Source organism: Leguminivora glycinivorella, chromosome 20, assembly GCF_023078275.1.
Source record: "Leguminivora glycinivorella isolate SPB_JAAS2020 chromosome 20, LegGlyc_1.1, whole genome shotgun sequence".
Taxonomy (NCBI): Eukaryota; Metazoa; Arthropoda; class Insecta; order Lepidoptera; family Tortricidae; genus Leguminivora; species Leguminivora glycinivorella.
Window position 1 is genome coordinate 151,099 of NC_062990.1, and position 57,521 is coordinate 208,619.

At 39.1% G+C, this 57,521-nt stretch overlaps 1 protein-coding gene across 1 annotated transcript; it reads left to right on the top strand.

Moving 5' to 3' along the window:
* Positions 1-24,221: 24,221 nt before the first annotated feature.
* Positions 24,222-39,308, top strand: LOC125237115 (basement membrane-specific heparan sulfate proteoglycan core protein). The gene is made up of 14 exons (XM_048144084.1): positions 24,222-24,380; positions 24,761-24,964; positions 25,327-25,425; positions 26,737-26,905; positions 27,456-27,566; positions 28,040-28,141; positions 29,726-29,881; positions 30,527-30,668; positions 32,453-32,601; positions 33,299-33,436; positions 33,911-34,003; positions 34,554-34,664; positions 34,967-35,157; positions 38,647-39,308. Exons 4-14 carry the CDS (start codon positions 26,776-26,778, stop codon positions 38,812-38,814), a joined length of 1,491 nt encoding a protein of 496 aa, XP_048000041.1. The 5' UTR covers positions 24,222-24,380; positions 24,761-24,964; positions 25,327-25,425; positions 26,737-26,775; the 3' UTR covers positions 38,815-39,308.
* Positions 39,309-57,521: the final 18,213 nt, after the last annotated feature.

Genomic DNA, 57,521 nt, shown 5'->3' on the forward strand with positions numbered 1-57,521 from the left:
AACCATCAAATCAACAGTAAACAGGCATCTTCTGGGCGAGCTCAATCCATCGTAGGCCACGTTTTTGCCTTTGGCTACCCTGTGGCCAAGAGTAAGCCCATTTATAATAATAAAAAGAAAAAATATTGTAAAGTAATTTGGCAGTCCCTCGTTGGGCGCCAATTTTGTTAGGTACCATAATTAATATCCATTTTTCTTGAGACGTCAATAATATTTTTTCTGACCTTCTTAATACAAATAAACTCACACCAGTGTTGCCAAAAGGAGAAGGAAAAACACATGATCAAGTTGTAGTGCCACTTTTAGTAATATATTTAAAGTTAAGAAATTGTGATTATTGTAGTGACAAGTTGTTAGTTGATCACCCTCAACATAATTTAACCAGTAACGCGGGAAAGGGGATGGTGAACTTCTTAACACGGGATCTTATTTTATGCATGTATATGCAGAATAGTGTAGTATTAAAAAATGATTTAAAGTTTTTGCCCAGAACGTGCAAGTTGTGGAATGAACTACCTTCTGAGGTGTTCCCCCTGCGCTATGACATGGGGTTCTTCAAGCAGGTATTTAACTATTTAGGGTTCTCAACGGTCGGCAACGCATAAGTGGCTCCCCTGATGTTGTTTATGTCCATGGGCGGCGATGACTGCTTCCCATCAGGCGGCTCGTCTGCTCACTTGCTGCCTATTTCATAAAAGAAAAGTACCGATTTAACCAATTGTGCCAATCCTTAAGTTTCATCATTTATAGTTAATCTTCTAATATATATGCGGGAGTTATAAAACCTCAGTTCGGTCTCCTATCTCTGTTTAAGAGCCGCGTCCTTTGCATTGCTAATAATGAACGGTTGTACGCAACGTGCATGCCCGAACTATTGTCAGACAAGTTTTGGTGAGAGAGCTTTTGACTGGTATATGATGACCTCTACAAAGTTGTATGGAAACGAATTAAAATATCGCGTATTCCGCCGTTTTGAATCTTTTACAGCATTTGTACGTTCAAGTCAAATCAAATCAAATCAAACCGTTTATTTGCAAGAATACAGTCTTGTTGATGGTATCAAATAATGAAATTGTTGCAATGGTTCTTGATCAACGTTTTAACGTTGATCAAGAACCAGCGGCTTCTCTAAAGGTTTTGAAACATAGCTCTATGGTATAAATTATACGTGACATTATAATTTTTAAGGCTGTAAAGTCGTTAGTGATGGCAGGAGTACAAAATTGTTAACGAACTGGTGGTCGCTTGCAAATGTAAGAAGTGTTTGGAATATTAGCTCGTTATATCGACAACATCAGAAAACTACGAGTCTCAGGACCGGGAGAAGTGGTTAGCAGCAGCTGGGCCATTTTTTTTTTCAAAGTTCTCCTCCCACTTTTTTTTTGATTTGGAAATTTGTATGTAGTTTCCACTCAGAATCGCGAGCTCTTTCAATCCTAATAGGAGAAAAAAAATGTCCCAAGGTTTTGTCCCATTCCGTTACCATTTTTTTTCATACAATTAGTATGGCGGTATGTCCCAAGATTTTTTCCCATTCCGTTACCATTTTTTTTCATACAATTAGTATGGCGGTAACGGAATGGAAAGTTTGAAAAATGTATGGAATTCTTGGGACATTTCTTTTTCTCTTACTTATCAGGATCGAAAGACCTCGCGATTCTGAGTATGAATCGCGTAAAAAATATCCATGTTACAAAAAAAGTGGGGTAGATAACTTTGAAACAAAAAAAAAATTGTCCAGCTATGCTCAGCAGTGGTCGATAAAGGGCAGTGGCGGTGATGTGATGATTATTAAGGTCGTTAGAAAGTTAACTTAAAGACAAACTATCTATACTACCAAATATTTTCTAGAGATCGGTTTTTGTACTGGTCGGTAACAGCAGCGCTGGAACTTTGTAAACCGAGCCCGCGTCCGAAGAATCCTCATTATTTGTAAATAAACCCGACTATACATTATTCATAAACCACCAAGCTTATCTCCACCATCCTCAGCTTTATCACTCTTGTAATAAAGGCGCAAATCCCTTGTTTACTCGCCGCAGTCTGTTGCCCGATCTTCGTCTTCAAATAACAGTTAATATTTCATTCAGAGCTCCATTTTCGCTATATTACTAAACCTCTGAAGGTTTAGAGTAAGACTAGCTTTTGTAATGTTGTTTCATCAATTTTCTGTAAGTTCTCCTTTTAAGAGCTTAATTTAGGTAAGTATTTAAAAACCCCATCAATATTTCAAAATATCTTTTTCAGCTCTTTCATTTCATTCGGGGCTAACGTCAAAGTAGAAAAAAAATACTTTGATAATTTTGAAGCAGAAATTAAATTAAGCCTACTTAAGTAACCCATGTATGGGTACGGCTACCACGCATTTAAACACGTTACCCGATATCGCAAAAATCACAGAATATTCCATTAATTGGGATTGGAAATAACGAGCAGTGCCCCCAAATGGGGGAAGCGCTGGTAGCCTAGCGGTAAGTGCGCGCGACTTTCGTTCTGGAGGTCGCGGGTTCGAACCCCGGCTCGCACCAATGAGTTTTTCACTTATGTGCGAAATGACATTTGATATTTGCCAGTCGCTTTTCGGTGAAGGAAAACATCGTGAGGAAACCGGACTAATTCCAATAAGGTCTAGTTACCCTTCGGGTTGGAAGGTCAGATGGCAGTCGCTTTCGTAAAACTAGTGCCTACGCCAAATCTTGGGATTAGTTGTCAAAGCGGACCCCAGGCTCCCATGAGCCGTGGCAAAATGCCGGGATAACGCAAGGATGATGATGACGATATCGCAAAAATCACAGAATATTCCATTAATTGGGATTGGAAATAACGAGCAGTGCCCCCAAATGGCTAGGTACTTTAGTAAATGGTTACTTCTTTTTAGTTTCTATTGTGTGTCCGAATGATGGGCAAAGGCCTTCCCTCTCCCTTTCCTTAGTATAGACGGTTACTAAAACCAAAAATTACATTAAATACATTTTCCCTCATGTTCAACTTAATTTTGTTTAGTTTACCCTAGAATTATGTGTTGACATTACAAAGTATAGCGTGTGTATTTGTGTTTCTGCGTGTTCAGTGTTTGTGTTGATAGACAAATTGAGAGCAATCCAAAGTTATTCCAGGCAATTTTGAATTGACTGAACTAGTTTGTGTTTAAGTTTATTTACCATACCATAAGTTCTTTACCATACCATGTTCTTTATCATAGCATCACTTACTGTTATTTAAGTACAATAGACGATGGCGCCCCTTTTTTAATACCTACACTTTTTAGGCAGTTTGTAAGTTGCTTGATAACGTAAACAATATATTTTGTCTCTAGTAATAGTCATCGTATAGTGACGCTCATCACAGTCTCCATACAATGTAATTTTTCGTAAAGTTTATGCTATCCAGTTCCGTATTAACTCATGGTACTCTGTCGAGGGCGGGTCTGGGTCGTGATTAACGTCCTGTCCCGCGGCATATCTGTGTACATCCGACCACGCAGCGAGCGGCGCCGGCGCGCTGTTCAATGTTCGGAAAATAATACGCCGAGAGACAAATACGCTGCGGTTTATAATCCGGCCGAAAAGGGCCATGTTTTAGAGTAAACATTAAAAAAATATTGTATTAGTGTTGAAGCGTTTCTTTCTATGAAGGAGTCGTAAAAATATCTCTGTCGCTATTTTTATGATGTCTGTATTTTTGTACTTTGCTATAAATTTGTGTGTGCATTTTGACAAATTTTATATTTTTATTTCTTTCAAGAGGAAGTCAAAAACTCACTAGTTCGACTTTCAAATAGATAAAAGCATTCGAAAAATGATTCATGATTTCTTATTTAATTTATGGCAGCCATCATTATCGATACACATAAAACCGAAACGATTTTTAAAACCAATTAGCAAAAATCGTTCAGATTTCTGAACCTATTGCTCGGTAAAAATAAATAAGTAATAATTTATTGATTAAGGAATATTTATTTGACTCTGTGTATCATCTGGTTTGATTTTTATTTTGTGGTGAAAATTTAATTCAAAGTGACATTTGTAATAACTATAACCACAATCGTGTTTGTTAATATTTGAACTTTATTTATTACTGAAGTCTAGAATCCTCAAAAGCTTACGATCTGAGAGTGCTGAGTATGACACTGACTTTTGATTAAATATGACTTATAACATTTGAGAAGTTCGAAAGTTTAAATCTGTTTAATAAGCTAAGCGTTCACACTAATACTCATTTCTAACTTTGACTAAAAACTTCTACAGAAACATTTGGCGTACCACAAGGTGCCCAATTAAGTCAAGTTTTGTTTGAAATGACAACTTTAATATCAAGGCTTTTCAGATTCTGAGGTAGGTAACCCCTTGGTACCTATATCTAATTGAAAACCTTTATGTTTAACTCCTACTTTACTTTTAGAAACAAATATAACTACTTACAACTAGTAGTAGTTAGCTACTACTAGTTGTAACAGCAATATGCTCGAACGAAAAAAGTTTTTACTCAAACATCTCATTAGGAATTTAAATCTTTAAGACTACTTTAGTAGATTGGTCCTCAAGTTCTGTTTAACTTGATAAATTAGATGGAAAAGTATTTTAATCCCAATCCTAAAGCCAAAACAGTAATGTCAAATCGAGGCAGACGGTTCAAGTGCAATTTGGATTTTATTTTCTACATAAAACCACAAGTCCGAACCTAATCCATGAAAGAACATAACCTTAAAAGCATTTTTTCTATTTTAACTTGCCCTAAGGATCCGTAGCAAATACAAGGAGCTTAGACTTTACTTACACTGGTTTGGTACAGATATGCGACGCCAGCATTCTGAACCATTCTGGTCATTTATTCTTGTTCTTTCTTTACCGCAATTTAGTCGACCTCTTCAAGAAAACCATTGTTTATGCGACGGAATTTTAAAGGAAATATATTACAAATTAGAGTTCAACAAATACTAGTTCGTTTAAGATTTGGACTAGGCTTATTAATGTAAAGAATGGCGAGGTCGTGACAGACCGCGGAAGGGAAGATCCGCAAATGACTGCGCAGTTAAATAATCCCGAGAATTTGCTCTCATTCTGTAAATATTTGAGATTTCTTTATGAAAATGAAGTGCAGGATTCTGCGCTCTGCGTTAGCTTTGTGAGCGTTTTTTGGTAAATGTCTGAAGTTTTGAAATTGTAATTCTGTGAGTGTTCTCTCTCTGTGGCTTTTGAAGTTGGTAGTGTTTTAATCGAAGAAAGAAGTGTGATAAACATTAAATAAATGTCATATATTCCAGCTCGAAACACTTGGAGGCCTTGGTCACTTTTTCTTTGTATATGACATTTATTTAATGTTTATAGTATAATAGTAGTGTTACTACTTAAATATACAAATTAAAATATTTTCAAATGAGAATAATTTAATTTGTTCTAAGATTTGCACGGCAGCGCCATCTCTCTTCGCTAGCTCGTAATCACATGTGTTGATTCAGTTAGGAGGTCGAACTAGTTTCGGTTCTACCTCAGAGATGGCGGGGAGGCGCCAAGCCTTCGGTAATTGTGTCATATACTTGGAAATTTCGACCCTTGCTTTTGTGATCCGATGGCCGAGTGGTTTTACAGGCATCCGTCCGGTTAACGGTGTACGCTGGTTCGTTTCCAGCTCGGAACACTTGGAGGCCTTGGTCACTTTTTCTTTGTATATGACATTTATTTAATGTTTATAGTATAATAGTAAATAATAAATAAATAAATAAATATTATAGGACATTCTTACACAGATTGACTGAGGCCCACGGTAAGCTCAAGAAGGCTTGTGTTGTGGGTAATCGGACAACGATACATATAATATATAAATACTTATATACATACATGCACATACAAACATCCATGACTCAGGAACAAATATCTGTGCTCATCACACAAATAAATGTCCTTACCGGGATTCGAACCAGGGACCGCGGCGCAGCAGGCAGGGTCACAACCGACTGCGCCAGACCGGTCGTCAACCGACGACGTAGTGTTACTACTTAAAAATACAAATTAAAATATTTTCAAATGAGAATAATTTAATTTGTTCTAAGAAGAAGTGTGATGTTTTACAATTGCATGTATGAAAATGAGTTAGATTTAGACATTTGAAATATTTTTAGTCTTTATATAGTGATTTAGGTAGCATTAAGTCAACCAAATGATTACTAATTTTAATTATCTCTTTTAGCATCAGACCTGCTCTCAGTTCAGAATGCATTTGAAGAGTTTTCTTAAAAATTTGATCGGTATTAGTTATTTAATTTGTAAGAGTAGAATCTCGATAATCCGGCACTACGGTCCGAAACGTCCAGTAATTGACACTAAAATATATAATACTAGCTGCCCGGCGTACTTCGTATCGCCTTATACTTGGAGGCGCAAAACATGGGGCAAGGCAAAGAAGTGACCATTTTTACTTGACACAATTAAGTAGCTACATCATTAATTACATTATAGCGTACCTATTTAATATACACATACCCATAGCTGGGCATTAACTCGTTAATCCGTTAATTAACGAAGTTAACATTTCGATTAACGGATTAATTTTTAAGTTAACTCTAAAAAATGTTAACGGACTCGTTAACTTCCGTTAAATTTCTCCGAGTCCGTTAATCGATAATTTAGCAGGGCAGCGCCACGAAAAACACGCTACTGTAAAAGTCCGAAGTACGGAAAATCCTAGGATTTAACCGGTAAATCCCAGTTTTTACCGGTTTTGATCGCCAAAAGCCCAAATATTACCTAAAGAATTGTTGTTCACATGGGTTCGCTTTTACCAACGTTGATTCGATGAATCCTAAGTTTTACCATGGCAACTGTTCTAGATTATACTGTGGTTCTGTTCTAGTGACAGGGCAGCAAATTCGAGCCCAATTTAAGACCACATTCTCTTCCCTAGCTTCTACCCGGCTTCCGCCTGCTGTGATCTTGCAGCTCTCCTGACACAGTTCTTGGCAGTAGCTCAGGCAATCACTGCCTTCCACATGTAGCCTAGAGTTCAATAGGCTTGCTGTAATTCGGGCTTTTACAGTAATATAATACATTATAGTGGATTACTGATACAACTAAATATATACCTACAGTAAAAATATTTTTTTGTCACGCGTTAACGGATTATTGATTAACTTTAACTTACGTTAAATTTGTTGAAATGTATCGCATTAACGATTAACGAAGTAAACTTTTTTAGTAACGGATTAACGATTATCGAAGTTAAATGTTTGATTAACGGTGCCCGGCTATGCACATACCTATTGAAGAGATAAGATGACTTACCTTTTTCCTCTTGTGGCAATCATCCGGTTATTGCGTTGTTTTAGTTACTAACTGTAATAATTGCTTTTGAAATCAATTTGGAGTTTTTTTACCATTCATTTAAAATACACCATTTAAGCTAGCTGCCCGGCGTACTTCGTATCGCCTTATACTTGGAGGCGCAAAACATGGGGCAAGGCAAAGAAGTGACCATTTTTACTTGACACAATTAAGTAGCTACATCATTAATTACATTATAGCGTACCTATTTAATATACACATACCCATAGCTGGGCATTAACTCGTTAATCCGTTAATTAACGAAGTTAACATTTCGATTAACGGATTAATTTTTAAGTTAACTTTAAAAAATGTTAACGGACTCGTTAACTTCCGTTAAATTTCTCCGAGTCCGTTAATCGATAATTTAGCAGGGCAGCGCCGCGAAAAACACGCTACTGTAAAAGTCCGAAGTACGGAAAATCCTAGGATTTAACCGGTAAATCCCAGTTTTTACCGGTTTTGATCGCCAAAAGCCCAAATATTACCTAAAGAATTGTTGTTCACATGGGTTCGCTTTTACCAACGTTGATTCGATGAATCCTAAGTTTTACCATGGCAACTGTTCTAGATTATACTGTGGTTCTGTTCTAGTGACAGGGCAGCAAATTCGAGCCCAATTTAAGACCACATTCTCTTCCCTAGCTTCTACCCGGCTTCCGCCTGCTGTGATCTTGCAGCTCTCCTGACACAGTTCTTGGCAGTAGCTCAGGCAATCACTGCCTTCCACATGTAGCCTAGAGTTCAATAGGCTTGCTGTAATTCGGGCTTTTACAGTAATATAATACATTATAGTGGATTACTGATACAACTAAATATATACCTACAGTAAAAATATTTTTTTGTCACGCGTTAACGGATTATTGATTAACTTTAACTTACGTTAAATTTGTTGAAATGTATCGCATTAACGATTAACGAAGTAAACTTTTTTAGTAACGGATTAACGATTATCGAAGTTAAATGTTTGATTAACGGTGCCCGGCTATGCACCTAAATATTAATATTATCAAAAAACGATCTTAGTAAACCCTTATTCATTTTTAAATACCTATCCAACAATATATCACACGCTGGGGTTGGAATGAAAAAAAATATCAGCCCCCACTTTACATGTAAGGGGTACCCCCCTTACATGTAAAGTGGGGGCTGATATTTTTTAATAAAACATTTTTTCCATTTTTTATTTTTGCACTTTGTTGGCGTGATTAATATACATATTAGTACCAAATTTCAGCTTTCTAGTGCTAACGGTTACTGAGATTATCCGCGGACGGACGGACGGACGGACGGACGGACGGACAGACAGACATGGCGAAACTATAAGGGTTCCTAGTTGACTACGGAACCCTAAAAATATACTATTTTTATTTTATCTCAAAATACAAATCACAGCAATAACAGTTGAAAACGTCTAACAGATTTTTTTTCTGTTATGACAGCTCATTCTCATTCATTTCATTTCAAGCAATATTTTTTAGCCGCATTACCTGGCCGCTACGCTACATATTAAGGTGGATGATACACTGGCTCCGGTTGTGCGATGCGAATCGGAGCCAGTGTGACATCCACCTAATCAACTACTTGTTGCACGATTAGAGTGAGATGGAGCAATAGGTAGAGAAGGACAAACATGTATTGCCTCACTCTATCGCTCTATCTCACTCTAATCGAGCAACCGATCGCCATGTGTGTAGAGATCTTGAGGATTGTGATCGTTTCGGTTTCCTTCGCCTAAGTTTTGCACGGAGCGAATGTAACTATTTATTTGCGATGGTACCGGTTCATCACTACTTTTGTGAAGTATAAAATTAATAGCTGTAACAAACTGTCAGATTAGGTTCGAGTCGGACAGCGGATTTAATTCGCTCCGAACCATATCCGGCCGTCTGTAGAGCACGCGGACCAAATCCGACCGGTCCGGCCCGAACCAAATCTAACCGTCTGTTACAGCTATTAGAGAAAATTTATAAATCTGGCAAGCAATTTGACAATGACAACTTCATAGACTACTTAAAATAGCTGTAACAGACGTGTGCGTTCCGATTTAGTATTATTTCTTATTTCTTTAACGGAATAATTACTAATTTTCACATTATTTTGCCATTCCTTATTTTTTTAACGGAATAATTACTAATTTTCACATTATTTTGCCATTCCTTATTTCTTTAACGGAATAATTACTAATTTTCACATTATTTTGCCAAGATTAATAAAATCACAATGCGTTTGGAACACATCCGTCATTAATGTAAGTTTGGAACGCATCTGTCATTAACGTCACGTCATTGTCAAGTTGTCAGGTATGTCAGGTAGGAACAATTTGTATGGGAAAAAAGAATCACTGTTTTCTAATTATCATCACAATATTTACGTGTTTTTACACTGCCTAAACCTTCTGCGGTCTAATACAAAAATTTCAATACCAAAATTACGTAAATCGGTCCAGTCGTTCTCGAGTTTATAGGTAACTAACAAACGCATTTCATTTTTATATATATATAGATATGCAAGTGATCGTTTCCAGTTCAAATTTACCATCATCTGTAGGTCGACAACAGTGTCGGATATTGATATTGTACTGTAAATCTCAAACTCGATAATCTCTAAGATTTAAATTATGTACATAATAAAAGTGGTCTCCTCAAACCTAGCGTTACCAAACGTTAAAGTTTTCAAAGCTAGATCTGTGGTTGAAGCCTAGTACCTACAGCTTGCTATTCGCCATGATCTCTAAACTTCGGTGAACTTTTTAAACCGTCGGAACATTCGGAACGGAAAGTTTTTATGACCGCTCGGGGAACAAAGGCCATAGTTAGTTGTTAGTTGAAGCTTTTCGCGTCAGTTATATTGTTCGCTATTAGAACCGGATGATCTGGATGATCTACAGAAATGGAGGTTTTTTATACAAATCGATTCGTTGGTTTATTCGTTTAATTGTTTGTAAGAAGGACTTTGAAATGTCTTACTCGTTCTTTATTGATTTCGCTATGTCTGTCTTTATCTTGTAATGATTTTATTGATGATTTTATTCTTAACATCCCAAAACACCTCCTTCGGTTTCAATAGGAATATTAGTTTTATAGTCATTGTTAAGAATTTATAGTAGGTTAAGTATAAATCAATTTTATAAGTCAAATAATTCTTTCTAGTCTTTTAACCCACATTTTCAAACATGTTCCCATTTTCAATCGATTAATTTTGACTGGCTTGCTGACTGTTTGCACTTTTACCTGACTGTGATTTTGATAATATGTAGTCAAGTAAAAGAGCAAAACAATATTTATTTTTCATTAAAAAAAAACCGGCCAAGTGCGAGTCGGGCTCGCGCACAAAGGGTTCCGTAGCAGCAAATATAATAAACTTATTATGTCAATTTATACACCTGCCAAAATTACAGTTAAATCAACCTATCTCAAAAACTATAAGAGATACTTTGATCAAACCAAAAATCGTTGAAAGAGTTAATTAGCATGCATCACCTCTATTTTTTTTAGAATTTTATACCCCGTAGTTATAAAAATAGAGGGGGGGGGACATACTTTTTACGACTTTGAGAGCTGATATCTCAAAAACCGTTCACTTTAAGAAAAATGTTTTTTAGAAAACTTTATATCATTTTAAAAGACCTTTCCATTGATACCCCACACGGGTATGTACATCGAAAAAAAAATTTTCATCCCTCAGTTACATGTATGGGGGGCCCCACCCCCAATTCTTTTTTACTATTTAGTGTCATAATTTTGTAGCGGTTCATACAACACATATTCCCATCAAATTTCATCACTGTAGTACTTATAGTTTCCGAGTAAATCGGCTGTGACAGACGGACAGACGGACAGACGGACAGACGGACAGACGGACATGACGAAACTATAAGGGTTCCGTTTTTGCCATTTTGGCTACGGAACCCTAAAAACACATTTTATCATAACTAAGTAAGTACAAATGCACTGTACCACTTTATTTTCTTTGCCATAAAAATAACTAACGAATTATCTTAAAAACTGTCGCTGGTATGGTAGAGACTCTGGCATAAGATTTTATAAGTACAATCAAGTAAAGTGCCATCCACAACTGCAATTTAAATTATCCCCGCTGCAGTTCGGATTCAATTATAAGACTTGCCAACTGCTCGTCATAGCAGTAATGTCATAACGATGCTGCAAGATTCTCCTATGCCCTTGTGTAATTACATAATAAAAAGACTCTTGAGAATTTAATTGTTTGGCTGCACTTTTGTAATTTAATTAGGCTCTTAAAAAATACAGATAGTATGTTCCTCTTTTAATATTTTTTATTTTGCATTGGATATAGTCAGCGTTTTGAACGCATCCTTATCAAAGGACCTCTGTTATGACGTCGAAACAGTGAATTTAGACTTTTTTGGATTTCATAATAAAATAATACGTCTTTAATAAATTTTAATTTAACTATGTTTAAAGAAGCAAAACATTAAAATGTAAATTTACGTCTGATGTCGAAACGGACAAAATGTGCATGAAAATTTTAGCATTTTGCGAGTAAGCATACTTTTGCAAAGTGTTTGGTGAGTCAGACATTGGATATTTCAAGTCGGCGAAATAAAAAATAATGAATGGCAATGTTTTCTTGTAATATAGCAAATATGTTAAAGATAAAATATGTAAAATAGATACTTGTGAATTAACGTAAGCTTAATGCTGAAAATTAATCAGATTAATTAATATTAATATAATAGATGTTGCGTCATCCAACTAGTCTTAGGTAGGTCAAAATATACACATAAACAAAGAAAGCAATGGTCTGCAATTACAAAATCAAGCTACAATTAACTTATCTTTGGTTGAAACAGAAATTCGACATAACTTTGAACGTCTGTAATTACCCGTTTCAAGCTAGAATTAGTCTGATTACGAGCTAATTTGCAACGTCTGCTGTATTTTAGCTTTAACTTTTCGTTGCTCGATGAATGAAAATAAATTGAAGAAAGGGAAACTTTTTGGACTTGAAATTGTTGAACAATATCTTAATTTTGAATGGTTGTAGAAATTCTATAAATAATAATTTAGGTAGTGCTAGTGTACCAACATTTTTGAAGAATCATACCCATTTGTTTAACTATAAGAAATGAGGATCTGTGGAGTATGTGCCGACAACCTCCGATTGCCCAGGAAGTGGCTCTGCGGAAATGGAGATGGATCGGTCATACCCTTCGAAGAGGAGCTACCAACAGCGCCAGTATCGCGTTTGAGTGGCGGCCTCAAGGAGGAAAGAGGGCCCGCAAACGCCCCGTACACACCTGGAGACGGAGCGTTGAGAACGAGCTGAGGGAATATGGACTGAGCTGGAACGAGGCCAAGGTGGTGGCTCAAGATAGAAAGGCGTGGAAGGATCTTGTAGAGGCCCTATGCACCTATGGGGTGCCTTAGGACATACAACATACCCATTTGTTTGTTTTTAACCGGCACAGTTTTTTTTAAGTCTTTGGCATTAATGCAAGAATTGCCAAAAAGTCTATTTAAATGAGATGATCCATGTTTCTATTTTGCTCTATTGACTAGTAGAGCCTTGTGGCTTTAAGTCTCTGTTTCCCTGTCTCTGCTTGTTGCAATCTTTTTTATGTTCAATTAAAGTCAAAAACCTCGTCATTTATCACTAGGCCTTTTAAATATTTACCGTTAATTTAAGAAGCATCTCTGTTGGCATTATTAAAACTAACAAAATCGATGATCGATGATGTTGCCCGGATCTTTAACATCTGCGATGGCAACGCAGTCTGTAGAAATTGCGACTGCAGCGGTAAACTGATGTCTGAATCCCAATTTTACTTTTACAACGCCGTAAGAAAATAAATTCTTGAAAAGTAGGATATTCTTCAAGCCATGAGGTTTCTTAGGCAGTAAAGTTTAATTCTTTGGTAACTACTTCACCTCAGCCATTATCCGGCTTCATCGGGAACTTTTGCGATTATGTTCCGGGAGTTATTGCGAATGCGTGTCCAGAATAGTCTTCCTCGGTAAAAATAACAGTAATTTAAAAAAAAAGTATTTAATAGTCTTTCTAAAACTAAGTTAAGTTATTATAACCAAAGCGATTTTAAACGAACATAACATTCATGGTTGTAAATTGAAGGGAAATTTACACCTACGACAGGAATAGTACCTGTGACCCTGAAGAGCCTTGGTACTTGGTACTGACCAACTAAGATAGGTACGTAGGCCTCCAGATATGTGCGAATTTTTCAATGCCTACCTTCAATACTTAAACGCCTAGTGAAGTTCTGCTTATAGCGATTTAGCGATATCTTTCTGTACAAACACTGTACTTGCCTGTTTCTAGATTAAGAGGGGGACAAAATTGTGATTGTGACATACTGACTACGGACAGACAGACAGACAATACTATTATGTTTTTCTAATTTGACAAGTACATAAAGTTTTAAATTTTACAGGAATACTGATAAAAAAAATCTAAGTTGAAAATCATTCCAGGGATCCACGAGGAAAAGAGTTTCGTTTTTCTTTTTGGCATGGAAGACTAAAAAGTGTAGTTCACAAAGATTCGCTCAACAAACTGCCTCTCCTAAGTATAAACATACACTGGTTTCTTCACCGCTAGCCTCCTCTCCCAACATGAACACTTGTATCGCAGCATTTACGGGCCAAGTCCTAACGGCCGTACTTTACACCGCGTTATTGAAATTTCCGCAACTTCGCCCAACAACTCACAGATCCCCTCGATCGCTCCCAGAGTACGTAGTCTGCAAAAACGCTTACGATAATATCGTTATCGTAACTAGCTGTCTCTCGCTCATCCGTATTGGCGCGAGCGCCAGACAGTGCTTCGATCGGCGTCTCGCGTTAACGATTGTCATTTCGGCTGCCCGCAGCCCGCCAACTTTATCACCCTCAATCGCTGCCAGGTTTCCTCAACTTTGACGGGCTAATTTATTGTGCAACTTTTCTCATGTTTCTGGTTTATTTATAACGTTTTTTTGTCGTGTATGTTAATTTGTGTCGGTATTTTGTCAGATGTTTTGCGGAAGGAAATTAGCTTTGAATACTTAAGGATATGGATTCTATCAAAATCAGCTTTTGCTTTCTTAAGAACCGAATAACTACGAGTAATAACATTGGTTATTTGGCTCGCATGACACTGACTCACTTAGTGACCTGTCAAAATTATCTTAAACAAGTTATGTCCATAGTTAGGTATTATAAGTAAGTCGAATGAATGTTCAATGTAATGTCTTTTGATACAAGAAATAAATAAATAAATAAATAAATATTAGGGACACCTCACACAAATCAACTTAGCCCCAAACTAAGCAAAGCTTGTACTATGGGTGCTAAGCGACGATATATATACTTAAATAGATAAATACTTTATATACATAGAAAACATCCATGACTCAGGAACAAATATCTGTGCTCATCACACAAATAAATGCCCTTACCGGGATTCGAACCCAGGACCGCGACTTAGCAGGCAGGGTCACTACCGACTGAGCCAGACCAGACGGGGAATTTTCAAGAAACTTGTTCAGAGATCAAGAAAAGTTGTATGATCTTACTTTATTACGCCAATAAAACTCTGATTGTTGTTTGCGAGTTGATACCACAAGCATCATATCCAAACCCGTTTAATGCTATCAGAAATTGGCAAAATTAGAATCCACCTCTCAAAATTAACAATTCCTGCACTATTGAAGTTGATCGGCAACTAATAAACTTCAGCGTTGTTCAGCTGTTGTACCTTTGCTGTCTAAATACCAAACTGTTGATTCTCTCTAATTGATCAACTCTTTGATAAACTCTGCTTGAATGCGGGCAAATAAATTAAATCCCGAAAGTCCCGAAACAGATGAAAGGAGTTTCTGCCTTGTTACATTCAGAAACAAAAAGTCTCTCAATTGAAACATCAAGTTTCAAAGTTAAACTTCGTCATGTCTTTTTTGAATAGATGTTTGAGTCATTATGGAAATTGTTATTCAATTATTCTTATTCGGACTTGGGGGATGAATCAAAGTCGAAGAAAGAAGTCAAATATAATGCATGTTATTCAGAAATGTTGTAAACTTTCAAGGGACCAAAGAAGTACGCGTTTTGTGGACAATTCTTTACCCTTTTTAACCCCCGACGCAAAAACGACGAGGTGTTATTAGTTTGACGTGTCTGTCTGTCTGTCTCTTTGTCTGTCTGTGTATGTGTCTGTCTGTGGCATCGTAGCTCCCGAACGGATGAACCGATTTAGATTCAGTTTTTTTTGTCAAAGCTGAATTAGTCGGGAGTGTTCTTAGCCATGTTTCATGAATCTCGGTCTACTAGGTCGCGGTCGGGAGTTTTTCAAAATTTTAATTTTGTGGTTAGGTTATTTACGAGTATGTTAGTGAAATTTGTTGTTTGCTGTTTAGAATCTAAGGACGAAATAGTAGGTAATTCTAATTTCTTGTTTTGAAACTATTATGGCCTTATGATTTGTCTCGTACCAAAAGTGTCATCATCATCATCCTCCTCCTTGCTTTATCCCAGGGGTCCGCTTTGACAACTAATTCCAAGATTTGGCGTAGGCATTACTTTTATGAAAGCGACTGCCATCTGACTTCGTACCAAAAGTATATTGGCAAAAACATCACATGTGGCGTGGGTTACCTCATCTGTTTCTTATGGAAGTAGGCGAAGGAAAGATTTTGCAACCTTTCGATTACCATAACCAGATGTTATTGCTTCCTTATTCAAATGTTGTCCGAGGTTTACCAAGACAAGAGATGCACAAAATGGCTTGATATCAGACCTTATTTGTTATGAATTGAGGTATACCTACTAGGTTCGCTATCTCTTCTCAGTTATCAATGGTAATAACTAATTTTTGAAAATATACTGTACATTTTAAGCTAAGTTTTAGGCAAACGCTGTACTACCTATAAGGTTAGGTGAATACATTTTGTTTCCGAATGAATTTCATTGTTTTTTACTTACGTGGTGTTGAATCTAAGTATTAGGAACTGCAGGGCTAGCGCATGATTGTCGCGAGAATATGTATGTTGCCGATAGATCACACGTCTTCTGTACCTGTGTTCAACTGTATTAATGACATAAGGACGGGTAGTCTATATCGCGGCGACACACTCCCGTGCCAATCATGTGCTAACCTCGCTGGGATCTATGTAGAAATCTTAGAAGAACGCAATTTGTGTCGTTAACTTTCGACCGAACAAGAAATGAACCTCTTCTCGCACTAGTGCGTAAAAAACACCATCTGTATTGAAAATACCTAGTAATCAGAGCTCAGAAACCGGTTAAATTTTCAAACCGTTATCATGTATTTGCGGCAAAAACCTTTAAATCTCGTTTTCGCTCGATAAACCAGTTTTTGGGGAACGCGTTCATAAAGGTTTCGTTTGATTAACCGGATAAGAAAAAATAAAGCGGTTTATTCCGCAGCATGATAGGTAATTCTGTACTAACCAGGGACCGGACAACCCCTTCCGCGCTACAAGCCTTTCATTGGGAATCCCTAACGTAAGGACGACCCAATCGAGAGGCTCTCCCTTTCGAACTGCAAGCCCATTCATTTGACTAGCCCTTACAAAAAACTTAGCAAAACAATAAAGCTAGCCCTGTGCATTGGCTTACCGCTATCCGATACGGCTTGCAATCCTTTAATAAGGGTTACCCTTATTTTAAGCGCTATTTATAAGGCTTTCCCTTTTGTTAAAGCGTAGTCGAGCCTTGCGTGAAAGAGACAGGATTATGAATCTAAGCTATTGTAAGAACAGGAAGGAAAATGCGCTGTTGCCACTTCGCATTTTGTGCCCCATTTTTAATTTTGCAACGAAACATGTTTTCGTTGGATAAAAGTAGAACACGGCTAGAAATTATTTTTAATGAACTGGGAGACAAGGGACTGATGGCTGGTAAATGATCATCGTCGCCCATAGATCAGTATGTATGTTCGTACGTATGAATGTATGTAGGTATGTATGAATGTATGTAGGTATGTATGTATGAATATAATTATGTAAATATGTATGTATGCATGTAAATATACAGTGTTGGCCGAAAATCAATACAATTAACCATTAACATTACACATTGAAAACGTTAATTGCCAACATAAAAACAAGCAGTTTTCGTCATCCAACTCGCCTTGATGAGTTAATTGGGTGAGCAGTTCCTAAGATAGAGCTGATGTTGAACCCTGGCTTTTCCCAGGGGAACGCGGGTTTGGTTTAACATAGGCAAGCGCGGTTTTCGTCATCGGACTTGTTTTGATGAGTACTTGAGTGAGCAGTAACCAAGGTAGAGCTGATGCTGAACCCTGGCTATTCCTAAGGGGAACTCGGGTTTCGTGCAACATAGGCAAACGCTGTTTTCGTCATCGGACTTGTATTGATGAGTACTTGAGTGAGCAGTAACCAAGGTAGAGCTGATGTTGAACCCTGGCTTTTCCCAGGGGAACGCGGGTTTGGAGTAACATAGGCAAGCGCTGTTTTCGTCATCGGACTTGTTTTGGTGAGTACTTGAGTGAGCAGTAACCAAGGTAGAGCTGATGCTGAACCCTGGCTATTCCTAAGGGAACTCGGGTTTCGTGCAACATAGGCAAACGCTGTTTTCGTCATCGGACGTGTATTGATGAGTACTTGAGTGAGCAGTAACCAAGGTAGAGCTGATGCTGAACCCTGGCTTTTCCCAGGGGAACGCGGGTTTGGAGTAACATAGGCAAGCGCTGTTTTCGTCATCGGACTTGTCTTGATGAGTACTTGTGTGAGCAGTAACCAAGGTAGAGCTGATGCTGAACCCTGGCTATTCCTAAGGGAACTCGGGTTTCGTGCAACATAGGCAAACGCTGCTTTCTTCATCGGACTTGTATTGATGAGTACTTGAGTGAGCAGTAACCAAAGTAGAGCTGATGCTGAACCCTGGCTTTTCCCAGGGGAACGCGGGTTTGGAGTAACATAGGCAAGCGCTGTTTTCTTCCTCGGACTTGTCTTGGTGAGTACTTGTGTGAGCAGTAACCAAGGTAGAGCTGATGCTGAACCCTGGCTATTCCTAGGGGAACGCGGGTTTGGAGTAACATAGGCAAGCGCTGTTTTCGTCATCGGACTTGTCTTGATGAGTACTTGAGTGAGCAGTAACCAAGGTAGAGCTGATGCTGAACCCTGGCTATTCCTAGGGGAACTCTGGTTTCGTGCAACATACGCAAACGCTGTTTTCGTCATCGGACTTGTCTTGATGAGTACTTGAGTGAGCAGTAACCAAGGTAGAGCTGATGCTGAACCCTGGCTATTCCTAAGGGAACTCGGGTTTCGTGCAACATAGGCAAACGCTGTTTTCGTCATCGGACTTGTCTTGATGAGTACTTGAGTGAGCAGTAACCAAGGTAGAGCTGATGCTGAACCCTGGCTTTTCCCAGGGGAACGCGGGTTTGGTGTAACATAGGCAAGCGCTGTTTTCGTCATCGGACTTGTTTTGATGAGTATTTGAGTGAGCAGTATCCAGGGTAGAGCTGAATGCTGAACCCTGGCTATTCCTAGGGGAACTCGGGTTTCGTGCAACATAGGCAAACGCTGTTTTCGTCATCGGATTTGTCTTGATGAGTACTTGAGTGAGCAGTAACCAAGGTAGAGCTGATATTGAACTCTGGCTGTACCTAGGGGAACTTAGGTTTGGTGCAACATAGACAAACCCGGTTTTCGTTATAGGCCCTGCCTTTATGAGGACTTCGGTGCGCAGTACCCAAGCCAGCGCTGTAGCTGAGACCTGGTGGTACCTAGGGGAACTCAGGTTCGGTGCAATATAAATAAACGCTGTTTTCTGTTCATAGTATGTTTTGTGTAAAATATCTTAGACTCGTATTTATGACTGTGGTACTTGGTTGAGTTGAGTAGTACCATAGAATCTGTCAAACTATTTCTGTTGATTGTTGTGAATTCTATGAAGATCGTTTGAAACAGAAATACTTTTCTGGTGGCAATCAAGCATACAGCCCGTCTGATAGTAAATAGTTACCGCAGTCTATGGACGCTTGGAACTCCAGTATTCTCTTTATTCCCTGTGTTACTATTAGTGAAATCGACTGTACTTAATTTTGATATTCAAATGGATATACATACGTATTTTTTTAGACATAAATAAAGTGTTTTATATATGGCAAATTAATAAATTTGTTATAAATACTTGATGTTAATATTCACTTCTGGTAGGATTTTTGACAGTTAATATAATGTTTTATGCCTAACTTGACATTGCATGAAATATTTCTATATTATAATGCACCGAAACTAGAGTTGCCCTAGATACCGCCAGGGCTCAGCTACAGCGCTGTCTTGGCTATTGCGTACCCAAGTCCTCGTCAAGACAAGTCCGATGACGCAAACAGCGTTTGCCTATGTTACACCAAACCCGAGTTCTCCTAGGTACAGCCAGGTTTCAGCATCAGCTCTATCTTGGGTACAGCTCACCCAAATACTCATTAAGACAAGTCCAATGACGAAAACAGCGTTTGCCTGTGTTATACTAAACCCGAGTTCCCCTAGGTGCAAACAGAGTTCAGCATCAGCTACACTTCGGTTACTGCTCACTCGAGTGCTCATCAAGACAAGTCCGATGACGAAAACAGCGTTTGCCTGTGTTACACTAAACCCGAGTTCCCCTAGGTGCAGCCAGAGTTCAGCAACAGCTGGACTTTGGGTACTGCTTGCTCGAGTACTCATCAAGACAAGTCCGATGACGAAAACAGCGTTTGCCTGGGTTACACTAAACCCAAGTTCCCCTAGGTGCAGCCAGGGTTCAGCATCAGCTGGACTTTGGGTATTGCTCACTCGAGTACTCATGAAGACAAGTCCGATAACGAAAACAGCGTTTGCCTGTGTTACACTAAACCCGAGTTCCCCTAGGTGCAGCCAGGGTTCAGCATCAGCTGGACTTTGAGTACTGCTCATTCAAGTACTCATCAAGACAAGTCCGATGACGAAAACAGCGTTTGCCTGTGCTATACTAAACCCGAGTTCCCATAGGTGCAGCCAGGGTTCTGCATCAGCTGGACTTTGGGTACTGCTCACTCGAGTATTCATCAAGACAAGTCCGATGACGAAAACAGCGTTTGCCTGTGTTACACTAATCCCGAGTTCCCCTAGGTACAGCCAGGGTTCAGCATCAGCTGGACTTCGGGTACTGCTTGCTCGAGTACTCAACAAGACAAGTCCGATGACGAAAACAGCGTTTGCCTGGGTTACACTAAACCCAAGTTCCCCTAGGTGCAGCCAGGGTTCAGCATCAGCTGGACTTCGGGTACTGCTCACCCGAGTACTCATCAAGACAAGTCCGATGACGAAAACAGCGTTTGCCTGTGTTACACTAATCCCGAGTTCCCCTAGGTACAGCCAGAGTTCAGCATCAGCTGGACTTCGGGTACTGCTTGCTCGAGTACTCATCAAGACAAGTCCGATGACGAAAACAGCGTTTGCCTGTGTTACACTAAACCCGAGTTCCCCTAGATGCAGCCAGGGTTCAGCATCAGCTGGACTTCGGGTACTGCTCACTCGAGTACTCATCAAGACAAGTCCGATGACGAAAACAGCGTTTGCCTGTGTTACACTAAACCCGAGTTCCCCTAGGTGCAGCCAGGGTTCAGCATCAGCTGGACTTCGGGCACTGCTCACTCGAGTACTCATCAAGACAAGTCCGATGACGAAAACAGCGTTTGCCTGTGTTACACTAAACCCGAGTTCCCCTAGATACAGCCAGGGTTCAGCATCAGCTGGACTTCGGGTACTGCTCACTCGAGTACTCATTAAGACAAGTCCGATGACGAAACCAGCGTTTGCCTGTGTTTCACTAAACCCGAGTTCCCCTAGGTGCAGCCAGGGTTCAGCATCAGCTGGACTTCGGGTACTGCTCACTCGAGTACTCATCAAGACAAGTCCGATGACGAAACCAGCGTTTGCCTGTGTTACACTAAACCCGAGTTCCCCTAGGTACAGCCAGGGTTCAGCATCAGCTGGACTTCGGGTACTGCTCACTCGAGTACTCATCAAGACAAGTCCGATGACGAAAACAGCGTTTGCCTGTATTACACTAAACCCGAGTTCCCCTAGGTGCAGCCAGGGTTCAGCATCAGCTAGACTTCGGGTACTCATCAAGACAAGTCCGATAAAAAAACCGGCCAAGAGCGTGTCGGGCCACGCTCAGTGTAGGGTTCCGAAGTTTTCCATATTTTTCTCAAAAACTACTGAACCTATCAAGTTCAAAACAATTTTCCTAGAAAGTCTTTACAAAGTTCTACTTTTGTGATTTTTTTCATATTTTTTAAACTTATGGTTCAAAAGTTAGAGGGGGGGGGGACGCACTTTTTTTTCCTTTAGGAGCGATTATTTCTGAAAATATTAATGTTATCAAAAAGCAATCTTAGTAAACCCTTTATTCATTCTTAAATACCTATCCAACAATAATTATATCACACGTTGGGGTTGGAATGAAAAAAAATTATCAGCCCCCACTTTACATGTAGGGGGGGGTACCCTAATAAAACATTTTTTTCCATTTTTTATTTTTGCACTCTGTTGGCGTGATTGATATACATATTGGGACCAAATTTCAGCTTTCTAGTGCTAACGGTTACTGAGATTATTCGCTGACGGACGGACGGATTTGGTATTGAAAATTGAACCTTATTTTATCTACAGCCGTTTCCATCAAACAGAAACGCGCAAATATCACACACAGTGCCGCCGTAGGTAACGATCGTATGTTATTTCGTTCGGAGTAATGTGTGCTTTATGAGCGAGGTACAGGATTTAAACTCGCACGATATGCTATAAGGGAGAGCAAATAAAACCCAATATAAGGCTTACCCTTATGGCGTTAGGCTGAGCCGATGATAAGGGTTTTGAAAGGGTATTGGGCTATTTTAGGTAAGCGCTTTCGTTAGGGCTTTAAAAGCAAAATGAAAGGGTATGGCGCCAAAAGGGTAGGGTAAGTTAAGCCTAACGAAATACCCATACAAAACCCCGTATAAGGGATAGCGGGCCGGTCCCTGGTACTAACCAAACAAAAGAAGTCGCTGTGTGAAAGTAGGCGCCGGTGCGTCTTGCCGCTCGTCGAATAAACCGGTTTATTTCGGTTAAAATAAAGTTCTCTTAACGTTCGCGTTCTTTAGAAAGTTCGGAGTAAAATCGAAATAAACCGGTTTTAGTCGATAAAAAACCGGTTCCAAGCCTTTCTAGTAAGATACAACGTGTCTCTTGTACCTACTCAATCTTAAATTGACCCTGTAGGTAAATTATGCTGAGGGTGAATTTATTGGTCGACCTTTTTAAGGTGTGGGTCGCTCCAATTGCCAATATACGGGCTTCTGGGTTTTAATGAAAACTAACTGCAGTATCTGTGACCTTGATATACTTATGGGAGAAGGATGATTAACTCGAAATATTTGAATAACGCATTTCTGCAAAAACATCACTAAATGTTTTATATATTTTTGATAAATTTTGGCAAAAATTGTTCTTTTTTGGCGAGTTGTTCAGTTTTTTAAAATGGTAATAACAAACTATGCGAAATCCAGAATTGTTTCTATGATATTTTAATTTTGAAATATGACCAGGCAGGCAAGCATGGTCGCGCGATAAATGATAAAACATCTGGCCGACCTTATCGCACTTACAAAAATCGACGATATTCTGCTAGTCTTGTATTAATTAATCGCCACTGCACCTGCTTCCGCTGCTGCTGCTTTTCCGCACTTGTATCGTAATTTATCTAACAAGTATGTTTGTCCGCAGCCCCCTCTGCCCGCGCGTCTTCCAGCTCGGAGCGCGCGCCCTCCCCCGCGCGCCCCCACAGAACACCCCACTAGAAGCCTATTGCAAGCGATATTGTTCGAGACGCAAATCACCAATCCTTGCGGGGTGAGGCGGGAGCGCATGGTGCTGCCATTGGTCGTTTCAAATAATGGCGCGCCTTTACGATTAGCAGTAGGGATGGGAATGGGACATGTCTATTATAGACAATGGTACCGGTACCAGTACTGTGGTGAATATGTTTTGCAACAAATTATAATATTATAATTAAATTATAATAAGGCCTAGTTACCCTTCGGGTTGGAAGGTCAGATGGCAGTAGCTTTCATAAAACTAGTGCTTACGCCAAATCTTGGGATTAGTTTCCAAAGCGGACCCCAGGCTCCCATGAGTCGTGGCGAATGCCGATGCCGGGATAACGCAAGGAGGATGATGATTGTGATAGCACCTCAATAAAAATCATTCTAGTAACTAATAACTAAACTGTGCATTTTTACTTACGTTTACTAAGTTAAATTACCAACTAAATATTCTAAACTAATCAATCAACTAAATAACACTACAGACTCTACAGATTCTAAATAATTATTCACAATTACAAATCTGCTTTCTTTTATATTTCATAAAATGGTAGCACATGGTACGAACGGTAGTACGAAGTTCCCGCAACAGACATAAACTAACATGGCCCCATCCCTAGTCGTTTACGTGAAAGGGATAGCATATCGCATTGTTAACTAGGCAAAAAGGGATGGACGCGCCTCGGCGCCGCTCAGTACAACCATATTGACCAGTATAAATGAACTCCGCGGATAATAAACAATATTCAACAAAATAATTAATTTGACTTAACTGTGGAATGTTATTCCATATTTTTTATATGTAGAAGTGTTAGAAGACTTGCCACACCACTTTATGCTGCAAGAGACCATTGTTTGCAACCAGATTTGATTATTTAAGATTTTTTCCCGAGCGGACACGAACACTGTTAGCGGGTCGTATACTTGGGCGCTACTGATCGGTGTCGCATGCGTTCAAACTTTTATAAACCTGATTTGTCGTATGCTTGGTGACCGCCAGTCGCCCTGTAAGGGCCGTCTTGTTGTATTGGTCTGTGGAACATTCCTGACGTTGGGAACATTCCTGATAATGCGAATGTTCCTGATATAGATAGCTTTCCTGATGTAGGGGAGGTTAAGGATCAGGAGATAGATAATGAAAGTGAAGATGAAGGGGAGAGGAGGAAAAGGAGCAGTGGTGCCGATTGGGATAAGGGGTCAAAGGTAAGTGAAATAAACTGGCGTGAAAAAGAACTCAGCATAAAAAAGTACTTGACTTCTTTGAAACAGTACCTAATCTCCAGAAAATTGAGAGCTAGTAAAAACAAGGTTGCTACACATGTCATTTATTGCAATAATGTTTTAGAAATATCCGCTCATTTGACTCTCTATTGCGTCGTACAAACGTGCATTCCATAAAATGTTTATCGCTTTTTAAACGCGATATTACTTAAAAAGTGAATTTGCGAATAGATTCTGACATAATAGACGTGACAAGAGCAAAAATAATTGATAGCTCAAAACGTTGATAAGGAACCAAACGATTTCGTACTTGACAGTTTATATCTATAACAATAAATACTACTTTTAAATTTGTTCACCAGGGAGCAAACCGCCGCGTCCAGACAGCGGACACGATCCTCAACATCCGCGGTGCGTTGCGCGATGCGATCGGCGATGCGGGAGCCGCTCCCGGTCCGCGCGCGTCCTCGCGCGTCGACGCGTTTGTGATCCGACCGGCCGCGCCAGCGCCGCAGCCGCAAGCGCAGGCTAGACAGGCGCCGAGGGTCCAGCCTTCGACGACCCAGGTATCGTCATTATAACAGTTACCTCATGAAGATAACGCTCCGGGCCCGCACGCGTCATCACATGTCCACATGTGATCCGATCGGCCGCACCAGCGCCGCAGCCGCAAGCGCAGGCTAGGCAGGCGCCGAGGATCCAACATTACACTACCCAGGCATCACGAATACTCAAATAATAGTTTAAAGTAGTTTGTTGAACCATGATCTTAATCAGGTTATGGCTTATGGGCAGAGGTCGGACAAATGGGCGACATTACTCGCAAGAACATGGACATGAATCAAAAGTTTGATTGTCCGAGTGATGTCCGACCTCTGATAATAATGGAGCCTTAAAAATGAAATTTTCATTACATTTTGTTTTGCAGTCAAAACATCGGGAACTGCTGGTGGAACCACACGCCCGCGCGCGGATTCCGTGCGAGCTGGCCAACATCACGGACCTGCGATGGTACCGAGACAGTGAGGTAAGTTACGTTGCTCATCATCCTCCTTGCGTTATCCTCCTCTCATGGGAGCCTGGGGTCAGCTTTGACAACTAATCCTAAGATTTGGCGTAGGCACTACGAAAGCGACTGCCATCTGACCTTCCAAGCCGAAGGGTAACTAGGCCTTATTGGGATTAATTCGGTTTCTTCACGATGTTTTCCTTCACCGAAAAGCGACTGCTATTAAATATCAAATAACATTTCGCACATATGACATAAGTTAAGAAAAACTCATTGATACGAGCCGGGATTCGAACCTGCGATCCCCGGATTGAAAATCGAACGTTCTTACCGCAAGGCCACCAGCACCAGTTGATACAAATTTAAAATAATATCTCTGTTTGGTAAATTGATACTTTCGTATCAATTTACCAAACAGAGCAGAGCCCAACTGGGGTAGTACCTCCGCCTTACAGAAGACCGCAGCCAAATAGCACTAGACCCTACTCATAGTGTTGTGTTCCTGCCGGTGAGTAAGGCTGCCAGAGCTCAACAAGGGTGCGGTGTGCTGATGACGGGAGGACTTACGGAACTAACTTGTTCCGTCTATTGTCCGTCGTCCGTCGGCAACCCGAACCCTCCTTAGAACTTGTACATTCCTTTTTGCTGTGTACTTAACACAGCAAAAGGGAGTGTACAAGTTTCTAATAGGGTGGCAACGCGCTTGTGACACTGTTTGAGTTGCAGGCGTCCATAGGTTACGGTGACCGCTTTACATTAGGCGGGCCGTATACTTGTTTGCCACCGACGTAGTATAAAAAAAAAAAAAACCAAACAGAGTCATAAGATTGCATCTTCTTTGTGCTCATTTCGACCCATTTTGATATTTTTTCTTATAATTTTGGAGACATTTTGCACTCTTTCTGCCTTTCTAGGATATCGTTTTGGGGTATCAGTCGTCTCCTTAAAACCATCCCTTTTCTTAGATAATCTTTTGTAATGCGGGTTGCAAAGGAATGGAATGCGCTCCCACCATCGGTGTTCCCAGAAAAATATGACCTCAGTCTCTTTAAAATAAGAGTGAATCGGTGAGCTCCATCTTAGACTCTGTCTTCACTTCCCATCAGGTGTGACTAGGGTCAATCGCCGATCAGTCCATAATAAAAAAAAATATTCAAGAATTTTTTTGACCATTTACATGTATCAAATGTTGGAAGTTTGTGGCCTATTTCACAACAGTGACAATTGTCACCCGACAGTGACGCTTCGCCTTCCGCTTCAAGATTGTTATTTCTCTGTCCACACATTGCGACTATACTTCCAACTTCACTTCATGTGTTTGTTTATCAGCTGGTGAACCTGCCTACATCCGCGCGAGGTGGCGAAGCGATGTGGGCGGAGCCGGGCGGCGCGGTTATAGCACGGGCGACGCGGAGTGACGCGGCTGTGTGGCGCTGTGAAGGAAGAGACGCCAGTGGGAACAAGGTTTCGGGGAAGCCGACGGAGCTACTGGTCTATGGTAAGATTTCTAAATAACTTGTTTCCCAATAATTTCAGGGTTTCATAAGTTTGTTGGAGCATAATAATTTGCGGGGATACGATGGACAGCTGTCTATTATTTGTCACCATAATATGACAAGTGACCAATACACGAGTATGATACAGCCACATTTGATGTTATACCCCTAATAAATATTTAGAGTACTTAAATGAAAAACATTTTATCCTAGAATACTCAAGGACCTAAAAGATTTTTATAGTTTGTAAAGTAGTGGTAAGAAATCGAAATCACCTCCAACACTTCTGGTGTTTCGGGTGTCCATGGGCGGCAGTGACCGCTTAACATCAGGCGACCTATCTGCTCGTTTGCCTCCTATCCTATAAAAAAATCACCGATATCACAAGATCTACTCTTTCACTCTTGCTAATAGCAAGAGAGTCATTTTCCAATTTCACTTTTTTGTAAAATTGTCTATACAGTTAATATATTTGGGAGTAACCATGGTAACCATGGTAAGTACCAATAATGGATTGTGATAGCAAAGACCTAATGATTGTTTTCGGTACAGAACCAGTTCGCTCGCTATACCTGGCCGTGGACGGTCGTCGACTCGACGCAGGCAACACGTGGGTGCCCGTCAGAGACAAGATGGTGCTGGAAGTACGCTGTGTGGCTGAAGGTAATGATCACTATATCTGGCACAGAACCCTATTTTTTAATAATTTTACAAAATTTTAACCTCGAAAAATTTTAACCTTAAGAACGCTCCCCACTAATTCTGCCAAATAATAAAACTAAATCGGTTCATTCGTTCGGAAGCTAGGATACCACAGACTGGCAGACAGGCAGACAGACGGACACTTATGAAACGTCCGTTATATCGGTACTACTAATTTTAATGTTCATGAAGGAGAACGACAAAAAACACGCTTCTTATAGGGCTTGAACCAGCATCCATACTAACTCATAAAAAAATAAGGACGTTCTGACAGAGCTTCTGTCGCTCAAATATTTTAAGAACTTTGGACGAATTCCAGCGTGTAAGGGGTTCAAGGGTGTCTTGCCGGAAGCGTAAATTTTTCGTTCATTATAACCTTTGTACAAATATTTGACAGCTGATGTACAAAATCCTCAACCGAGATTATTTTACAGGAGGTGTACCAGCACCTGAGTTGTCGTGGAAGTTGCTAGCACTGGAGCCGGCGCTGGATCATAGGCCGTACTTGCGGACCAAGCCTGCTAACTATTCACGAGGTAATAAAATAATACATATATTTCAAGATTTTCGGCGCTTTCACTTTTTACTTCTGACTGATAGCCGTTGCCGCTAGTTGACGCAATGACCCAACATTAGCCTTTGCCTCCAACACAAGAGCATGCCACTTAACCCAGACCTAGCAGAGGCTTGAGTAGTATCGAGCCAGCTTTTGCCGATGCCGCAGTCTATCATAGAGCTCTACTTTCACTTTACTATTCGTATTGGAGCATATGGAAGAATTTCGACATCGAATAAGTAGTCAAACCAAATATATTGGGTTGGTAAGAAAGTAATGAGCGATCGATTGAAATCCACATAAAATTTTTGAGAGAGTTCTAGAATCTTCTATGGTCGAAAGTATATAAAGGGCGAGTCGCACAGTTTCTCGTCAGTCATTCACTAGCTGTCGCCGAGCTAATATAAGGAAGAAAATGGACGAATTAAAAGTGCATGTAAGGCATTGCTTACTATATGAATTTCAGTCTGGCCATTCAGCCGCCGAAGCAGTGCGTAATATATGTCAGCGTGTTGCTCCTGAAGTTGTGTCTGAGGCCACGGCGAAACGATGGTTCCAGCGGTTTCGTAGTGGCGACTTTTCATTATCAGATCAACCTAAGTCTGGTCGACCGGTAAAGATTGATGTAGCCAAATTAAAAACCTTAATTGAAGGAGATCCGAGGCTAACGAGTCGTACTCTTGCTACCGAGTTAGGCTGCTCTCATGTCACCATAGAAACACATTTACACGAGTTGGGAAAAAACTACAAATACAGTGTTTGGATACCGCACGAACTTGATAGAGATCAACTAAACCGCCGTGCCGATATCTGCATACAACTTCTGTCTTTTCGCCGCACATTCAACTGGTTGGACCATCTTATCACTGGAGATGGAAAATGGTTCTTATATATAAATCACACACGCAAACGTCAGTGGCTAGCTCCTAACGAAAAAGGAATAGAGGCACCAAAAACAGAGCCTCACCCGAAAAAAGTTATGCTGTCCGTTTGGTGGGATATTCATGGTAATTATTCACTGGGAACTCCTACCAAGTGGAATGACTGTTACCGCATCAGTATACTGTAATCAGCTTGAAAATTTAAACCAAAAAATCTGTCAGAATCGTCCACAGCATGCTAAAGTTTTTTTCTTACACGACAATGCTCGCCCGCACATTGCAAAAGTGACTCGGCTAAAGCTATTGGAGCTAGGTTGGAAAGTGATACCTCATCCACCGTACTCTCCAGACTTGGCACCTACGGATTACGCATTGTTCAGATCGCTAAGCAATGCCTTGAATGAAAAAAAGTTCGATGATCAAGCCCATCTACGACAGTACATAGCTGAGTTTTTTTAATCTAAACCTAAGAACTTCTTCGCCGATGCTATTCATTCTTTACCAGAACGATGGAGACAAGTAGTAGATAACGAAGGCCGTTATATTTTTGATAAATGATTAAAATAATAAATTAAATAAAAATTACAATATTGGTTATGATTCGCTCATTACTTTCTTACCAACCCAATAGGTGAAACCAATGCGCAATGTCTTTACAAGAATTTTTTTTTTCTGTCCCACAGAGGGCGTGACGTGGTCCGGGGCGTCAGTGACAGCGGCGCGTGAGTTACACAACGCCAGTCTCCAGTGTGACGCCAAACAACGCCGACCTCCCGCTTCAGACGAATCCGAAACTCCGCCGGCGATACATTCCACTAAACTTGAGATTCACGTCACTTGTGAGTAGCCTGATAGTTTCTTCAACTGTGACAGTGCCAGTTCAAACAACGATGAACTCCTTCTTCAGATGAGAAAGCTCGCTAGCTATACATTCCACTAAACTTGAGATTCACGTCACTTGTGAGTAGCCTGATAGTGTCTTCAACTGTGACAGTGCGAGTCCAAACAACGATGGCCTCCCGCTATAGATGAGGCCGACAGTCCGCCGGCGATAGATTCCACTAAACATGAGATTCATGTGACTCGTGAGTAGCCTGATTGTCTCTTGTTTCAACTGTATCAGTGCGAGGTCAAACAACACCCAGCCTCCCGCTTCAGATGAGGCCGAAATTCTGCCAGCGATATATTCCACTAAACTTGAGATTCATGTCACTTGTGAGTTGCGTTATAGCCCTATCCTTACCTCTCCAGTCAGTTTCAGTAAAAAGTCAAACAAGAAGACTGGGGCCACACACCATACAAGAGACAAAAGGCCTGCGTGCTGGTTTAATGGTTTCTAGGTTTAGTTTCTGGTTCAACGATTGTTGGAGATTTCGGGCTTACTTTTGAGGCGATATTTCAGTAGCAGTGTTTTTGTGCCAATTTTCAGTATTACATTTGTAGCCAGTCTGTAAAGAAATTTGAATGAGCTGTTTTTCTGACAGACCCACCATCATTCGTGATCTCCCGCTGGCCTGGCTTCGGCGTGGCGCTCTGGGCTGGAGGCGCCGCCGCACTACGATGTGACGTGGACGCGAACCCACCAGCTAGGGCTTGGTGGAGGCGGGACGACGCTCCTCCTGACAGGTAAGGTATCAGGTTAGAAGGACCAAAAATACCATCATAATCGGATGATGATTCCAAGATTCAAGGAGGATTCCTTGCGTAATCCCCATTAGCCGCGACTCATGGGAGCCTGGGGTTCGCTTGTGACAACTAATCCCAAGATTTGGCGTAGGCTCTAGTTTTACGAAAGCGACTGCCATCTGACCTTCTAACCCTAAAGGTAACTAGTGCCTTATAAATAATTAATTTATTAATAATATCATTCATATTACATGTGATTCATTATTCAGTAGTATTATAATTATAAATTATGCTTATAGTAAAAAAAAATATTTATTCAATTAATAAACGCGAAAAATCTAGGACTAATCATTGATGGAGAATTGCGTTATATAGAACATGTAAATATAAATATTCGGAATGCATTCTACAGACTTAAGGTGCTATACAATATCCGCAAATATCTATCGGTTAAAGCCAGGGAAATTCTAGTAGAGTCACTAGTTCTCTCACTGTTCAACTATGCCGACATTGTTTATGGACCGAGACTACTAGCTATAACAAAGAAGGCCATACAGCGGGTGCAGAACGCATGTGCTCGATTCTGCTATACAGTTCCATGCAGATCACACATCACTCCATTTCTTAACAAATACAATGTTCTGAACATGGAAAATCGAAGACGACTGCATTTGGCTTGCGCCGTTCGGAAAGTGTTAGACCTTGAAAAACCTCGTTATCTGTTTGATAAACTGAAATGGGTAAACGATACGCGCTTAAGGTCGCTCAGAAAATGCACGAAACTATTAACCCCACTTCACAAAACTGCAGCTTTCAGAAGGAGTTTTAAATTTGCCGCCAGTAAGGTCTGGAATGACCTTCCACCCCCATTGCGAGAACCGTCAGCATTTTTAAAATACAAACAATTAGTTCGAACACATTTCTTAAATATCCAAAGTAAATTGTAAACTCCAATTATTATTTAATTATTTATTTATCTATTAATTTACTCATTGGTACCTTTTTCCGTCTTATTTATCTATTTATATATTTATCTTCTCTATGTAATGTCAAGACACAATTAAGTACGCTATTACACACACATTACACCACATACACTACACATACAAACACCACGTACCCCAAAAAGCACAGAAAACCCTACTTTACACATGTTAGCAACGACCGTCCCCACCCCGTCCGGGACCAGTCTGAAAACCAGCGCAGAGCCATTGGCGCTGCACACGCTGAGACTGGGACCCTTTGCCTCATCAAATATACTTGTATAGGTTAACAATAGTTCTTACGTTAAGTTAATAAGTTTAAGTTTGTTTTGTTTGTTATCTTACTTTGTTTGTTATTCTTTCCTTTAAACTGTATAATGTAATGTTTTGTATACTTAGTATTAAGATGTGGCAATAAAGATTATTTTATTTTTTTATTTTTAATTAAAAGTTAATACAATAAATCCTTAATTACTAACAATTACACATAATTCTACCAACTAAATAAATTAACTGGTAGACTGCGGAAAAGATACGATTATTATTATTTTTGACATCTTTTATATTTTTTACCTGTGGTCTGACAATAAATCATTTCATTTCATTTCATTTCATTTAAAAATTACAAATAATACTAGGAATAACCTAACCTACTTACTAACTAAATCCACTCCGAGTCCCTCCCGACGCAAAGGAGTCCAACACGCTCGCCGCGTTGCCACGTTGAACCGCGATGTGCCTTATTGGAATTAGTCCAGTAGAAGCTGAATTAGCTGACACAGTTATAATAATTTTTTGCAGTGCACCTCCGCAAGGTGGCGCCGAGCGTGGGTCTTCAGCGTCACTCCGCTGGCCAGCGCTGTCAGCTCAGCATGGGGGCTGGTACCGTTGCAGAGCGTCATGGCTTGACCAGGAGTATTCTTCCATTGGCTACTATTTGAATGTGCTGTGTAAGAATTTTTTTGTATATTCCGTCGGGCATCAGATTTCTCAATAAATTCACATTGTGCGGCACATAACCCCTGTTACATAATATTGTACATCAGCAATGAAGATTAGTATTGCTTTGTCCAGAATTTTATTTTGAAAGTCATCACCTAATGCGAGGAATGGATTTTCATTGTTATACGGGGTTCTAACAGGAAATAGATAGGATTTTTTAATGTGATAATAATCAAACTGGTAAATGATCTACTTGATGATTGGAAACGGTAATCGTCACCCATGTACTATCGGCAACACTGTTAGCTGTACATTTGTAATCCTTATACATAAAGTGTACCAATGGTTAGTTAAAAGTGTTGCTAACAGCATCGTTCATCAGGACAAAGTTGGCAAGTAGTTGGTGGTTATACATACATACATAATCGCGAATACACCATAAAGGGGTAGGCAGAGCATATGAATTACTAAAGTTTCAGTGCCACTCTTGGCAAGAACGGGTTGACAAAAATCGAAATTGTGCCATCGCAGTGACAGGTTGCCAGCTTCTCGCCTGACGCTACAATTTAACCCATATCCCACAGTTGACTTCTACGACACCCACGGGAAGAAAGGGGGTGGTGAAATTCTTAACTCGTCACCACACGGGGAGAGGGTGGTTACACATAAGTCAAATAAGTAATTAAAAAGCTTATTTCTCAGCAGCCCCTGACGAATCATCGTCCGTGTCATCAAGTGCCAACACAGAGGGTCAGAAACCCGAAGAACCCGAGGAGGAAGAGGTTGACCATCAGAAGGTCGATGTGCCGTTGGGAGGAAGTGTTCAGCTGCACTGTCCTAAAGGTAAGGCTTTTATTTCTTCTTCTTCTTCTTCTTCAGGTGCCATATCCTCTTCGGATTTCGGCTACCACAGTGCGGAACTCTCTATTTGCAGTTTTTCTGCCTAGCGCGGTAGCGTGTATTCCCATCCAGCTTCTAACGTTATCCATCCAGATTATTTTTCTTTTTCCTCTGCCCCTTTGCCTTCGATTATTCCCTCTATTATGCCTTTAACAATTTTGTATTTGTCATGTCTATATACTCGTACATGTCCAAAATAAGTTGCTTTCCTTTTCATTATTGAAAGTACTAATTCTTTTTTTCTTTTTCATTCTTTTAAGTACTTCTTGATTAGTAACGTTCTTTATTTTGCCAAGTTATCTTAAACATGCGTCTATCTACGAGTATTTCAACGATATGAAGTCTACCGATGGTTAGTTAAGGGTGTTGGTGTATATCTTTAAGATGACTTAACTATATTTTATTTTGTTAATGCAGGCAGCGTAGGCTGCTGGTGGCGTCGCGTGCTCGGGAATGCGTCTGAAGGCGCGTGGGCCCCGGCCGGCTCACATAATGCACACGGCGTGCTTGGTAAGTCGACTTACCAAATGACTTACAAAAAAATTAAGGATTTCGATGTGGATAGAATAATCGTCATCAATCCGTTTGGTTCACAGCGAGTGCTCTGGCCTCTAATACAAAATTAAATAAAGCATGTGTGATTATAGCCAACGATCAGTGTTTCCTGACACCACAGAATATATATAGTACAAGTACAGAAGGCTCACTCCTTTGATGTTTACAATAACAATCGGACCCCACACGAGCAGTCGACGTTGAATTCTATTACACCGCGCGAAGGTCGTCACCACTGAATGGGCCGCGAACTCGCGCCCGCCGGTATGTACTTGTAGCTCGGCGATAGAATCACGGAGTGAGCTGCCTCTGCTGACACCAAAATTTAGAAATTTTTCATGAAATCATGAGAAATTCTGATGATTATGTATGGAACACATTTCTTCTGCTCCCTGAGCTCTGTACTTTTGTCTATCTTAAAAACTTGTCCTTGTTTAATATTTCTCTGCTATTCTTCCGGATCGAAGCAGCAACTACTTACTTAATTATAGAATCTATTGTACAGGGATCAAAGAGGCGTTATACCAGGAAGGAGGCGAGTATCGTTGCGTCGGAGCGCGCGGTTCGGACCTCGCGCGGTTACAAGAGCTGAAGCGAGTCACGCTGAGGGTCACCGGTAAGAATATTCAAGAACATACACTATATTCAAGAATATACATTCAAGAATATACACTCGTGCAACGTGGCCTTCTCAAGTTGTCATCATAACATTTAACGCGCAGGTGGAAGACACACACGTTCGTCATTGTTGAGGCCTATTGCATCCGTAGTCCACAACTGGTCTCACCGGAAGATCAGCGCTGACTTTATGGTTAACCTAAAACTTTGTATCGTTATGTTTACCTACGAATGAATGATTTGTACTGAGTTCGATAAAATATATTTCACGAATTCTAGTAATGAAAATGAATGTATCAGGTGCCGCGACAGCCCGCGCTGTGTCAGCAACAGCGGTAGCTGGTGGTGGCTGGAGGCTCGAGTGCGGGGCTTGCGGCCGAGCGCTGCGAGTCCTATGGCTGCTACGAGGAAGGGCTGTCCCAGCAGCGTTGACACCAGACCTACCGCAGCACTGCTGGAGAACTGTGCTGCACGTGACTGACCCTGATGAGGTGAGCAAAAGTTTCTAGAGGCTTGAAGGCCGAGCTCTGCAACTCCTGTAGCTACTTCAAGGCAGGATTATACCAGTGGCCCTGAATCCAGACTTGCCTCAGTACTTCTGGAGAACGGCGCTGCACGTAACTGATCCTGAGGTTGACGCTGCGTCTTGCGTGAGCGACGAACCCGCGACGGCGACGCGATGCGATGCGATGCGACGAAATCAAACCTTCTATCTCTATGGACTTGTCTTAGGTGGGCGACGGAACGCGACGGCGATGCGACGCGACGAACTAGCGATGAACATGCGAATGTTAAGCGACGCGATGCGACGCGATGCGATCAAACCGCTATGTTCATATGGGAGTGTCTTGCGTAAGCGACGGCCCGCGACGGCGATGCGACGCGATGCGATGGCGATGGGCGCGCGATCAAGCTATTTGATTTTTAGAAGCAAATTCCATACGTAGAGAGGTCGGACTAGAGAAATAACGATTGATTACTAGTCTCACATTTCATTCTTTATATTTTCTTATAATAAAAATTCAAAATATTCAAATTAACATAAGTTGACCAAAGGAGTAATGTGCCTAAAAAGTAAGGAAATTACAACTTTTGTAACTTGTATTGACAGCCTTTGATTATGTGCACGGTGATACGAGATTGTCTGCGTAAAATATTAAAATTTAAGTGTGAACTAAAAATATGAAACACTAGTGCGATGACCTTACGATATATGTACTAGCACTTGACTTTGGTGAATAGGATCACAAAATTAACTAGTTATTACAACGGGCTCGTAGCCTAGCGGTTTCGACGTCTGGACGCCGCGCCAGCGGTGTGAGTTCGAACCTCGTCTGAGGCGTGCTTTTGCAGTTTTATTTTTGTTTCTTTTATTTTCTATTATTTGATTGTTTACTTTTTTCTTTCTGTAAGAATCTTCATTCTTATTTTTATTTTATTTTTAATAACTCCGGCTTTTATACTAACAAGGAAAGGTACCCATACAAAAAAAATATAATTAGACTACTCTTTAAAGGGGCGTTCATTGTAATTCCTGCGATTCCTGCATTTATTGTAACTCTTAAATAATAATATTATCCTAAACCAGAACTTCTTGTTGCCATATAAAAAAAAAATACATATAAGACATACCTTTGTGTCGATAGATATTTTTCAGTACAGATGGTGGTACAACTTCGGAGGCTCATCTGTACTGAAAAACGTCGTACGATACACGTGCGAAAAGGAAATTCGTAACTCGTGTCGATTTAAAACACTCCCTTCGGTCGTTTTTTAATTTATCGCCACTCGTTTCGAACTTCCTTTTTTACGCACTTGTATCGTAATGTACTATTTTAAAGCACATAAAATTCGAATAAAATACACTGCTGACACGGGCCCGCTCACTGCTCAGTTCAGTCTGCGCCCAGCGCTCATAGACAGTGGACCTACGTTCGATAGTCCGGCGCACCGTGCTCTCGTAAGCGTAAGCAGCTAGATAGTTCTGAGAAGTGCTGTATAGGTACTGCGACTAAACAAATCTTGATCCTGTTGGTGGCAAACAGGCATACGGTCCGCCTGATTTTTACACATGCAATTTTATCCAAGAAATTTTACTTGAAATCTGATGAGAGTTTGAATTATTATTATATTTCGGGACCAGGGGACCGATTTTTGAGTCTCACGCGTTCGAATTCAGAAAATCGTCACTGAAAATACTAAGCAATTCACTGTTTTCAACCGGTATTTTAGTGACAAATCCCATATGTGAGATTCAAAAACCGGCCCCCAGGATGAGGTTCTGGTTTTCATGGTGGAGTCAGGATATGGTCAACAAAACTGCTATTTTACTCATAATAACTCCACTATGTTTGGGCTTATTACATTTGGGCTGATGAGCAGCGTCGATCTCGATGATGTCCAAGGTCACATGATCGAGTCAGGAAATGAATAACAGAACTGCTATTCTACTTATCGTAACTCGACCATGTTTGATCTCATTAGCCGGGCCAATAACACATGTAATTTTTTGCACACAGCTCAGCTCTTTGAAACTGTTTATTTTAAGTTACTTACAATTAGTAGGTACCATATAATAATAATATATTCTTATCTCTTGTAAACTTTACAAAAAAGTTAACACATGAAATCAAAAGAATTGTTACTAGCAATTAAATTCAAAACTATCAAGATCATTCTTGCCTGTGTGTTGCGTTACCGGTGGCTCGCGTACCGAGCGCCAACGCCATCTATCAATGGCTATTTCACGAAATTGATGAACGCTCTAAGGAATAAGGGCTCTTAGTGTAGTGGTTATGCCAGTCGACACTAGATGGCAGCATTAAAAAACACTGGGTTACACTGTATGACATTTTTTCATTTCAACATTAAGTAAATAGCATTCGTTATAAGTAAATAGTATACGTTAATTCGTTGCTTAGTTTTGCCGTGAAGGACGGACAAATAAATAGACACATACACACTTTCCCGTTTATAATATTAGTATGGATTAAAATAAACATTAAGTTAATAAAAACAAAATGCAGTATTATTGTGTGCTACTTAAAACTTTCCTTGTTAGTATAAAACCCGGAGTTCTAAAAAAAAATAAGAAAGTAGAATCTTAGAGAAAGAAATAAGCAGGTAAACAAAATCAAATAATCCATCCTGATTAAACTGGAAAGTGTGTGTGTGTCTGTTTGTTTGTCCGTCTTTCAAGAGAAGCCGCGGGCAAAAGCTAGTAGAACATAAAAGAAAAAAAGTAAATAAAAATGCAAAAAGATTGCGTGAGCCGAGATTCGAACTCACGACACTCATGGCGCAAACGATTCCACCTAGAAGTCAAACCCGCTAGACCATTTGCACATTGTGAAAGACGGCGAATCTTGTGATTCTAATCACCAAAATGCTAGTGCCGAAGTTTCGCGCGATGGATACGCGATGACCTTGAGCCATCGCCGTCGCATCGCGTCGCATCGCGTCGCGTCGCGTCGCGTCGCCCGTCGCTCACGCAAGACGGAGCGTAACAAAATGATACCTTAGGTGTTAGTAATCAAAGTGACGATGAAAAGCAACAAGACGTAGCTAAAACAGGCACATAAGTCTCATTTTAAAAGATATTGACGCCACATGGATATTGGACACGAATCATGTTCTTTATTCCTTGTAATTTTGAATTTAGTTGTCAGACATTTATTTTGTATAGGCAACCAATACAACCATGTCAAAATGAAAAGCAGTAAGAGATTTCTTACAATCTGATTTAAATATAACGTTACTATGACATAGTTCTACAGTGGCCTAGGGTTCTAATTTGTTGACTAAGTATATATTTTTTGGTCAAGTTCTTAATTTTCTCTTATTCCGCTTTTGTCACCCATTTTGTGCGTAAAAGAATGTGAAGCCGATGTCAAGTATATTTGATTTTTGAGAAAAGCTGTCGAAGCGTCACAAAATTCGGACTCCATGACTACACATACTAAGGTAGTGTTTATTCCCAGGTGTGGTGCGTCGCGGGGGGCGCAGGCGGCGGGGCGGTGGCGGTGTTCCCCCCGCGCGCGCCCGCCCCCGCCCGCCAGACCGTCCGCGCCTTGCACGGCGCTTCTACCGTCTACCACGCCTCTCTCACCCTGCTGATGATGGCCGTAGCTCTGCTACTACAAAACTAGATGACAGTGACACTGGAAGTGTTAGACCTGGATTGAATGATTGTAAGACCTTTTTGATGATAAGGATCGTATTGAAGAATTAATACAGAAAGATAAACAGATGGATAACAAAATGGTTGCTAATGAGTAATGAGGCTACTGTCTATCACGCCACTCATTTTACTGATGATGGCGATCGCTTTGCTACTTCACAACTTTAGTAGACCATGAACGACGTTGCTGCCAGAAAGTGCAAGATAAAAATTAAATTTTAATCTCCTTTTTTTATTATTAGAATTGGATTGAAAGGTTAACAAGAGGAGACACACAGATCACAAAAAACAAAGATCAGAAACGAAACAAGCGAAGAAATGTAATGGACGGATAGCTAAATTGCTGCCAATAACAGTGTAAGATTTGAAGTATTTTAATACAATAGTTTCCCTAAGAATTGGATTGAAGAAGACAGACAGACAGATGATAAACTGTTGTTGTAATATCTTATTGAAGAATTTACATACATACATACAACATACATACAATCACGCCTGTATCCCATGAAGGGGTAGGCAGAGCACATGAAACTACTCAAGTTTCAGTGCCACTCTTGGCAAATAAGGGGTTGAAAAAAACGAAAAAAACGAAACTGTGACATTAAAGTGACAGGTGATTGAAGAATTTGAAAGAAAAAAAGCTTGTAATTTGGGAAACCATAAATGATGTCTATTTGAATCGGCTATATTGTATTAGCGATGTATGTTTAAATTTAAAATGTACTACTAAGAGCTGTGTAAGTAGCTATTGGAGAGAAGTTATAACCCCATTTGAGCCTAAGCGGTGAAAGACAAAATTCAGTGTAGTCAAGTGAAAGTGTAAATAGTGAATAGATAGCTAGACTAGAAAGTTTTCAAGTATCTGAATACTTAAGAGTTGGGGCAAAGATTGCAAGTTCCGTAACCTAGTTTACTGATTGCATTGATCCAAGGAGCGAATTTAAAGTTGTGCCAACTGTGGAGAAAAGTTAGACTGCGATTGGAATCAGAGACATGTTAAAGTTTCAAGCAATACTCGTGGAAACTGGAATGACCTAGGATAAGAGTGCGCAAATGTTGCGGATATTGTTGTAGACTTGAAAAGTTTATTGTGCAGAGTTGATAGATACAAATAAGTTTGCTTTAATAAAACCGTGATTATTAAAAATGTTTAGTGGACGATAGAAAACACGAATTGTGGAAGTAATACTGGAATAGTTACTATAATACCGCGATTCGACAAGTGAACTCTCAGTTATATCATGCCAAGACTGCAGCACTGTTGCTGCTGTTAATATTGAAATGTTGTCTTTATGACTATCATCTCTTGTTTCCTTTCTAAACGCTAAGCAACAAAGCAATTAATGTGCTGATAAGTGCGTGCAAAAGTAGCTTCCAGTATAGTTACAATTTTATTGAACTTGAGCGACCTCTTTCTATCTATCAACTCTGTTTATTGTGGTCCCCGCTCCTGGGGTGTAGATATCCTTCCGCTTGCTCTTTCGTGCCCCTAATATTTGACGCATATGCGTCGTCATCCGACGCATACGTGTCGTCGGCACTCTGACTCTCTATATAGTAGCTGTTCGTATTTAGGGCACCGCCCACTATCGTACGGGATTCGTCCCTCTAGTCTTAGTAGTTCTATGTATTCGTTGTACTTAGCTATCTCTTTACGCCGACATTTCGTTATTAAGGCATCCCTTCCTATCTTTAAGCTTTCTTTAATGGGTATTTGAGAAAACAGGAAGAATTGTGCCAAATTGTTGATATTTTAAAATAGATTTTTCTTATAATTGATGACGTGGAAGTTAATTTAGGTAAACGGTGAGTAATGTATTGTAACACCAATTGAATGAATTAGAATTTATTGTAAGTTGGAGCGAGCGTTGTGCTGGTGGGCGCTTGGTGGCTTAGTGAGTCCGAAGGAGGTCTTTCGGCCTCACACTTGCTACCTTGAGGCCGATTTTACAACTTGTTAGCTTTTGTTTTAATATGACCTTGACAAACAATCGTTGAGTGTTTCCATCCTCATCATAAACTATCGTCAATATGCACTGGCTTGCTTTTGTTGGTGTACTCGAACCTACGTGAGAGATAAGGTCATATCATAACAAAAATGAAGTATTAACAAATTGTTAAATATGAATCGGCTTCAAATCCTCTACAAATCTAATTTTTCGGCCTCGTTATGCCTCAATCGGACTCGCAAAGAGCGCGACTGGTTAGCACACCGCTATATATTTTATATAGATGTCAAATTCGTAAAATTAACGTTTAAAACATTATGTATCATAGCTGAATCTAAATCATGTAAATTTCGATGTCAATTTTAGCGCTCGCGTAGCTCGGGCAATTTTGTATGGACAAAAGTTTGCTACCACCATTTTTGCAACATAACGTTAGTGTAAAGGAAGAGGTAAAATTTTTATGATGTTTGGTGTTGATGTTAATCGTTAGTTTTATGGAGGGTAGAGGTAAGAAAAACTCTCTTGAGGCAAAACACTATAACCGACAAAAGTGTCCATCTGTTTACCAAAACTCAGGTGAAAAACCATTAACAACTCTCTTAAGTAAAAAATCTCATAAGTGATATGTAATATATAGGAAAAACTGAGGTAGATTGTGACAGAAAAAAGTTGTGACAACGTCGATTTTTGGGAATTAATTAACGCACGCAACGCAAATTCAAGTCTCGGTATCAAACACGCGGTATTCCGAGCTAAAATCGACTTCGCCACAACTCGCCCTGTCACAACTTACTTCGGTCTCCCCTATTATACTCTTTTCAAGGTGAGATGTTTACTCCATTTCACTAGGGCCACAGAAATAACAAATATAATAAACCGAAATGTATCTAGAGCTACATCTAGGCCATTAAGTGAATTTTATCTTTATCAACGGAAATGTGCAGTCATTGATTTGAAAATCTACTGTTGCGCCATCTATTGACTGACACCCAAAGTGTTCTATTTACTTCTACCCTCCATAGTTAGTTTTTGTTAAGTCCGGCGGGGCGAGCGACTAGTCGCAATTAGTTTAGTTGTAGCGAGATGTATTTTTGTACCGTTGAGATCCGTCAATTGTGCGATGATTTAAAATTGTATTTTTAACTAGCAGAAACGTCTGCTAACTAATTTTCACACTTTTATAGTAAAGGAAAAAACCCATTCGTTTGCACAAACAAACAAACGCACAATCTCTCACCCTAAACGCATATACCTTCTCCGTGCCCTCGTGGGTAAAGATACCCCAAAGCTACCCGAAGCGTGTGTAAATAAGGCATGGAAAGATTTGCGAGGTCCGGCTCTTCCGTAGCTCAATTGGTGAAGAGCAATGTACTGATTGCAGAAGATGTGGGTTCAAATTCAAATCCCGCCAAAAGCGTAAATTTTTCAATTTTTTACAAGCTTTATATTTAATTTGCAATGTAAGTATGTATGTATGTTCGGGTGATATTGCGACTCAATTTTGAAGCAGATATCTTTAACCGATTGAGCTGTAATGTTGCACACATATGTATGTAAATCACGTGATAACGCAATATAATGGTATCATGGAGCTGATCTGATGATGGAGCAGAAAAGTGGCCACAGGAACTTTGTAATGAAATGTCGTATCCCCACCGAGTAAGGAGTAGATGATTGTGGAATGAAAAGTACAGTCGGCGATAAAAGCTTGTGGCAAAAATGAAATTATTGCAAAAAAATATTTCTTTAATATAAAAGTGTGGATTTAAAATTGTATTATGAAACGATGTACAACGTTTGGTTAGGTACCTGAGTGGAAAACGCAATGTTCCGTCCAGCGGAGTTCGAAGTAGATTAAGATCTAGACCCTCTCCCGCGCATTGCGCCCTTCTTGTCGAAACTACCAGTGGCGGCGCGTCTGAGTCATTCATATGCAATCCGGATCAAATTTTTGTTTATACACCTTATACAAAGAAGTGCTTTTGTATCTAAAAAGGCATAAGATCGCTTCCACAATGCTCCCACGCTGGATATTAGTGAGTGATAGTGATATTATAAATGTTATACAGAGTGGGGCCTGTAACAAAGGCGAATAATTGAACTGTAGGCTATTCTCCTTATACTGATCAACATTTGTTCAGTGACTTTTAAAAATTATGAAGTCTTTAAATTTTTAATTTTTCATACAAAATAAATATTAGCTTCAATGTACGCCATTATTGTTGTCATTGACGTTGTCTGTCACACTTTAGACTTAACAGAATTCGCAATACATTACCTCTTAGAAAAAACTTTCAGGGGTGATAAAAATCAAAATACAAGTTATTTTTAAAAGTCGCCGAACAAATGTTGATCAGTATAAGGAAAATAGCCTAGAGTTCAATTCTTCGCCTTTGTTACAGGCCCCAATCTGTATAACACGATGTGATAGGGACAGCGCGATGGCTTTGGCATTACGCTGTCCCTCTCACACCGTGTTATATAAAATTTATAATAACCGGTGTGAACACACCATTACGACCACAAACGACAGAACTGAACCCGGATTTTCAGCTTACAGGGCCTACGTTCTTATCACTAGACCACCCGGCCACTGTGCCTACCAGTGTGGTAACAGTGCCTACCACGAGTAAACAGGAATGGCAATGATTTGGGATTAAATGCATAATCATATTGCAGACGAGTGTTAGAAATGTGACATATAATAAATTGTTTCATGACGACGTGATATCGCTTTAAAACGATGACAAAATAGGATTGTTGACGAAACTGTCCTGTGCCTCTGTAAAACGGCAATCCGGTGGTATTCGAGTTGCCTGAACGCCCCGCCACTGGTACTATGTCATGTAGCAACGACGCCCTTCAATAGCAACTTCGCCCTTCAGTAGTGACAGTAGTCAGTGCCTGACTGCACAAATATTGTTGAGTGTATTCATTGCAGTATATTTATTGCAAGATCAATACGAAAGTAGCAAATTCTTCAACCGAAAAAAATCATTTTTCAGTATGGGACTTATCACTCTAATTTGTATGTTTAGGTATTTAAAAAGTTACCCTAAAAATACAGATTACTTATAAGTTGATAATTTCCTGCCGAGTCTTATGTTCTTTACAAAAATATTACGCATGTAAGAGTAAAAAATTCAATTTCTTATACCGAGAAAACTAATAAAAAAGAACTTACCTATTTCGGTCGGTCGTAGGAAAATCTCGCTAAAGTAAAATTAATAGTCTCCCTGACAGGAGGTTATGAAAAAGAAGAAATTGGTGTGTTTAGTATTTTATTCTTAGAAAGTTATTGATTTCTAGGTTTAACCATCGTCGAAGTGTAAAATAGGTAATAAGTTTAAAGCTGTAGCATATTTATCAAACACACAAAATCACAATTCAAATTCTTGTTTGAATTCACAAAAAAAAAGATTCTTAAGACCTACTCCGATATTAAAAGTCTCAAAGCGATTGAATTTCCTAACGTCGTGCAGGAAATTGATACAAGCATGGATACACTCAGCTGTGCCAGGCCTTCGCCTACCGCCCCGCCCGGACTCTCGCCCGACTCCAATCAATACGCAACTTACAACTTTCGCGGCCGTAGGGCTTCTTTTATACGCGTGTGGGATACAATGGTTTATCAGTGTGAAAATCTGATGTGGATAACACGTTAATACAGATACTACAGCACAGAGACGAGATAACTTCATTGTCCCTTAAAGTTATGTAAGCAATACAATTTAAATTTGCAAGTTAATCAGCTAAATATCGGCCTAAATAAATTTTATTTACTTGACAACTCATATTTGGTCAGTACTTTACATTACATTGAAGGTCTATTTATATTGAAACAATAAATAGATACCTCAAATTAAAATACTAAAACGTATCTAACCAAGTCAACTAAAAGCTCGGTCATACATGTGCGTTTTGAGAGCGTACCTAGCGTTAGTGGAGCGCAATGATTGATATCCGCTCTGCTTACGGTACGCTACCAAAATGCTCTATCTTTGGCCGAGGCTTAAATGTTGTACCTATCATACTGTTATATTTATAACTACGTAAATAAAAGATAAGGATAATGTTATAAAACAAAAGAGATAAAACTGCGTTTCACACTTAGGGGCTTTATGAGTTTAAGAGAATGCCATTCGGATTGGCGTCGGGCCGAGTACGTAGTTCTGTTGTAAGTTCATACTTAGCGTCCATTTTGATACCACGTGTCACGTATCAGTGCCAATAATTTAAATAGATCATAATATATATTTACATTATTTATTAATATACATTTTATTTGATATTGAATGTACAGACCATAATATTCATCGCAATGTGTTTATGGAATCGTATACCGGATAAAATAAACGATATAAATATATATGAAGTTTTCTTTTCATCATTCCACTTGACTTTATTCGATAAATTTCTGTAATCCAGCTGGATAATGTTGGTTGGAAAAAAGTCTTTATTTGAAGGGATTGCAGTAGGTTTTTGTTATTAAGGATGGTTCTAATAAAATTAATCCAGAGGAGTGAGGGACGCTTTACGCATGGCTGGTTGCCGGCAAAATGCTCAAAAATGAAGGCCCCGGCGGCCATGTACGGACGACGGCGAAAAAATATGTTTTAAATACTTGAGAGGATAGGGACGTTCGGTTCTTTATGAGTAGAAACTTAGTCCTCATTTTCCTCTCTAGGTACATTATGGAAAATATTATGTTTACACGTCGTTTGAGACTCATAATTAGTCATACCTTTAAGGGTTTTTAGAATTTAAATTAAATTTTTAGCATTATTAGAAAAAACAGTATTTTTAATAGTTATTTGTTATACAGGGTGTAACAAAAATGGTGGTGATCCGTTCACTTTTCACTTACACTCTGTACAAGGGGACAAAATTGTATTTTAACGCCGAGTGTGGAATTGAAAAACGAGCAAGTGAAAGGATTCTATAGTTGAAGAATAGAATCCTGAACTTGCGAGTTTTTTAACCCACGAGAAGTAAAATACATTTGCACCCGAGTGTAACACAAAACTTTTCCCCTCACTATAGCCACACTATAGCGAGGAAACTACAACGCAAAAAATGCGTTTATCACTGCTTCCAGTAGTTCCACAGGTGGTAAATCATCTTTATTACTAGATTCACCTACTTTTATCAATTTTAAAGCAGTTAATTTGACTTTATTCAAGGTCAAATTACTTTACCCACTAGTGGATAAAATGCGTTTTTACCCGCTGGTATTAAAGGACAAAACACGTGTTTCCGAGCTAGTGAGGGGAAAAAAATCAGGTCAAGTATATCCCTAATTTTTAGATTTTTTAAATATTTTTCTTATAGTCGTCTTAAAGTACACACAACATACAAACACTGAGCCAGTCAGAAAACTATTATCAATTCACGTTTGTTACGATAACATCCAAAAATTAGCACAGTTGTAAGTGTTATTACAATCACAACACTGAATATGATAATACGAAACAAGTTACTCGAAATTAGTGTCTACCCTTCAAAAAACTTTACCGTAAACTAGAACTTTCCTTTGCTAATCCGCGAATAGATAACGTGCAAGTCAATCAGTGCTAACCTGTTATAATTACTTGCGTATTTTTTACATGCAATTAATTTTCCCACCCTCCCACCGCAAAAATAAAAATAAACAACACACACAACACACATATAACAGGTTAGCACTGATTGACTTGCACGTTATCTATTCGCGGATTAGCAAAGGAAAGTTCTAGTTTACGATTAACATGGATTTCCGCAAAGTAACGCCTGATTCCATCGATTATTTGAAAACTTTACCGGTTCTGCCGCCACCCCTAAATTTTTTTTCCCAAATTCTCTTCAATTTCAGAATATTTGAAACTCAAATTGGATGGGATTGATGAAAGTTTATTGACATACAAAGTTATCTCATTTATGCATCAACTGTACCGTGACAAAGGGATTCCAATAAGTACAGTCAGGCATGAATTTTGCTAAGAAGGCCTACAGGGTATAGTCAAGTATAAAATTATAATGTACAAAAATTGTTCAAAAATGGACAGGGCCAAATTTAGGAATAACTTTGTAGAACCATGTTTTTACGCTTGACTGATCAAATTTAGAGGGTTCGTAATCCATTTAGGTTTGAGCAACTGAGAGGCAAAAATTATTATGTTCTTAACGCTTCCTGTGAGTGCATGAAGCACAGACCTATCATTTCGCTTACGCTTAAAGACAGCTGAAGTGTGCGAAAGAGAAGCCGTCACGTATATGAACATCCCATGAGTGAGAAAGAGTCGGACTACCAATGACAACACGTGACCATTTCTGAGCCCGACAGCGGCCGCTAGCGGCCGCGGCTTTGTTTACATATTTTGAAAATATTCAAAATAATAAATAATTCGGGGGTTGGGGTACTAAAAAAGGATGTGTAAAATATAGTGTCGTGCAGTGTACTAGATTGTTCTGTTACAGGGCCAAATAAACCGCTGAAATACTCATTTCACAGGTAATTATGATCTTCCGATTGAAATTTTCTTTACGATATTTTGTCAAAAGTGTTTAGAAGCCTACTCATAGTCCATTATTAGGTTTTCTTCTGCTGTGTGCTAATATTTCCTCAAAATATTCAATAATTTTCAATATTTTGTGTAAAAACCTAAATTGTTAGTTTACGCTAGGGCTTGACAATTTCATAATGACAGTATCGATAACTTACAGGAGTACAATATTATATTAGTCGATATGCAATTATTAAGATATCAATTATTATATAATAATGAATAAAACATTAACTATAATTCACTGCTATAATTAGTTTATTATTATAAATTTTTATTTTATAACAGCCAATGCAATAGCTAATTATACCTTATATTTTGCCACTTTCCACGACTTTGTACATCACAAGGAGACACAAGGTTACCTGTAATAGAACAATTTTTTTATCATATCAACACTTACTGCTCTCATACCAAAGTGACTCACTAGTTGCCACATGCAAAACGGTTTACATAGACGGTGGCGCCCCTATTAATTTCTACTCTCTTTTGCCAGGCTTTCGCTTAGGATTAAGCAGCATCAAATTCCATCAAACCACCGTCTCTACTAAACAAGGAATTACTATGTATCCAGGGCTTCAAGTACGCTTGGATTTTTGCTGCGCGCGGAGTACAGCCTTATGGAGGAAGCGGCGAAACTGCTGACTGTACCGTCGGTTATCTAATCAGCACTGACTGGCAGGACCATTGTAATGGAATTCGTAACTCGTGTTTTAGTTTATCGCCACTCGTTTCGAATTTCCTTTTTTCCGCACTCATAATGGCAATGTACTATTTTGTATTAACTTTGTATGCGTTTTTTAAATCTCTTACCTAGAGAAAAAAGCTAAATAAAGATATACGTAATACTCGTATGCAATTTTATTATAATACATATTAAAATAACGTTATTTGAAAAATACCTAGTCGATAAAATAGTGGAATATCGATAGAATATTTATGTTTATAGACATCACATCACTATTTTTGACACATACATACACAAATTACGCACACACGTGCATGTCATTTTTGGTCTCGTTTTTGAAGCTTGAGGGGCATTCTTTGTCATCCTATTTCTATGGCATGAAGTACTCCTAAAAAGCACCTGTACCTTCTCATAAAACTTCATGTGTGTAAAAAGACCCATTGACTTGCTGAAAGGCGAACTGGCAATCTGTAGACGCCTTTATATAAACGAAAAATATAACTGACTGTATTGCTGATGTAAGTAAAACTGAAGACATATGTATAATGTAACTCCGTATAAACTGATAAAGTCTAAGAAAACAACGTACAACCTCAAAGCCATAGAGAAAAAAAGGTACGGGTGGCCTAGATGGCGTTACACCTTTGGGGAACGCTCGGCTAGATGGCTCTAATATTAATATTTGACATTTTAACACATCAAGCTAACAATATGGGCCAAATTGTCAAAACTATAGACATAGACATAGAAAATCTTTATTCAACATCACATGAAAATGTTACAAACAATGAAGAAGTGTTACATTAGGATTTGATAAAGTAGAAAACTTAAGTCTAGACTAAACATCTAAGAAAATGAGTTATACATATACACGTGAAATTAAAATATTCATGTGCGTTAAATAGGAGCTTGCCTCAGCATAATGTTGCAGCATGTTAACTACAACGCTGGTTTTCAGGCAGACCCTTGGTATATTGTCACCTTACAGCTGTTAGTCGAAAACCGATTGGCTTGAAAATTGTGCTTGAAAGTTGTGTGTAACTGATTAAAAGAAAAAGCTTATGAAAAAAAATAAAATAAAATAAAAATGGTAAAATGGCATTTAGGAGTAGTGTTCGCAATAATAATATATATTGTCACAGAATCGGAATACGAGTAGGAAATAAATAAAAAGAAAAGTTTATAAAATGGCAGAAATAATATTATAAGATACAATAAATATAATATTGTTATAAATATGTCGGTGTGGCTCTAGTCCCAGGAGGTAGCATGTTTTGAATACTTAAAAGATGTTTTTTTACCCTTAATTTGAAACTGTTAATTGTATTTAAGTTTTTGAGAGGTGGAGGTATATTGTTCCAACATTCAGTTGCAGTATATTTGAAACTACCTCGAAACGCAGCAGTATGACAACGTGGTAATATCAGATCGTTACATACCGATCTGACTGAACTGGCGTTACATACCGATCTGGCTTGAACGCCACTTGAACTTATCGCACAGATACTGTGGCTCTTAGGTTTTAAACACCCCAAACAATAACGATGATAGGTGCAGCTCTCTACGTAGTGCCATTTTCAGAATTCCTGCAGAGTTCAAGTAAGACGTCACATGCTCGCGAGGCGGAATTCCGAAGCAATATCGAGCACATGCGTTCTGTACCCTCTGTACTATACGGTCTGTGCGGGCTAACAAGCGAGGACCATAGACCAAGTCAGCGTAATCAAATTTGGAAAGTACTAAGGAATTACAGAGTTTAATACGCAAATCGACACTAAGAAAATTCCGTATTCTATAAAGTATTTTGAGTCTATAAAATGCGTTTTTCGTCACTTCTGCGATATGCCCCTCGAAACGCAACGACTCATCCATTAGTAGTCCTAAATTACGTGCCTCGGATACACGTTCTACTTCATTTACCGAGATTATAACTGTTGGTTTATGATATTCGATGAGCTTAATCTGGTTTTTGGAGCCGAAATACATAACCTTAGACTTATTTGGATTTAACACCAAGCAGTTAGATTCTGACCAAGCTGTAAATAATATGTTCTAAATCTTCATTTAATTTGGCTATAGCTTGACTCGTATTAGTTGGATTAAAGGAGATATAGATCTGAATGTCGTCCGTGTATAAATGATAATTACAATATTTTATGACGTCACGGACATCCGCTGTATAAAGTACAAAAAGCAGTGGACCTAAGATAGAGCTGAGGTTCAAAAGTTTTAAGCTTGTAAATAAATAAATAAAAATTATAGGACATTCTTATACAGATTGACTGAATCCTAAGTAAGGTAAGTTCAAGAAGGTTTGTGTTGTGGGTACTCAGACAACGATATATATAATATATAAATACTTATATACAGTCTTTATAGGAGAGGGCGCCTCTGTGCTCTTGTTTACATCGGCTCCGTAATATTTAATGTTTTTAAAACTAAAAAAGCGAATAAAACTACAATAATCAGTGAAAATATGGTAAAACACGGAACAATACCACTGTGAAAACGTTATAGAACTCGCGAGTGTGCTAATTACAATGATATGTACAGAAAACCGGCGACAACAAAAGTGACAGTTAAACCTTTAAATCGGACGTAAAAGACAATAAAAACACACGTGAAGTGAAATCTTAGTGTCAAGCCGCCAGTCAAAAGTGCAGAAGAAAAGTTCTCCGATAGTAAATTTAAGAGAAATCATTTTAACCTCAAAATTACCAGTACATAACGGTAAATTAGCAAGTTGTCACCACAAAGAATTTAGTCACAGCGCCATCTGTTGGCGTATCGAGAAACAACGTGAACCAATAACCAAGTTAGAACCAAGACTTAGCGTACGCGCACCTTACTAAAGTTTCGGACGATTATCGATAGAGGGCGCAAATATGGAACAAATTCTACAAACTCTAAAAGATATCCAGGCAGACTTGTCGAACCAAAAGCAAGATATGAAAGAGATGGAAAATAATATTAAGGATTCTATAAATAGCAATATAGATAATAAATTTAAGAATATAGAGGAAAAAACAAAGAACTTGGAATTGAAAATTGAACACCAACAGAAAACTATAGACTATTTAGACAAGCAAATAAGAAGAAAAAATATCATATTTTTCGGAGTTGAGGAAAAAGAAAAAAGCTATGAAAATCTACTTGGCACCATTTTGGACATACTAAATAAAAATATGAATATAGCATGCCAAAAGTGGGAAATTGAAAATGCCAGCAGAATGGGGAAAAATCTAGGAAAAATCAGACCGGTGGCAGTCACTTTAACTACTATGAGCCGAAAAATAGAGATACTCAAGAATAAAAAATCTCTCGAAAACACGGGAATTTACTTGAAAGAAGATTTTTCCCCTAGTGTTCTACAAAAAAGAAAGGAACTACAGGAAACCTTGAAAAAAGAGAGGGAATCTGGGAAAAGAGTAGCTCTACATTACGATAAAATAGTAGAGTTGAAACCTCGCGGCTCAGGCCCTCACACACCCACTGAAAGAAATAAAAATAAAAGGTTTCTGTCTATTTCACCTGAAGAACCAGAGAAAAACAACCGAAGAGACAACAACGAGTCGACGAAACAAGCACCGAGCACAAGCAATGCGAACCAAATACCTAAGAGAAATAAAATAAATATAGAGTCATTTGTAATTCGTGAACCAAAGGGTACAAATGCCAACTTGAGTTTAAATAAGGAACAAACTATAAACACCGCTCAATAGCAACTAGCCCCGCCCCTCCAAAACGCATTCCAAAACGAACAACACAAAAAAGAAATCCTGAAACTCCCCAAGCCGGCCGGTCACCGTGGGGACAGCGACCACAACCCTCCAATTATAAATAAGAGATATGAACAGCATTTAAAAATCGCAACATATAACGTCAGATCACTTTTATCTACAGAAAGAATGATTGAACTTACTCTTGCTTTGCAGAAGATACAATTTGACATCATAGGCCTAGCAGAGGTGAGAAGGAAGGGATGTTGTATAGAAGAAATGGAAAATTACATATTTTGTTACAAAGGTGAAACACAGGGATCACATGGAGTCGGTTTCCTCATAAAGAAAAAATACAAAAATAATATTTTCAATTTCACTGGCCTCTCAGAGAGAGTGGCTCTTCTACAAATGAAATTTCAAAACGAAATAATCTCTATAATTCAAGTCTACGCCCCCACAGAAAGCTCGACGAACGAAGAGATCAACAACTTTTACCAAACACTAGAAGAAGCACACCTTATAGCTAGTGAAAAGTTGATTGTCGCTGGAGACTTTAACGCGAAAATCGGGCTACAAAAAGAAAATGAAGATCTAATTATAGGAAAATTCGGCTATGGAAAAAGAAATGCAAGAGGGGATTTACTAGCCCAATACGCGAATGAGTACATGCTTAGAATTATGAACACATATTTCAAAAAGAGCAACAAAAGAAAGTGGACGTGGATTTCCCCTGATTCCAAAACGAAAAATGAGATTGATTTTATTTTAACCAATAAACCAAATAACATCACAAATATAGAAGTTTTAAGCAACGTACCATTCCCGTCCGATCATCGTCTAGTACGAGCCACGTGGAAACACGACACCACAACGAAAAAAAGAAGAAGTAACTACAGATCATCAAATAACAGACCTAAAACTGCTAAAGAAACTGAATTGTATCTTGAAAACTTAGAAAAAAACCTACAACAACTCAATACATGTCAAAAAAGCGAACAACTACAAGCATTCTACGACGAAATAGAAACTGCTATCAACAATAGTTTACAAAAAAATAATAAACAATTAACAGCAAGTATAGCAACAACAGAAAATCAAATTATAAGCAAAAAAACTGCAGAACTGATCACAAGAAGAACAGAACTAATTAAAATGCAAAAAAAGTCAAAAAAAGAAAAACAAGAACTTAGTAAACTATTTAAAATGACTAGTAAAGCTTTAAGGAAAGACTACCAGCTCTACAGAAAAAATATATTAATAAGGAACCTAAAATGCTATAGAAGTACAAAAAGAGCTTTTAAACAGCTGAATACCCAAAAAACTTGGATACAAAGCTTAAAATGTAAAGGAAAAGAGACAAAAACGAGAAAAGACATAATAGACAACGCAACCCAATTCTATAGAGAGCTATACAGACAGAAAAATGAAAGTTCTCAAGAAATCGACACACCTACAGTATCAAAACAGAGTGAAACCATTAAACCCATAGAGCCCGTAGAGATACTAACTCACATTAAAAAGCTAAAAAAAGACAAAAGCCCGGGGCCGGACGGCATCACTAACGAAGCTTTAAAACTTGGAAAAGCTCAACTTATTCCGATACTGACAAAGCTCTTCAATATGGTCCTAGAAAAAGGCGAAGCACCAGCGCAATGGAAAAGCTCGGAAATAATTTTACTGTATAAAAAAGGCGACCCGAAAGACATTGCTAACTATCGCCCGATCAGCCTATTATCCACTATATATAAGTTGTTTACATCAGTTTTACAAAGCAGAATGAACGCTCAAATAGAAAATATTCAACCGGTAGAGCAAGCCGGATTCCGTTCGGGCTTTTCAACAACGGATCATCTACACGTAATGCAACAAATAATAGAAAAACATAGAGAATTTAGACAACCTTTATACGTAGCGTTCATAGACTACGCGAAAGCTTTCGATACTATCTCTCACGACTCTATATGGAAAGCACTCTATCATGCAGAAATAAAATATATCAAATACATCAACGTCCTAAAAAACCTATACAATAATAGTACCAGTAGAGTAAAACTTGAAACGAGAGGAGATATAATTCCGATATGTAGAGGCGTGAGGCAGGGAGATCCCCTCTCACCGAAACTTTTTATCGCCGTATTAGAGACAATATTCTCAAAACTAAAATGGCAACGCGAGGGAATTTTAATAAATGGCAGATACCTTAGCCACCTCAGGTTTGCAGATGACATCGTACTACTCGCCTCTACTAGCAGAAAATTGGAAAAAATGATGAACTCTCTCAGAGAAGAAAGCGAAAAAATTGGATTGAGTATGAACGAGAGCAAAACAAAGGTAATGACAAATAGCTTCAAAGACCCAATTAACCTGGGACAGACGACTCTACAATATGCGGAACGCTACATATACCTCGGAAAAGAAGATTCTTTTAGCAATGAAGATTCACAAGATGAAATAGAACGACGGATAGCTTTAAGCTGGAAAAAATACTGGTCGCTAAAAGAAATACTTAAAGAAGATTACCCACTACACATGAAAAAGATAGTGATGGATACCAATATTTTGCCGGCGTTAACATATGGGGGTCAAACCTGGAGTCACTCGGTAAAAACGAAAGCCAGATTAACCACTACTCAAAGAGCGATGGAAAGGAGCATGCTAAAAGTAAAGAAAATACAAAAAATTAGAAGTGAACGCATAAGAAATAAAACGAAAATCACGGATGCACTAAAATATGCACTAAAAATAAAGTGGCGATGGGCCGGCCACGTAGCGAGATACACTGATAAAAGATGGACGAAGGAAGTGACTCTATGGAAAGGCCCTGACGTAAAAAGAAAGTCAGGACGACCACGAAAACGATGGAGTGACGACATTGCAGCTACCGCCGGCCCAACATGGATGAATATAGTGGGGACGTTTATCGACAAAAAGATGCCAAACCTTTTTTTTCTTGACCAAAGCATGAAACTTGGCACAGTTGTTCCTTATATCAAAATAAGCCGATTAAGATCGGGAGCCTTCGGGAGCCTCCCCCCTGAGGCTCGGGAGGGGGGGTCAAAGTACCGCTTCACCCGGCTTGCTTTGAAAAATTCTAACATACCCCGTTTAGTTCATAGGTCATGTTTGGTATCGTTTTCGAGTAAATCAATAACGTAGAATTCATTTTTGGTGCTAAAATTATAATTTAATGGTAAATAAAATAAAAAAAAATGAAAAGTTTGAAATTTTCATCTATGATTTACAAATTCAAGTCATCATAAATGTCAAACTGTTTGCTTTTTCTACAAATAAAAAATATGATATGAAAGCCTATTTAATATAGATTATGAATAATATAACTTTTACCCACCTTTACTAACGTTAAGTTTTAGAAAAAAAACCTTTAAGCCGCGCGGCGTCGGGACGCCGCGAGCGTAATTTTAAAATGCCTTTATTTTAAAAAACTCTATTAGAACCCGTTTAGCTATTAGGTCATGTTTAGTATCGTTTTCGAGTAAATAAATAACGTAGAATTTAGGTTTGGTACTAAAATGACCATTTAATGTTAAATGAAATAAAAAAAAAAAAAAATCTGTGAGTTGCAAATTCAAGTCACCATAAATGTCAAACGGTTTGCTTTTTCTATAAATATAAAAATATGATATTAAAGCCTATTCACAAAGGATAGTACGCGTTCACCTACGCGAGCTTAGACTGTGTGCGGGGAACGCGCCTCTTTCATATATTTGATATCCAGTGTCAGAGGTGTGTTAATGCATAAATAGAAAAAGATTCATTATTATTGACTCCGGTGTCGACAACGGCAACACTCGGGTCGGACCCGTTTATTCATTGTAGTGAACCCTGTAAGAAATTTATATAATAGTATTTTATACAATCGTGATATAATACAAAACTTTTCAGTCGAGTACCATGTGTAGTACGGTACGAGAGTGAAAAGCTTAATTATATCACTATTGTATACAATACTTTTATTACTTTTTCTACGAGTCATCATCTTCATCATCAATAGATGGAAATATCACCATTCATGCAAGTTAAAATTAATGTCAATAGAGTCGTTCACCGTTGTATCAACATCGAATTACCTAGCAACCAATTGTTTGTAATAACCGTCTCTGATTGGCCGATAACGCGAGAGATAAAAAAAATGTGTTTCAGATGCAGTAAAATTTGCCAGATATCGCAAATTAGTATAGAAATTGTATGAAGTTCTATTTTTGAAATTATTATAGTTAACTAAAGTTAATTATAATGAGCTTATTATAATTGAGTCGGAACTGCCATAGAGTATCCAACACTGAAAAGTTAGCACTTATAGTTTAGTCTGTGGTGTCCTAATTGACAGATTACTCATACTCATACTATACATTCCCTTCACAGAGACATAGCTGGGTACATATGGAACTGCATAAAGAAGGCTCTACCCTTTTTATGCAGTTGCATCGGTGTTTGCAACCTGATTTACATTTACATCTTGTAACTTCTAAGCATATATTGGCCACTTCAGTGTTGCCTGACTGGGATCTCCAAGAAGACGGACTTGGCAAATTTTGGTGTGGCACCAACGCCTGACTCCAAACAAGAACGCCCTGAGTCCCATTTCTCAAAACTGAAAGTTACAAGTTACAAGCGGAAGTCTCTTTGCAACTTGTCATATTAGACATTGACAACCAGTTGATAATTGTAACTTGTAGCTTCGAGAAATGGGCCCTGGTACACTGTGTGCAGTATATGCTGATGCAAGGCGGCTGAGGCTTCTGAAGGAGGTATGTTCTCCAATTGTCGATCTTTTCTGGTACCTAAAGAGGTAGGTACTTCGACCACTCATTCACGGTTACGCAACGACTTGGTCTGAAACAATATGTGCATTATCATTTTAGAGTCTACAACTATCAAATTACAACTTTTTGGTGGATCACGTAACCTTCAGTATTACCCACTTACGTTACGTATCATACAAAATTATTACAAACTTTAGTAGAATCTGATTTGCCTCTGATATTGCTCCATCTTGTAATAGTTTGACACCTTGGGTGGCCTGGCTAAGCTTCAAAGCCAAAAGAAAACGTTTCTAGATTAGACATAGTATGGGATAGGTACGATAAACGCAGCTTGAAACGATCAACAAGGGAGAAACATGGCCACCCAAGGCTTCAAACTATTACGAGATGGAGCAATATCATAGATAGGCTAATCAGATTCTACTAAAATTTGTAATTATTTTGTATGATAGGTAAGTGTGTAATAGTGAAGGTGATCCACCAAAATGTTGTAATTTGATAGTTGCAGAATCTGTTTAAATAAAATGACAATGCACATATTGTTTCAGATCAAGGGTCCTTACGCAGCAGTAAATGAGTGCCGGAAGAACCTCTTTACTAGAAAAGATCGACACTTGGAGAACATACCTCCTTCCGAGGCTGCCTTACTTCATCATATACTGCCATTTGTCTAAGACTGGGGCTAAAGACATGCCAACCACACCCTTGCTGCCGACGCATTAGGACACCACGGACTCCACTGCCAGTCTAGTGCTGGCCGAATTTTGTGACACGCTGCACTTAACGATTTAATCCGCAAGGCTCTCGGCACAGCGAACATACCGACAACCCTCGAACCTGTCGGCTTGTCAGCAGCAGACGGAAAGCGGCCTGATGGTTGCTCGCTTTTGCCTTGGTTTCTGGGACGACCCTTGGCGCGTGACCTGTGTGGATACCTTGGCTCCGTCCAACGTCTAACGTTCGGCCCAGAAACCAGGGACTGCTGCTGAA

Excerpts from the sequence above, each read along its gene's own strand:
- LOC125237115 (XM_048144084.1), top strand. The coding sequence starts at position 26,776 with ATGTGGGCGGAGCCGGGCGGCGCGGTTATAGCACGGGCGACGCGGAGT. Across the intron at positions 28,142-29,725 it reads GCCTGCTAACTATTCACGAG|AGGGCGTGACGTGGTCCGGG; the intron begins GTAATAAAATAA and ends TCTGTCCCACAG. Across the intron at positions 34,665-34,966 it reads AGTCACGCTGAGGGTCACCG|GTGCCGCGACAGCCCGCGCT; the intron begins GTAAGAATATTC and ends TGAATGTATCAG.